At 37.8% G+C, this 72,089-nt stretch overlaps 4 protein-coding genes across 6 annotated transcripts; all 4 read left to right on the top strand.

Moving 5' to 3' along the window:
• Positions 1-500: 500 nt before the first annotated feature.
• On the top strand, positions 501-6,784 carry LOC121395663 (venom peptide SjAPI-2-like). The gene is made up of 4 exons (XM_041569759.1): positions 501-539; positions 2,645-2,705; positions 3,426-3,461; positions 6,425-6,784. Exons 2-4 carry the CDS (start codon positions 2,666-2,668, stop codon positions 6,622-6,624), a joined length of 276 nt encoding a protein of 91 aa, XP_041425693.1. The 5' UTR covers positions 501-539; positions 2,645-2,665; the 3' UTR covers positions 6,625-6,784.
• Positions 6,785-17,162: 10,378 nt separating this feature from the next.
• On the top strand, positions 17,163-24,224 carry LOC121395662 (venom peptide SjAPI-2-like). 2 transcript variants are annotated; one of them, XM_041569757.1, is made up of 5 exons: positions 17,166-17,212; positions 19,874-19,935; positions 20,652-20,687; positions 22,298-22,492; positions 23,865-24,224. In XM_041569757.1, the coding sequence occupies exons 2-5, from the start codon at positions 19,896-19,898 to the stop codon at positions 24,062-24,064; spliced, it is 471 nt and encodes a 156-aa protein (XP_041425691.1). In that variant the 5' UTR covers positions 17,166-17,212; positions 19,874-19,895; the 3' UTR covers positions 24,065-24,224. The 2 variants fall into 2 exon arrangements, with proteins under 2 accessions (XP_041425692.1, XP_041425691.1); XM_041569758.1 differs by lacking the exon at positions 22,298-22,492 and having other exon boundaries at positions 17,163-17,212.
• A 23,699-nt stretch (positions 24,225-47,923) lies between these two features.
• On the top strand, positions 47,924-53,006 carry LOC121395665 (venom peptide SjAPI-2-like). The gene is made up of 4 exons (XM_041569762.1): positions 47,924-47,970; positions 49,653-49,714; positions 50,337-50,372; positions 52,646-53,006. The coding sequence occupies exons 2-4, from the start codon at positions 49,675-49,677 to the stop codon at positions 52,837-52,839; spliced, it is 270 nt and encodes an 89-aa protein (XP_041425696.1). The 5' UTR covers positions 47,924-47,970; positions 49,653-49,674; the 3' UTR covers positions 52,840-53,006.
• Positions 48,495-67,326, top strand: LOC121395664 (venom peptide SjAPI-2-like). 2 transcript variants are annotated; one of them, XM_041569761.1, is made up of 4 exons: positions 48,495-48,611; positions 63,528-63,590; positions 64,476-64,511; positions 66,967-67,326. In XM_041569761.1, exons 2-4 carry the CDS (start codon positions 63,551-63,553, stop codon positions 67,164-67,166), a joined length of 276 nt encoding a protein of 91 aa, XP_041425695.1. In that variant the 5' UTR covers positions 48,495-48,611; positions 63,528-63,550; the 3' UTR covers positions 67,167-67,326. The 2 variants fall into 2 exon arrangements, with proteins under 2 accessions (XP_041425695.1, XP_041425694.1); XM_041569760.1 differs by lacking the exon at positions 48,495-48,611 and adding an exon at positions 61,285-61,329.
• The last annotated feature ends 4,763 nt before the right edge of the window (positions 67,327-72,089 follow it).

The following is a 72,089-nucleotide window of genomic DNA, read 5'->3' as shown; positions in this document are numbered from 1 at the left end:
CTAGGAAGCCGGCAGTGAGGGAGCAGGATGGCGGGCGCACCACCACTAGACCACCAGGGTAAGGATTCCTTACACCGTTTTACCAATATATATTGAAATGGCACATTAATTAGGGCCTTGTGGGGCCCCCTATACCTCCTGGGCCCTCCTGCAGTTCTCTCTCTGTATTACACCTCTGTAGAGGCGCAGTAGGAAGTTAAAACACCCAAAAGACTAAAAATGAAAAACAACTGAAAGATTACAAATAGCTCTTGCACCAAACCTCCCGGAGAACATCTTGTTAAATTTCATTGTATGCAACACAAAAGTACTTTATTAAGCAAGAATATCGGGAAGAGACTTTAACCATCATCACTTTATTGTTTTCTACCCTTTAATTGCTTCACATGTTCCACTTGTGCAATGCAACCAAACCTTAAGGTGTTGGTTCGTTTTGGACTTAATTAAAGTAAAAGTCAGCGGTGTAGCGCATATAAATACTCCTGGCATGGGTTGGTATCATTTAACAAGGCACTTGCAAGCTAACGAGTTCTTCTAATGTAAGTACAATGTAAACCTGATTCTAATACTGTTTATTAAGATCTTTTGTATGGATGAGCATTAACCATGAAAAGAGGAGCGTGGTTAGTAGGAAAGAGAACTGGAGAGAGTTGTAATGTAAATTTAGCATTTTTACATTTTAATATAACTTAAACAATGTCATTTAAGTAAAATTGGAATTTTAAAGCGGTGGTTCACCTTTAAGTTAACTTTTAATATGTTATAGAATAGCCAATTCTAAGCAAGTTTTTATTTCTCTGTTTTGTAGTGTTTCAATTATCTGCCTTCTTCTTCTTCTGACTCTTTACAGCTTTCATATGTGGGTCACTGACCCCCATCTGAAAACAAATGCTCTGTAAGGCTACAAATGTATTGTTATTGCTACATTTTATTACTCATCTTTCTATTCAGGCCTCTCCTATTCATATTCCAGTCTTTTATTCAAATCAATGCATGGTTGCTAGGGGAATTTGGACTGAAATTGCAAACTGGAGAGGTGCTGAATAAAAAACTCGAAGGTGAACAACCCCTTTAAAAAGGGTATTTTGTAATTATAGATTGACCAAGATTCTAATAGGGTAAGCCTAAAGGACTAAATGTTGCCATGGTAAGTTTCGCAGCAAATCTTCGCATTTCTCCACAGGAGAAAAGTTTTGCGGAACTGTGGCAAAAAGTTTCTATCCGTTTAGTTTTGCGAGTCCAAAAAATCATGTAAAAAAAAGATATGCATCAAAAAAAATTGATTGCGTGAATAAGAAAAATAATGTTTGTTTTGTAAACTCTACGAATTGTTTTTGCGGTTTCACAGATGTTTTTCTCATCACTACTCCCTAAACTGAACTGATTTGATCAATGAAAACTAGTGATGGGCAAATAAATTCGGACACCCATTGACTTTAATGCATTTGGACCAAATAGGAGCGTATATAAAAATTGTCGCGGGAGTTGAAATTGATGTCCGTCAAAATAATATTGACACCCATTGACTTCAATGCGTTTCACAAATTTTTTGCTGTTTCACACATTTCGGGGGAAATTCACAATTTTTTTGGCGAAACGGGACAAATTTGCCCATTACTAATGAAAACAAATGAATGTATTAGTTCCTCAGCATGGGAAAACTTTTCTCTTTACCTACTCTTTACCTTCAAGGTTCACCTCAAGTGATGAGTGTAATTTTTCGCCAAGCTTCACTGCGAAAAAGAATTATTAAAAATTATGTTAAAAAATTATGTTAAAGTGGTTGTTCACCTTTGATATAACTTTTAGTATGATGTAAAGAGTGATATTCTGAGACAATTTCCATTTGGTTTTCATTTTTTATTATTTAAGGTTTTTCAGTAATTTAGCTTTTTATTCAACAGCTTTTCAATTTGCATTTTAAGCAATCTGATATCTTGGGTCCAAATTCCCCTAGCAACCATGCATTGATTTGAATAAGAGACTGGACTATGAATAGGAGAGGTTAGATTAGAAAGATGAGCAATAAAAAACTAACAATAACAATACATTTGTAGCCTTACAGAGCATTTGCTTTTTAGAAGGGGTCAGTGATGCCCATTTGAAAGCTGCAAAGAGTCAGAAGAAAAAGACAAATAACTATAAAAATATAAAAAGGAAATTATGAAAACCATTGAAAAATTGATTAGAATTGGCCATTATATAACATTCTAAAAGTTACTTTAAAGATGAACCACCTCTTTAACATAGAGGCTCTTTAGATTGGCAGTTGACTATCCTGATCTTGACAATTTGCTGCATTGTCCTTTTTATAAAAAGCCAATGTTGTGGCAAAATTTTTTGGTGGAAATACTATGAATTTCTTACACCCTTTAATAAATATGCTTGAGTTTGTTGGACTTCTTTGAGCAGCTGAACATCATTAGGATCAACGGTGCTTGATTAATTGCCCCATTATCTCTTTGGTGCAACATACTCAAGCTTGTTTTTGGGTTCTAAATACCTTCCATGCCAGGGGCCTAAATTTGTATGCAATCTCCGATTTTAGTGGGTTTTATACTTCCCAACTTCCATCTTTTACTCATTCACTTGTAAATAAACACTTTATTGTGAATTAAATCATTTCCAAATATCTTTTTCTTAGATAACCACAAAAAAAAGAAAAATGCTGAGATTGAGCACCATCTTTCTCGTCTGTGCTCTAGGTAAGTGTGAACTCAAATCCTTGCATATTTTTATTATTTTATTTATTAATACAGAAAAAACTTTAAAACAAATAATAGCAACATGTTTTCCAGCCCATACCTAAGTTACTCTTCCCTGTATCCTTCTCGGCAACCTGTCTCTCTTATTGCAGGAGTTGGAGTCAGATTTTAATGAACAGTTATATCAGATACATTGATAAGTGCCCCCTTTGCCTAACAACGCATTAGGGCAGGAGCACACAAAGCTACAGGGGGAGATTAGTTGCCATGTGACAACTCTACAGGCCACCAAAACTGCCTCCCCGCCGGCTACAGTGCAAATCGCCAGCACTTGGAACGATTCAGTTTCCGAAGTCGCCCGAAGTTTCATTGTGAGGACTTCGGAAAACAAAGCGTTCCAAGGGCCATTTGGGAGATTAGATTTTGAAGAAGAGGCGATTTGTCACTGGGCGACTAATCTCCCCCTGTAGCTTCGTGTGCCCCTGCTCTTAGATCTAACTGTTTTTCAAAATAACCGACACCAACACAATGCTGCATGTAGAGAGACGGATTGTTGAGAAAGGGAAAGAGAAGAGTAATTGAATTTATAATTGACTGTCTTTGGAATGTTCCTTTTTTCCTGAGATTTAGCTTTTATTACATTTTTATTTTTTCAGTAGTCCCCCTTTAACAATAGATTGTGTATAATTAACATAACTTTGTACATTGTTTCTTTTTTAGCATTATATCCACTTTATGTCTATGGAGATGACGAAAGTAAGTAAAATACCAATTAGGAAATATATCAAATTACTATTATATATCATCTAAATGTATAAACATTCTTATTATTCTTTCTTTCATTCATATAAATTAGCTCTAAGTTGGAATGCAGTATTTTGTATTCTAATGGCTGTTTCTAATCTTTTGCATCTTTATTTCTTTGTGGGGGGCTGGTATGTAAAATGGCTAATATACTGAATCCCAATGGGGAGCCAACATAAATAAATAAAAGCCCAAATACACATTTGTTTTGCTGTTTTGCTCCTTATGCCCATCCCAAACGTGGTACAGAGCTGTGTATAATCAGAGCCCTTTACTTTTGCTAATCGTTCTCTGTGTTTCAGGTTTACAGATAAGGACTTTATTATACAGGGAATATACATAGAAATACATTAGACTGATTTAATAACTCCCCCCACAACCCACAATTGCTGTGAAATGAAAAATGGGTGAATTAAGTTTAAACTTAAAGGTGTCTTCTGCTCTGTGTGATCCAACAAAAACTTTAGTTTTGTCCCTTTAAGACATTAGTATCAAAGAGAGATTGGAGACAAGAGTGTAAGCAGCCTGTGTCTGTATTGATTCAAATCACAATACATTATTCTCTAACAGAAAATCCACGGCGATGCAATAAAAAATAATGGGGATCATTTATCAACACTGGGCAAATTTGCCCATGGGCAGTAATCCATGGCAACCAATCAGATTGCTGAATTCATTGTCCTACTTGCAGCTGGCTTCAAAAAGCTAATCACTGATTGGTTGCTATATGTAACTGCCCATTGGCAAATTTGCCCAGTGTTGATAAATGAGCCCCAATGTCTTAGGGGGTCTATTTATTAACATTCAGATTTCTTTTTTTTCACAAATGATATTTTTTCCTCAACAAAATGCATGGTTTTTTATTTCTCTAAAACTCGAAACATTAGAGATTTATTAAGGGACAGGTTTATAAAATGGTAGAATTTAAAAAAAATGTTTGAGTCAAAACACAGAAATTCGAATTTAAAAGCACTAATTCAAATATAAATTGGAATGTGAGATTTATCACACCTCGACCATGGAAACCGTTCTAATTTGAATATTTGTCACCTTAAACCTGCAGAGTTCATTTACAAGTCAATGTTAGAGGTCCATTTAACCATTTCAATATGTTCATTGCCTTCCTGACATTCAAGGTTTTTTTTGGAGGAAAATTCGTTTTGAGTTTCATTTCTACTTGATTCGTTTACGAATCGAGTTTTTGGGTTGTTCCCATTCAATCGTATTTTAGACCTTCTAATTTTTTCATAAATAACTTCCCATTTAATTTGAAAACTTGACCTTTGATAAATAAACCCCCAAGTGTAAAAAACACAAAAAACCTGAATACAAAACTTCATCAATAGTGATGGGCGAATTTATTCGCCGGCTAAAAAATTTGCGAAATGCCCGCAAAAATTCGCTGACGAAAATTCGCTGGCGTAAAAAAAAAAATTCGGAAAAAAATGGACGCCGGCGCTGAAAACAGACGCCGGCGTCAAAAAAATTATTCGCCGTTTCACAAATGTTTTGCCCATCACTATTCACCAAGTAAAACTAGTCGAGGTCCTATAGAAGTACATTTTTTATCCTTTCAGACTTTTAGAGGTGTTTGTAACTAAGTATAAAAAACATATATTATTAATTCATTTAACACAAGGAAATTGGAGAGACTTCAAATGGGTTTTTTTGCCTTCCTCTGGATCAACTAGCAGTGAGGCAGGTAAAAAAGAGTTAAAAAGTTGAACTTGATGGACAGAAGGAATCACTTTCTCCCACATACTTCTTAACATAAAAACATCACATCATAGATAAGTAACATAAGTTCCTCTGGCAGGGAATACAGGAACCAGGCAAGAACTAGGAACCTCCACAGCCAAAAATTTCTCAAGAGGCTGCATGAAGTGTAAAGACAATGGTCCTCCAAGGCTATATTTTGCTCTGTGTGATCCAGCAAATATCAAAAACTTAGTTTAGTCCCTTTAATACAGTGATCCCCAACCAGTAGCATGTGAGCACCATGTTACTCAGCAACCCCTTGGATGTTGCTCCCAGTGGCCTCAAAGCAGGTGCTTATTTTTGAATCCCTGACTTGAAGGCTATTTTTGGTTACATAAAAGCCATGTTCTGCCAAACAGAACCTCCTGTAGGCTGCCAGTCCACATCGGGGCTACCGAATAGCCAATCACAGTCCTTATTTGTCACCCCAGGGACTTTTCCATGCTTGTGTTGCTCCCCAACTCTTTTTTACATTTGTATGTGGCTCACGGTTAAAAAAGGTTGGGGGCTGCTGATGTCATTGGAGAGAGGTTGGAGAAAGGATTGTAAGCAGTCTCTATCTTTATTGATTTTAATAGAATTGAGGCACTTCATCCCATTCCAAAAATCAAAGCTGATGTAATTTTCAAAAAAAATATATAAATTCGAAATTCGACTTGGGGAAATGTATTATTAAAATCGAATTCTTTAATAAACTTGAACACATTTAAACGACTTGAAAACTCGAAGTCGTCGACTTGAAAAACTTGAATGTCAGGAAGGCTGCAAACATCTCCAAATTGATCCCTGGACCTCTCCCATTGACTTAAACAGTAATTTGGCAGGTTTAAGGTGGCGGATAGTCGAATTTGAATTCTTAAAGTGCCAGAGTATGATAAATCTTGAAAATCGAATTCGGATTTTTTTTAAAAACTCAAATGGAGTTCGGATAATCCCCTAGTTGAATTTGAGAGTTTTGACCATAAAAAAAATTAGAAAATTTGAATTTTCAATTCGAACCTTAATAAATCTGCCCCTTAATGTCTAAAAACATTCTTTGTAGATCTTAGGCATGGTGCTTGAAATTATAGAGAATATATACACACTGAAATGTTCACCTTTAATGTTATAGAACGTTTATCACACTTATACATATGATTGTATTTTTTTTCTGACAGAGCAAAGCTGCCCACCTAATCAATTATGGGACGGATGTGGAACTGCCTGTCCCTTGAATTGTCAGAACTTTAGAAACCCACCCAAGGCCTGCACTAAAGACTGCGTGTCTGGGTGTTTCTGCAAGGAACCTTATGTCTTTCTAAGTGGCAAATCTGGTCGCTGTATTCTGCCCAGGCAATGCATTCTTTCTAATGAATAAGGGAAACTCCAGAAGTGCATATGTGGCTCTTTATCATTAAAATCTGTTGGTTTATTATCTTCACTGTGCTGTACAACTCTTACCAAATGTAAAATGTATAAAGTTTAATATGAAACATTAATCTTTCCCAGTGAATGAGTAAATTTAACACAAAAAACTATTTACTGCTTTTGCTTATTTATTCCTTCTTTTTTGTGAATCAACATCACTGATCTTTAGAGTCAAATGAATCATCTCGTTCAGGGCTGTCCAACTGGCGGCCCGCGGGCCTTTATGTGGCCCTCCACATCAAAGTCTTCCTGCTGTGTCTGTTTACCATTTGTAAGATTTAAAAGGTATCACTTCAGAGATTAAATGTCCCCTGCATAGTTTAAACATCAAATTCAGACTAATCCTCTGTATTGTTCATATCTGTGATCCCCCTGCATTGTTCACAACTTTTTTCACATATGAGTGACATCCCTGCCAGTGCTGGGCCAAGGTAGTTCGGCTCCCTAGGCAAGAGCTTTACTCAGTGCCCCCCTGTCCTGTATTACCATTTCCCTCCTTACCATGATGGTTTTTAAATAAAGAAAGCAAGAAAATGTACAACACTTTGCTATTTATATTACTGCCCCCTATACCTGTACCAGCAAGCTCAGCAGCCATCCAGCAGCAGCCAAATCAGGGGCGTAACTATAGAGGAAGCAGACCCTGCGACTGCAGGGGGGCCCAGGAGGTATAGGGGCCCCATGAGGTCCTAATTCATATACAATTTCAATAAATATTGGTAAAACTGGTCAACCTGGGGGCCTGAAAAATAATCTGCTATGGGGCCCAGTAATATCTAGTTAAGCCACTGAGCCAAATATAAATCTGATCACATGATATTGCCCCCAAGTATTTATGTACCTGTGCCAGCGCCCAGCAGCAACAGCAAATATATGGGCCCCAAATCTGTACGTGGCTGTGCCAGCAGGAAGCTTCACACTTTACAGTAATAGAAAGAAAGTCTTCAGTTCAGTGTAACTGTGCCAGGCTGAGAGCAGCGAGAGTCACACCCAGCAGCCCCCCAGCTCTCTGCCTCTCTCTGTCACCCATTATTACTATTACTTGCTGCAAGAGGGACAAGGTGAAAAAGGCTTGAAAAAAAAAAAAAAAACATTAAAAGTGCGCTCCTCAACAATGGTGCCCTAGACAGCCACCTACTCTGCCTAACCCTAGTTCCAGCCCTGATTCCTGCAGTGAGCACCAACCATCTGGTTTTTTGGTGGGCTATTAATGTGGACATTGTCTTATGGTAACATGGATGCACAGCCGGGCCAACTCGGCCAATCGCACTAGGCAACCTGACCGGGTACGGCGCCGGCTGAGTGCGCATGCTCGAAACTGCAATCCGGTGCGCATGCGAAAAAGTGCGAATGCGCAAAACTTTGTGCACACATGCGCAGAAGCACAATTCCAAAAATATATGCGTGCCAGTCGGGGAGAGACGGGACCGTACAATGGGGTAGGCGTCAGAGCAGGTACGTGCCTGGCGCCCCCCAGCTTTGCGCCCTAGGCACGTGCCTACTCTGCCTAACCCTAGTTCCGGCCCTGCATGGGTGTGGTTTAAAGTGGGTGTGGTCTAAAAACAGGGAGTGGCTAACACTGACTTCCATTATCGGCCCTCCACCATGCAAATTAGAAAAATTCCGTCCCTCTTTACGATCTAAATTGGACAGCACCGAAGTTCAAAAGTTACAGCCTCACATCTTGGAAATGGGGTGGGATGGGGACATGACTGGAATGGGCAGTGCACCATATTCCATTATCTATATAGACTTTCCATGTTCAGGAATATATGACCCCAATGAGATGAAGCAAAATATTCTCCAATGTGCATAACATTTATACAAAATATGTTAATGGATTCAATGATTGATTTAGGCATTTACAAAAATACCTGACTCTAATCTGCTCAATATGTGGAACAAATATTGGGGAAACAAACATAGACAGTCCCCTCCTTTGGACTCTCCATTTCCCATTACTGCTATTTTGCTTCTCCACATAAAGTTACATTATGCTTCATAAACTCTGTAATATCAACAAACTAACCATTAGGTATATACATTTTGGGAGTGTTAGCAATTTGGAGAACTGCTTTTCATTTTCCCGAGGGTCAGCTCATAATCCAGCCACGGAAATTACCCTTCAGTCCACCCTTGTGAGCTGAAGTTTTTAAATGTCCTCCAAGTATCCTAAAAAGCTGTTCAGCAAAAAAGACTTTTGGGATGCAATGTTTCAGTCATTTTACATCAGTCCCCTACCCAGGACCTTAGCTCTATTGTTCCTTCCCTATCCTGGAATTTCCCACTTACAATTTTTTTGCTATCTCAATTGTTAGCTGCCACCTGGTGGGTGATTTCCTTGAACAGGCTAGACCCTTTAGTAATCTCTAAACTACTTGAGTTTGTAACCGACTAATGCTATTCCTCTCCAACAATAACCTGCTGGACCCCCTACAATCTGGTTTTAGGAAACAACACAGAAACTTCCAAAAGGATAGGGACCTCTCTTTAAATTCAACCTTGGCAGGTCAGAGATGCCGGATTTTCAGATTCTGACTTTTTTGCAGCTTTGGGGAAAAATTCGAAAAAGTTTTTTTTTTCCACTTAAAATTCAGATTTTATAGTAAAAAAAAAACTAATTTTTCGAGTTTTTACCATTAGGAGTTTAATAAATAACCCCTATAATATAAGAGAGAGTGGGCCCTGTGGCTCCTAGGGTGGCCCAGAATCACAAGAATCCCAGCGTGGCTCATGACTTATGTGTAGTGATGGGCGAATAAATTTGCCGGGCGCAAATTTGCAATGAATCTCTGCCTTTCGCTGCTGGTGAATAAATTTGCAAAACTGTCGCGAAAATTCTCTGGCGTCCAAAAATTTGGGAGGAGAGTCAGAAAAGTAGATTGCATCAAAACTGCTGTGCGTCAACATTATTCGGACTCGCATTGACTTTTCACCATTTCACAAATTCTGCTAGAAATTCACAAAATGGGAAAAATTCGCCCATCACTACTGATGTGTAAATTCCATTAGCACCAAACAGTCTCTTTCCCACGGGACCCTTACAAGATGTTGCTGTGGAGCCCGGTCATTTCTAGTTGCACCCATGGCTACAGGCACAGGGCACTAAATCTGGCAGTTAGTTCACTGCCTATAAAACTGATTCACTTGTCTTTAGCTCTCCAGGTGGTACTCATGGGATTTCTCTTTATTTGTTTTGTATATTCATTCCCCTGCACTAAACTCAGCAGGAACAGCCCCCTATGGGGCAAATTCACTAACCTCCGAAAATTCGCCAGTGATGGCTTCGATCACTTCGCCAGGCGTAGATTTGCCAGGACAACGCTTATTCACTAAAATCCGAAGTTGTGTCCAGGGCGCCAAAAGCTGGTGAAGTTGCGTTGCCAATCGAAGTTGCGCTAGCGTTGGCAAATTTGCATATGGCGTGAAGTTAAATGGACGTATATGTTGCAGCAAATACATTACATTATAGAAGCCCGGAAAACCGTAATAAAATAAAATAAAGTTGTTATATTGCCCTACACATGAGCCCAGTGTATAGTTTATGTTATCGGTTACCCCCCAAAAAAATACGCTCTTTTTCAGCCTATCACCCTGAAAAAAAGAAAAAACGCTAGCGCTTTTTGGGACTTAAAAATTTTCAACTATTTTTTTAGGAAGTCCTATCTACTCTATTGTACTTCACCAGGTCTGAGATGGCGAAGGCAAGTCTGGCGCAAGAGATAACGTTCAGTAAAATCCGCATCTTAGTGAATTTGCGTTGCTTCGTCCATTCGCCAGAGGGCAAATTCACCTGGCGTTAGGGAACAAAGTAACGCTAGAGTCTATCTCCTTCGATAGCGAAGTTACGGCAGCGAGCATTAGTAAAGTAGCGGAGTTTGAAATGACGTAATTTTCCCCCGTGTTAGTCACTTAGCCCTTTAGTGAATTTGCCCCTGTGTTTGTTCATAGCCCAACAGAGAGATCCCATAAAACTATGCTGCACTGCAATGCTGGAGGTGCAGAGAGGAACACTGTCCCTGAGACAAGCAGGAATAAGCCCTGAGGCACATGCATTATCCCCCTTACTTGTTTCCGAGAATATTATCCACTATTTCATGCTAAAGTTCCAGTCTAATTTCCCCTTTAAATACATTTTAAAGGAAATTAATCTCTTACCAGAAACGATATCATTCTGTGATATCACCAGTGTCGCCGTGAGCACTGTACAAAAGGGAATAAGAAAGAAAAAATTCCATCATTTTTGCAGAGTGTGATAATGCACATATGTTGCTGCAAAACTTATGTCTAAACTGTATTCTTCTTGTCACTGATGCAGCACCCCACTGACCCCCAAAACCTCACGAGTTTAAGGGGCAAATTAATCAAAGGTCAAGGTGAAATTTCAAATGAAAAAAATTCAGATTTCAAGCTATTTTTTATGTACTTCAACTAGGGAATGGTCCAAGTTCGATTTGAATTTGAAAAATATTAAAAAATTCGAAAATCGAAATTTATCATGTACTGTCTCTTTAAAAAATGTAATTCGACCATTTTCCATCTAAAACCTGCTGAATGTGCTATTCCTTGATTTTGTACGATTCGAATTCGGTCGAATACAGACCTATTCGACCAAGCCAAACGACTTAATTTTCGGTTTGTCTTTTTGAATTCGAATTTTGACGTTTTTTCAATTCGAAATTCGACCCTTGATAAATGTGCTTCTAATTTTTATTCTTCAAGGCTCTTGCTACCAGCAGTGGCTTTGTGTTGTTAAACAGGCAAATTTAGCAGCCTAGCAACATCAGTATCAAGGAACCATCTATTTTGTTTATTAATATGGCTAACTGCTCCGGCTCATTAAAAGCAATGGTTCGGTTTCCGTGGGTTACCCTACAGAATTAGTGACCCCCCTCCATTTGAAAACTGGAAAGGGTGAGAAAAAGAAGACAAATACTATCCAAAAAAATAAAATGAAGGACATTTGAGAAGCTGATTAGAATTGACCAGTCTATAACTGAAACTTAACTTGAAGGTGAACCACCCCTGTAAAGATTTTTTGAAATGATCAAGTTCATCTTTACTAATCCCATCTCAGAATCTGTCTCTTCATAGAGCTTTGTGAATATACTCGAATTTCGATTGGGAGGGTATTTAAGAAAAAAATTGAATATCTAAAACTCATACTAATATTACCGATCCAAAAACTCGAATCGAATTAGACTGAACTCGCTTTGAGACAAATTTAGCTCTTAAATTCTGGTGTGAGTTCCCTTTATCTAGATATAAGAATGGGACAAACTGCCTTTGAAAATAACAGTCTCTGACTCAAAGTTGCATGCGGACAGATATTACGTAGAGGGGAAAATGAAGAGAAAAGATGGACATAGACGTGCAGATATATTGTTATGTTCCTTCGTTGCAATCCCCTGACCTACCACTAACTATTCAGATTGATTAAAGTACAGGTAGGGGACCTGTTATCCAGAATGCTTGGGACCTAGGGTTTTCCAGATCATGAATCTATCCCTAATTTGGATCTTCATACCTTAAGGGGGTAGATTTATTAAGGGTCGAATTGGAAATTCAAATTCGAGTTTTCGAAAAAAAAAATTTTTGGTCAAAACTCCCAAATTCGAATTGTGAATTATCCAAACGCAATTTGAATTTGAATTTCAATATTTATCAAACCTATACCCTGGGAATCGACTTTTCCTGTTTTTGGTCAAAACTCCCAAATTCGAATTGTGAATTATCCAAACTCAATTTGAATTTGAATTTCAATATTTATCAAACCTATACCCTGGGAATTTCAGGTATAAGTCAATGGGAAACATCTAGTAATTAGAAGATGGTATTAGCCTTCCGGACATTCCAGTTTTTTTCGGAAGAAAAATTTAATTTTTGTTTTCAGGTCGTAATATTCGTTTGAGTTTAAGCTCTCAATTTTTTCTTAAATACCCTCCCAATTGAATTTAGAGTGCATTAAAATTTATTAGAGTAAAAAACATTTACATGAATTCGAAATTCGACCTTTGATAAATGGGCCTCTAAGTCTACTAGAAAATCATGTAAGCATTAAATAAACCCAATAGGCTGGTTTTGCCTCCAATAAGGATTAATTATATCTTAGTTGGGATCAAGTACAAGCTACTGTTTTATTATTAAGGAAATTACTTTTACAAATTTGGATTATTTGGATAAAATGAAGTCTATGGGGGGCGGCTAGTGATGGGCGAATTTGAGGTGAAATTCGCGAAACAGCGAAAAATTCATGAAATGACGCCGGCGTCTTGTTTTTGACACAGCCACAAATTTGTGGCGGAGAATCGCGGGAATTCGCCGCGAATTCGTGCATGGTGAATAAATTCACCCATCACTAGAGGCGGCCTTTCCATAATTTGGAGCTTTCTAGATAACCAGAAATTTACAAATCTTAGTTGGGATCAAGTACAAGCTCCTGTTTTATTATCGTACAGAAAAATGAAATTATCTTTAAAAATTTGAATTATATATATCTTGAAAATCTTGAAACATTCAAGTTTTTTTTCACTAAAATTTAGATTTTATAGAAAAAAGCTATTTTTTCAACTTTTTGGCATTCTGTCTTTCGTAATCAACTCTCTTAATACAGTAAATCTCAAACTTTTAAGAAATATAGGAAAACCACAAATTTTATGAAATTCATGGTGAAAAAAAATCACAATCCAATTGTTAGTAAATGGCCCCAAAATGTTGCTTCTTGTTATAATACAAAAACCACAATAAAATATAAATAAGAAAGTTCTTTGCCTTCCCAAACCTTGGTTTTATGTGCGCAGGAAATAGAACATTAACAACTTAATCAACTTAACAACTATATAGCAAGTGACTATAAAGAAATTTTATTACAATAACAGGAGGATACATGTTCTATTGCAGCTGCTGTAATTACAGGTGAAATATTATCTTGCCCAATGTCAGAACATTGGAGTAAGGAAACATCCCTCACGCAATATAAAGGGAGTGATTTGTTCATGTCTTGTCCTGTAAAACCAGTCAATATGTCACATCAATCACCAGCCTCTTATTCCATTCAGACAGGATAGAAATTATATTGGCTCAGACCAAAGGGAGTAAAACTGAACCTGCTGCAAGTGTTGTATATGTATAAATCTCAAGCAACCACACTAAAGGGGATATAAAGCCTACAAGCAACCGTATTGTCTATGTAGATGTGTAGGCATGCCAATAAAGGCTCAAAAATAATAGTGGCCACTAAGCTTGTCCATTTTTGCATTAGGCCGATGTGGAGCAAATTAACCAAGTTGTCAAATGAAACAGTCATTTTTTGTTCTTTGTATTAAAGTCAACATTCTGTACTTTAGGGCCATGCAACAATATGACACCAAGGTCATATCTAGGGCTCCCTGACTTGAAACATCACTACTGTGTAAGGCTATAGTAAATGGAGCAGCACCTTTATCTCAAACTATCAGCTTTACCAATATGTTTGCTCCAGGTGAGACCTTTTATTCTCAGGTGTGGGCCCTCACAACGATGTGGAGGCAGGGGAAGTAATGTAACTGTTAATATGTGATATATCCAAAGAATGGACACCAGAAATGATTTATTGATAATAATCCACAAAGGATATATAAGAAACAATACAGGACATGTACTTTGAATAGACAATACATATCCACAAGCAACACTATAAGCAGAGCATTCTCTTCAATACAGCACATACGAGTAATATAATCCAGTCCACCCAGAGGTTCTCTATTTCCTTGGGGGACTCCTTTCTAAGTGGAACCCAGGTAGGAAACTATCTAATCTGTAAAACCTGTAGGCTGGTTCCCTTTCTAGGCAACAATGTAAATGGGGATCTAACCCCTTCTAACACTCCTTGGTGGAGCCATAAACTGCTAATATTAGTAGCCCTGAACCTGACTATCTCTCCTAGTGAGATCTATGACAGGAGATAGTTGCTCATTACTAAATCCTGCACTAATAATGGACTCAAACTTCCTTTTTATGTTAAAGCACTCTGCCACATAGTGGTCAATCTAGGAAAAGCTAGGGGACATGCTTTGACCCAGGAAGAGGAATCTACTCCCTCCATAAACTAAGGAGTCCTTCTGTGACCAAACTTTAGGGAAATGCACAATAAATGAGGACACTATTTGCCTACAACTGAAATTATATGTTTCTGCCAATATTTAATCAAATACATTTTTACGTTGCTCCCATAAATCCAGAACTACAATACAGGTACATTGATTTACAGTATCTTGGTAGGGTTTGCCACCTCTCCAGTTCTGACCGGCCAGCCCAGTTCTCGGGTCAAAGATACATGCCCGGTTTTCAGGTAATCCAGGCAAGATTACCTGAGATTGTAGCAGCGATTCATACCAGACTTTCTACACTGGCACTTAGCCTGGACCATGATATACAGTGTATATATATATATATATATATATATATATATATATATATATATATATATTGTCTGCTGTTCAACTGTTTAACTTGTGTGCTGTCCCAAGGGCTTAGATCCCCGTAGCTACCACTGCAAACAGAACAGGCCCTCCAAAAGATCTCAAGTAATCACCTACAGGGCTCTCTATTGTTACTGCACAAGCCAGTCTGACACTTGGGGTGGATGTGGCCCCATTGAAGTCATGTACTACCTTTAGCCTGCATATGGACTTCACAGACACATTGGGGTTTTGGGGCAGAGAGATACAGGAGCATCTGGGGCAGTGAGCAGCTGATACTGGAGGGACATGAGGGACTGGATAAGGGGTACGCAGGCTAGAGGTATGTGCCCAGCACCCCACTAGTGTTGTGTCCTAGACACCAGAGGTGTAACTACAGAGGAAGCAGACCCTATGGTTGCAGGAGGGCCTAGGAGTGTGGGGGCCCCTTGGAAGGCTAGGTCAACTTATCAATATTTTGGGGCCCTAAATTGAATTTGTTGTGGAGCCCCATAGCACTTAGTTATGCCACTGCTAGACAAATGCCTCTTTTGCCTTCCCCTAGTACCGGCCCTGGACACAATGCATCCTATTATGTTACATTCATGTTGTAGTCATACATTTATGTTGCAAACATGCAAATCTTGGATTTGATTAGATTTTGTTTAGATTATTATTATACAATTATTAGACTTTAGATTTTGTTTAGACTATTATTATACAATTATTACACTTTGTTCTGAGAATTCCATTCAGATCATTGTCAGCAAATACCCCCTGTTGAGCATTTGGGTAGTTTTAAAAATAGACAGAACTTAGTCAGGGACAATAATTCTCTGCAACAAATGTACAAAAGTTGGGGCTGTCTCTGGAAATAAGAAATGTAAATGAGATCCTGACATGGGTGTTATTTCCAGTCTGATCCCTAATTGCCTTCTTAATTGTAAGCCAATAATTATTACCCAAGGTGGCATTACATCAACAAATCAGATGGACAAGAAAGGAATGCTCTGGGCTCACAACAAACTCAATCAGTCATGGGGGCACATTTACTAAAGTGTAAAATTCCTCCTCGTCTAATTTCATCAAAGTTCACCTTAAATCGCCAGGTGTATTTTCAGCAAATCTGTCCTGGCTTAAAAATTCAACTGTCAAAAAATTGCAAAATAAAAATGCATGGGTGTTTTTCAGTTTTTTTTTTTCAAGCACTGTGGAAAAACAATCATTATGTTGGGTGTTTTTCAAAGTTCTTGAAAAAGTTGATGGACGTTTTTTTCTTAAACAAGCATTAGTACATGCAGCTTTTCAGTTATGGATCACAATGACGTGTGGCAATTCTTCTACCTGTGCATTGTGCAAAAACACGTGGGATTGGGCCCAATTTAGCACGTTGCACTCTGGCCCCTCTTTATCTTCTTGCTGGTCTATCTGTCCATACGATTCAGCCATTTGCTTCAATGTCATAAAGACAGATGAACAAGAAAGGGTCGGAACAGAAAGGTAAGTAATGGGATAAATATAAATGATACAAGTTATAAATACAAATTTGGGCACTGTGGGCCAGTGGCGTAACTAGATGTTATTGGACCCCACAGCAAATTCATTTTACACCAACCTAAATATCCAGAGGTATTCCGTTTTACCAATATATATTGAAATGGCACATTAATTAGGGCCTTGTGGGGCCCCCTATACCTCCTGGGCCCTCCTGCAGTTCTCTCTCTGTATTACACCTCTGTAGAGGCACAGTAGGAAGTTAAAACACCCAAAAGACTAAAAATGAAAAACAACTGACAGATTGCAAATAGCTCTTGCACCAAACCTTTCAAGAGAACATCTTGTTATATTTCATTGTATGAAACACAAAAGTACTTTATTAAGCAAGAATATCGGGAAGAGACTTTAACCATCATCACTTTATTGTTTTCTACCCTTTAATTGCTTCACATGTTCCACTTGTGCAATGCAACCAAACCTTAAGGTGTCAGTTCGTTTTGGACTTAATTAAAGTAAAAGTCAGCGGTGTAGCGCATATAAATACTCCTGGCATGGGTTGGTATCATGTAACAAGGCACTTGCAAGCTAACGAGTTCTTCTAATGTAAGTACAATGCAAACCTGAATCTAATACTGTTTATTAAGATCTTTTGTATGGATGAGCATTAACCATGAAAAGAGGAGCGTGGTTAGTAAGAAAGAGAACTGGAGAGAGTTGTAATGTAAATTTAGCATTTTTACATTTTAATTTAACTTAAACAATGTCATTTAAGTAAAATTGGAATTTTAAAGCGGTGGTTCACCTTTAAGTTAACTTTTAATATGTTATAGAATAGCCAATTCTAAGCAAGTTTTTAAATGGCCTTCATTTCTCTGTTTTGTAGTGTTTCAATTATCTGCCTTCTTCTTCTTCTGACTCTTTACAGTTTTCATATGTGGGTCACTGACCCCATCTTAAAACAAATGCTCTGTAAGGCTACAAATGTATTATTATTGCTTCATTTTATTACTCATCTTTCTACTCAGGCCTCTCCTATTCATATTCCAGTCTCTTATTCACATCAATGCATGGTTGCTAGGGGAATTTGGACTGAAATTGCAAACTGGAGAGGTGCTGAATAAAAAACTCGAAGGTGAAAAACCCATTTAAAAAGGGTATTTTGTAATTATAGATTGACCAAGATTCTAATAGGGTAATCCTAATGGACTCCATAGTAGGGATGGGCGAAAAATGTTGCCACGGTAAGTTTCGCAGCAAATCTTTGCATTTCGCCGCAGGAGAAAAGTTTTGCGGAACTGTGGCAAAAAGTTGCTATTCGTTTAGTTTTGCGAGTCCAAAAAATCATGTAAAAAAATTATGCATCAAAAAAAAATTGATTGTGTGAATAAGAAAAATAACGTTTGTTTTGTAAACTCTCCGAATTGTTTTTGCGGTTTCACAGATTTTTTGCTCATCACTACTCCCTAAACTGAACTGATTTGATCAATGAAAACTAGTGATGGGCAAATAAATTCGGACGCCCATTGACTTTAATGCATTTGGACCAAATAGGAGCGTATATAAAAATTGTCGCGTGCGTTGAAATTGATGTCCGTCAAAATAATTTCGAAACCCATTGACTTCAATGCGTTTCACAAATTTTTCGCTGTTTCACAAATTTCGGGGGAAATTCGCAAATTTTTGGGCGAAACGGGACAAATTTGCCCATCACTAATGAAAACAAATGAATGTATTAGTTCCTCAGCATGGGAAAACTTTTCTCTTTACCTACTCTTTACCTTCAAGGTTCACCTTAAGTGATGAGTGTAATTTTTCGCCAAGCTTCACTGCGAAAATGACGTCCATAGGCTCCAATGGGAGAAAAAATTATATTAAAGTGGTTGTTCACCTTTGATATAACTTTTAGGGGCAGATTTACATACATTAATTAACCCTCGATATTCAACTGCCGAATTGAAATCCTTCGACTTTGAATATCGAAGTCGAAGGATTTACTGCAAATAGTTCGATGGAACGAAAAATTGTTACATCGAACGATTAAATCCTTCGAATCGTTAGATTCTAAGGATTTTAATCCATCAATCTAACGATTTTTCTTTGTTCAAAAAATTGCCAGGAAGCCTATGAGGACCTTCCCCATAGGCTAACATTGCACCTCGGTAGCTTTTAGGTGGCGAAGTAGGGGGTCGAATTATTTTTTAAGAGACAGTACTTCGATTATCGAATGGTCGAATATTCAAATGATTTTTAGTTCAAAACGTTCGATTCGAAGTCGAAGTCATAGTCGAAGGTCGAAGTAGTCAATTTGATGGTCGAAGTAGCCAAAAAAAACATTCAAAATTCGAAGTTTTTTTTATTCTATTCCTTCACTCGAACTAAGTAAATTGGCCCCTTAGTATGATCTAAAGAGTGAAACAATTTCCAATTGGTTTTCATTTTTTATTATTTAAAGTTTTTCAGTAATTTAGCTTTTTATTCAGCAGCTTTTCAATTTGCATTTTAATCTTGGGTCCAAATTCCCCTAACAACCATGCATTGATTTGAATAAGAGACTGGAATATGAAAAGGGGAGAGGCCTGAATAGAAAGATGAGTAATAATAAGTAGCAATAACAATACATTTGTAGCGTTACAGAGCATTTGCTTTTTAGAAGGGGTCAGCGATGCCCATTTGAAAGCTGCAAAGAGTCAGAAGAAAAAGGCAAATAACTATAAAACTATAAAAAAGAAATAATGAAAACCAATTGAAAAGTTGCTTAGAATTAGCCATTATATAACATACTAAAAGTTACTTTAAAGGTGAACCACCCCTTTAACATAGAGGCTCTTTAGATTGGCAGTTGACTATCCTGAACCTGGCAAAAAATGTTATGGTGAAAATTCATTCTTGTACTGTTGATAAAATTGACAATTTGCTGCATTGTCCTTTTTATAAAAAGCCAATGTTGTGGCAAAATTTTTTGGTGGAAATACTATGAATTTCTTACACCCTTTAATAAATATGCTTGCGTTTGTTGGACTTCTTTGAGCAGCTGAACATCATTAGTATCAACGGTGCTTGATTAATTGCCCCATTATCACTTTGGTGCAACATACTCAAGCTTGTTTTTGGGTTCGAAATACCTTCCATGCCAGGGACCTAAATTTGTATGCAATCTCCGATTTCAGTGGGTTTTATACTTCCCCACTTCACCCCTTTTACTCACTCACTTGTAAATAAACACTTTATTGTGAATTAAATCATCTCCAAATATCTTTTTCTTAGATAACCACAAAAAAAAAGAAAAATGCTGAGAGTGAGCACCATCTTTCTCGTCTGTGCTCTAGGTAAGTGTGAACTCAAATCCTTGCATATTTTTATTATTTTATTTATTAATACAGAAAAAACAAATAATAACAACATGTTTTCCAGACCATACCTAAGTTACGCTTCCCTATATCCTTCTCGGCAATCTGTCTCTCCTCTTGCAGGAGTTGGAGTCAGATTATAATGAACAGTTATATCAGATACATTGGTAAGTGCTCCCTTTGCCTAACAACGCATTAGGGCAGGGGCACACAAAGCTACAGGGGGAGATTATTTTCCCTGTGACAACTCTTCGGACAACTAATCTCCCCAAACTGCCTCCCCGCCGGCTAGAGTGTAAATCGCCAGCACTTGGAACGTTTCAGTTTCCAAAGTCGCTCGAAGTTTCATTGTGAGGACTTCAGAAAACAAAGCGTCCCAAGGGCCATTTAGGGAGATTAGTTGTTTGAAGAAGAGGTGATTTGTCACTGGGCAACTAATCTCCCCACCGTAGCTTTGTGTGCCCCCCTGTTATTTTTTCAAAATAACCAACTCCGACACAATGCTGCATGTAGAGAGACGGATTGTTGAGAAAGGGATAGAGAAGAGGGATTGAATTTATAATTTACTTTTATTGGAATGTTCCTTTTTTCCTGAGATTAATCTTTCATTAAATTTATATTGTTTCAGTAGTCCCCCTTTAACAATAGATTGTGTATTATTAACATAACTTTGTTATTTTTTTTTTATTTTTTAGCATTACATCCACTTTATGTCTATGGAGATGATGAAAGTAAGTAAAATACCAATTAGGAAATATATCAAATTACTATTATATATCATCTAAATGTATAAACATTCTTATTATTCTTTCTATCATTCATATAAATGAGCTCTAAGTTGGAATGCAGTATTTTGTATTCTAATGGATGTTTCCAATCTTTTCTATTTTTATTTCTTTGTGGGGGGCTGGTATGTAAAATGGCCAATATACTGAATCCCAATGGGGAGCCAACATAAATAAATAAAAGCCCAAATACACATTTTCTTTTGCTGTTTTGCTCTTTATGCCCATCCCAAACGTGGTCCAGACCTGTGTATAATCAGAGCCCTTTGCTTTTGCTAATTGTTCTCTGTGTTTCAGGTTTACAGATAAGGACTTTATTATACAGGGAATATACATAGAAATACATTAGCCTGATTTAATAACTCCCCCCAACCACCCACAATTGCTGTGAAATTAACAATGGCTTAATTAAGTTCAAACTTAAAGGTGTCTTCTGCTCTGTGTGATCCAACAAAAACTTTAGTTTTGTCCCTTTAAGACATTAGTATCAAAGAGAGATTGGAGACAAGAGTGTAAGCAGCCTGTGTCTGTATTGATTCAAATCACAATACATTATTCTCTAACAGAAAATCCATGCCGATGCAATAAAAATAGGGGGTCTTTCTTTTTTTTTCACAAATCACATTTTTTCTCAAAAAAATTCATGTTTTTTATTTCTCTAAAACTTGAAACATTTGAGATTTATTAAGGGACAGATTTATAAAATGGTAGATTTGAATTTTAAAAAAAATGTTTGAATCAAAACACACAAAGTCGAATTTAAAAGCACCAATTCAAATATAAATTTGAATGTGAGATTTATCACACCTCGACAATGGAAACAGTTCTAATTCGAATATTTACCACCTAAAACCTGCAGAGTTCATTTACAAGTCAATGCTAGAGGTCCATTTAACCATTTCAATATGTTCATTGCCTTCCTGACATTCAAGAAGGAAATTCGTTTTGAGTTTCATTTGTATTTGATTTGAATATGAATCGAGTTTTTGGGTTGTTCCCATTCAATCGTATTTTAGACCTTCTATTTTTTTCATAAATAACATCCCATTTAATTTGAAAACTTGACTTTTGATAACCGTAGTGTAAAAACCACAAAAAACTTGAATACAAAACTTCACCAAGTAAAACTAGTCGAGGTCCTATAGAAGTACATTTTTTAGCCTTTCAGACTTTTAGAGGTGTTTGGATATTTTTCTTTGCTTGTAAAAGTTTTAGAGGTTTTTGTATATTTCAGCACATCAATCAGCACTTTTTTCATTCATACTTTTGATATTTGGATCATTTAATAATGTGGTTTTAGAGAAAATGAGTTTAATCAGTTTCAAATCGCTCTAATACCACTAAAATTTGACCTTAAATAAATGGGCCTCCCAATATGTTGTTTGTAGATTTTTCGTTTGGTATTTCAATTTATAGAATAAATAAATAAATATATATATATATATATATATATATATATATATATATATATATATATACACTGTTTATCTTTTAAATAATCAGACTTATAAACATATAAAACATTTCCATACTTAAATTTGTTTCTTTTCTGACAGCGTGGGGCTGTTTGCCTAATCAAGTCTGGAATTCGTGTGGAACTGCCTGTCCCTTGAATTGTCAGAACTTCAGAAACCCACCAGATGTGTGCATATTGTCCTGCCAGAGAGGGTGCTTCTGCAAGGAACCCTATATCTTTCAAAATGGCGACTCGGGCCCCTGTGTTCTGCCCAGTCAATGCCCTCCTTCTCAAGGTAAAGGAAAACTCTTAACTTTGTATATTTGGCTCTTTATCTTGAAAATGTCTTCGCCCGTTCTTGCCCTTGTGGAAAACTGTAACTAAGTATAAAAATCATATATTATTAATAATTTAACACAAGGAAATTGGAGAGACTTTAAATGTTTTGGTTTTTTTTTTTGCCTTCCTCTGGATCAACTAGCAGTTAGTCAGGTTAAAAAAAAAGTTGATGGACGGAAGGAATCCCTTTCTCCCACATACTTCTTAACATAAAAACATCACATCATAGATAAATAACATAAGTTCCTCTGGCAGGGAATACAGGAACCAGGCAAGAACTAGGAACCTCCACAGCCCAAAATTTCTCTGACATTCCCAAGTGGCTGCATGACGTGTAAAGACAATGGTCCTCCAAGGCTATATTTTGCTCTGTGTGATCCAGCAAATATCAAAAACTTAGTTTAGTCCCTTTAATACAGTGATCCCCAACCAGTGGCATGTGAGCACCGTGTTACTCAGCAACCCCTTGGATGTTGCTCCCAGTGGCCTCAAAGCAGGTGCTTATTTTTGAATTCCTGGCTTGGAGGCTATTTTTGGTTACATAAAAGCTATGTTCTGCCAAACAGAACCTCCTGTAGGCTGCCAGCTAACGAATAGCCAATCACAGTCCTTATTTGTCACCCCAGGGACTTTTTCACGCTTGTGTTGCTCCCCAACTCTTTTTTACATTTAAATGTGGCTCACGGGTAAAAATGGTTAGGGACTGCTGATGACATTGGAGTGAGGTTGGAGAAAGGATTGTAAGCAGTCTGTATCTTTATTGATTTTAATAGAATTAAGGCACTTCATCCATACCAAAAATCCATGCTGATGTAATTTTTTAAAAAAATATATAATTTCGAAATTCAACTTGGGGAAATGTATTTTTAAAATTGAATTCTTTAAACTCGGACAAATTTAAACGACTTGAAGTCAATTCGAGAAAAAAAAACTTGAATGTCAGGAAGGCTGCAAACATCTCCAAATTGATCACTGGACCCTTCCCATTGATTTAAACAGTAATTCGGCAGGTTTAAGGTGGCAAATAGTCGAATTTGAATTCTTAAAGTGACAGAGTATGATAAATTAGATTTTTTTTTAAAAACTCAAATCGAGTTAGGATAATTCCCTAGTTGAATTTGAGAGTTTTGACCATAAAAAAATTAGAAAATTTGAATTTTCAATTTGACTATTAATAAATCTGCCCCTTAATGTCTAAAAACATTCTTTGTAGATCTTAGGCATGGTGCTTGAAATTATAGAGAATATATACACACTGATATGTTGACCTTTAATATTATAGAACGTATATCACACTTATACATATGATTGTATTTTTTTTCTGACAGACCAAAGCTGCCCACCTAATCAATTATGGGACGAATGTGGAACTGCCTGTCCCTTGAATTGTCAGAACTTTAGAAACCCACCCGAGGACTGCACTAAAGACTGCGTGTCTGGGTGTTTCTGCGAGGAACCTTATGTCTTTCTAAGTGGCAAATCTGGTCTCTGTGTTCCGCCCTGGCAATGCTATCGATCTAAAAAATAAGGAAAACTCCAGAAGTGCATATGTGGCTCTTTATCATTAAAATCTGTTGGTTTATCATCTTCACCTTGCTGGACAACTTTTACCAAACGTAAAATGTACAAAGTTTAATATGAAGCATTCATCTTTCCCAGTGAATGAGTAAATTCAACACAAAAAATAATTTACTGCTTGTGCTTATTTATTTCTTTTTTGTGAATCAAGATCACTGATCTTTAGAGTCAAATGAATCTTCTAGTTCAAAAGTTACAGCCTCACATCTTGGGAATGGGGTGGGATGGGGGACATGACTGGAATGGGCAGTGCACCATATTCCATTATCTATATAGACTTTCCATGTTCAGGAATATATGACCCCAATGAGATAAAGCAAAATATTCTCCAATGTGCATAACATTTTTACAAAATATGTTAATGGATTCAATGATTGATTTAGGAATTTACAAAAATACCTGACTCTAATCTGCTCAATGTGGGGAACAAATGTTGGGGAAACAAACTTAGACAGACCCCTCCTTTGGACTCTCCATTTCCCATTACTGCTATTTTGCTTCTCCACATAAAGTTACATTATGCTTCATAAACTCTGTAATATCTTTGTACATAATTAACAAAAACAAACTAACCATTAGGTATATACATTTTGGGAGTGTTAGCAATTTAAAGAACTGCTTTTCATTTTTCTGAGGGTCAGCGCATAATCCAAATACCGAAATTACCCTTCAGTCCACCCTTGTGAGCTGTAGTCTTTAAATGTCCTCCAAGAATCCTAAAAACCTGTTCAGCCAATGGGTTGCAATGTTTCCGTCATTTTACATCAGTCCCCTACCCAGGACCTCTATTGTTCCTTCCCTATCCTGGAATTCCTATCCTGGAATTTCCCACTTACAATTTTTTTTTTGCTATCTCAAATGTTAGCTGCTACCTGGTGGGTGATTTACTTGAACAGGCTAGACCCTTTAGTAATCTCTAAACTACTTGAGTTTGTAACTGACTAATGCTATTCCTCTCGGACAATAACCTTCTGGACCACCTACAATCTGGTTTTATGAAACAACACTCCATTGAGACTGCTCTAGCTTGACTAACTAATGACTTTTAACAGCTAAAGCCAACAACCATTCCTCACTACTAATAGTGCTTGATCTCTCTGCTACATTTGACACTGTGGGTCATCCTCTCCTCCTCCATTCCCTCAATTCACTTGTCCTTCATGACATGGCCCTGTCCTGGTTCTTCTCTTACCTCTCTAATCATTTCTTCAGTCTCTTCTACAATGGAGTAACATATTCTCCCCTACCTCATTATGCTGGGGTTCCTCACAGCTCTGTCCTGGGACCCTGATTATTTTTCTCTATACTTCCTCCCTCAGCAAACTCATATGGTTTCCACTACCACCTCTATGCCGATGACACTAGATCTATCTCTCCTCTACTGATCTCAACCCAGAGTTCTTAACTCAGGTCTCCCCCTGCCTGTCCACTATCTCTACTTGGATGTCACAAAACTACCTTAAATTAAACCCCTAGAATGGAAATGGTTCTCCTTCCCCCAAATAACACCTGTAACATCCCAGAACTATCTATTGTATTTAACAGTTCCACTATCACCCTGTCTCCCTAGGCCTGGTGCATTGGGGTTATCCTAGATTCTGCTCTGTCCTTCACTCCTCATATCCAGTCACTTATTAAATCATATCACTTATAAACATAACCAAAATACCCTCATTTATCACCCAAGATGCCGCTGAAATTCTTAATCAGTCTCTCATCATATCACGATTAGACTGTAAATTTCTATTAACTGGCCCATCTCCAGTCCATAATGAACATTGCCACCAGGCTTATACACCTCAGCAACCGCTCCTCCTCTTCCACGCCATTCTGCCAATCCCTGCTCTGGCTTCTGCTTGGGTTAGAACCCATACCCGACCCATACCCGCATCCTGCAATCCACAACCAAGACCCGCAAACCGCATTCTTACCCGCTTGGACCCGATACCTGACCCACAGATACCTTATCCGCAACCCGGACCTGTGGCCCGCTGACCATCAAGAATCAGGAAGTGCTGTCATTGTAAACAGGACGTGACATCATCGGAAGTAAGAGTGATCATAAAAAAAGGATTAAAACATACTTTCTGCACTGGCACTTGGCCTGGACCCTGATATATATATTTATATATATATATATATATATATATATATATATATATATATATATATACTGAACTAAACAAATTAACCCAGCACTATCATTATACAACTTTAAGGAACAATTGGATTAAAGAGAACTTATCTGAATTTGGCAAAAAGAGACACTTTTGGTTACATGGTTTGTACAAAGTATGCATAAGCTGATGTGCCCCGCCAAGTCAGTGTCCATGCATCAGTCCTACCTAAGTGAAAAAGGGTATTTTTTTTGGGAGGAGAAAGACCATACCTGCTTCTCTCTTTATTTGGCATGACCTCTTCCAAAGAAACATTCAGCATTATGGGCTTTTAAGTAATCTGTAGGACTGTGTTTAGACTGTGTTTAGATTTAGATATGTGTTTAGATATATATATAATACACAAAAGCCATGAATATCCTTTATTATAAACGGTGAGTTCTGATGTCATCAGTTATAAACTGTGAGTTCTGATGTCATTTCTATCACATGACTCACTGAAACTTGTGTATTATAATAAATAAAGTACCCCAGTTACAAAATATGAGGATATTAGACGTTACCTTCGGCCTCGTGTTTTTATTTGGTCATGAAATGCCTCGGTAACTTATAACATCCTTATAATTTACAACAGGGGGTACTTTATTCACTATATATATTTGTCTGCTGTTCAACTGTTATTTCTGCTATCCCACTGGGTTGGATCCTTGTAGTTACCACTGCAAACAGAACAGGTCCTCCAAAAGGGCTCAAATGAACACTTACAGGGCTCTCTATTGTTGCTGCACAAGCCAGTCTGACACTTGTGGCCCCATTAAAGTCATGTACTACCTTTTGCAGAGATATGCGGGAGCAGGAGCATTGGTACAGTGAGCAGCTGATACTGGAGGGACATGAGGGCCTGGATTAGGGGTACGCAGGCTAGAGGTACGTGCCCAGCACCCCACTAGTGTTGTGTTCTAAACACCACAGGTTTAACTACAGAGGAACAGACTCTGCCATTGCAGGAGGTCCTAGGAGTGTAGGGCCCTGGTGAGGCCTTAATTAATGAGAATTTAAATTTTTCTTGGTAGGCTAGGCCAACTTATCAATGTTTTGGGGCCCTAAATTGAATTTGTTGTGGAGCTCCATAGCACTTAGTCATGCCACTGCTAGACAAGTGCCTCTTTTGCCTTCCCCCTAGTTCTGCCCCTGGACCCAATGCATCCTATTATGTTACATTCAAAGCAAACATACAGATCATGGTTTAGATACAATTATTACACTTTCTTCCATTCAGATCATTGTCAACAAATACCCCCTGTTAAGCATTTGGCTGTTTTTTAAAACAGACAAAAACATAGTCAGGGACAATAATTCTTTGGGACAAATGTTACAAAAGTTGGGGCTGTCCCTGGAAATAAGAAATGTAAATGAGATCCTGAGACATACATAGTAACATAGTAAGTAAGGTTGAATAAAGACACATGTCCATCGAGTACAAACTTTTTTTTTTTTTTATTAACTACCTATCTGCCAGTTGATCCAGAGGAAGGCAAAAAAAACCCATCTGAAGCCTCTCCAATTTGCCTCAGAGGGGGAAAAATTCCTTCCTGACTCCAAAATGGCAATGGGACCAGTCCCTGGATCAACTTGTACTATGAGCTATTTCCCATAACCCTGTATTCCCTCACTTGCTAAAAAGCTATCCAACCCCTTCCTAAAGCTATCTAATGTATCAGCCTGTACAACTGATTCAGGGAGAGAATTACACATCTTCACAGCTCTCACTGTAAAAAACCCTTTCCGAATATTCAGGCGGAACCTCTTTTCTTCGGAATGGGTGACCTCGTGTCAGCTGGAAAATAAATAATTAGAGAGATTATTATATGATCCCCTTATATATTTATACATAGTTATCATATCACCCCTTAAGCGCCTCTTCTCCAGAGTGAACATCCCCAGTTTGGCCAGTCTTTCCTCATAGCTAAGATTTTCCCTTTACCAGCTTAGTTGCCCTTCTCTGTACCCTCTCTAATACAATAATGTCCTGTTTGAGTGATGGAGACCAAAACTGTACGGCATATTCTAGATGGGGCCTTACAAGTGCTCTATACAGTGGAAGAATGACCCCCTCCTCCCTTGACTCTATGCCCCTTTTAATACAGCTCAAGACATTATTTGCCCTTGATGCTGCTGACTGGCATTGCTTGCTACAGCCAAGTTTATCATCTACAAGGGCTCCAATGTCCTTTTCCATAATGGATTTGCCTAGTGCAGTCCCATTAAGGGTATAAGTGGCTTTTATATTTTTACATCCCAGGTGCATGACTTTACATTTATCAACATTGAATCTCATTTGCCACTTAGCTGCCCAGATTGCCAGTTTGTCAAGATCCTGTTGCAAGTGCCACATCCTGGATGGAATTAATTGGGCTGGATAATTTTGTGTCATCTGCAAACACTGATACATTACTTACAACACCCTCCCCTAAGTCATTAATGAACAAGTTAAATAAAAGTGGACCCAATACTGAGCCCTGAGGGACCCCACTAAGAACCTTACTCCAAGTAGAGAATGTCTTATTAACAACCACCCTCTGTACCTGATCCTGTAGTCACTTTCCTATCCACGTGCAAACGACTTCATTAAGCCCAAGAGACCTTAGTTTAGAAAGCAGTCGTTTGTGGGGCACAGTATCAAACGCTTTGGCAAAATCCAAATAGATCACATCTACTGCCCCCCCCCCACTGTCCAGAATCTTACTTACCACATCATAAAATGCAATCAAATTCTGACATGACCTATCCTTCATAAAGCCATGCTGATTGTTGCTCATAATGCCATTCATTAGGACAACATTTTAAATGTGATCCCTCAACAAGCCTTCAAATAATTTGCCCACCACAGATGTCAAGCTTACTGGACTATAATTGCCAGGCTGAGATCGTAATCCCTTTTTAAATATTGAAATAACATCAGCTTTTCTCCAATCCATAGGCACCATACCAGATGACAGTGAATCTGAGAAAATCAGAAATAAGGACTGGTCTAAAACTGAACTAAGCTCTCTTAGAACCCGGGGGTGTATGCCATCAGGCCCTGGAGCCTTGTTTACATTAATTTGTATTAAAGCTTTTTGAATCATATCCTGAGTCAGCCACTGACTAGATTGAGCTGAGCCATTCGTGCAGTTATAAAGTGAGCCTGGGAACCCAGACTCCTCTATTGTATACACTGAAGAAAAGAACTGATTTAACACATTTGCCTTTTCTGTATCTGTTACAACCATACTGGTACCATTATTTAATGGAGCAACACTCTCAACCTGCATCTTTTTACTATTAATATATTTAAAAAACTTTTTAGGGTTAGTTTTCACCTCCACCGCAATTAACTCTTCATTTCTTTTCTTAGCCTTCCAGATTGCCGATTTACAACATTTATTACAGTGTTTATATTCATTAAATGCAGCTTCTGTCCCTACAGATTTGTAGTTTTTAAATGCCTTTCTCTTCTTTCCCATTAACTTCTTTACTTCTGTATTAAGCCACACAGGATGATTCTTAGAGCTCCTACGTTTAGTCCTTAAGGGAATAAATTGAGAACAGTAATGATTTAATATCATTTTAAAGGACAACCATTTCTGTTCTGTGTTTTTAGCTGAAAACCTAATGCCCCAATCAATGCTCTGTAGGGCAGCCCTCAAGGCATTAAAATTAGCTTTTCCAAAATTCATGGTTTTTGTTGCCCCAGTATATATTTGTTTTTTGCACCAGACATTAAAAGATATAACATTATGGTCACTATTACCCAGGGGTTCAATGACTTGCACATTTGCTATAAGTTCTGGGTCATTGGAGATCACTAAATCAAGAATAGCATTTTTTCTGGTAGGCTCCTCAACAACCTGTGCTAAAAAATTGTCTTGCAATAAGTTTATAAACTTGTTCCCATTAACTGATCTAGCAGTACTGTTGCTCCAGTCAATATCTGGGTAATTAAAATCCCCCATTATCATTACTTTACCTAAACTAGCAGCCTTTTCTATTTGCATTAGGAGCTTTGTCTCTTCCTCCTCACTTACATTAGGGGGTCTATAGCATACGCCTACAATTCATTTGCTGGATTCTTTACAATTGGTGAAGAACTCCACCCATACGACTTCTGCCCCCTCATTTTCTAACATAACCTCCTCCTTTATATGAGCTTTTAAATCCTGCCTAACATACAGACATACCCCTCCTCCTTTTCTATTGCCTCTGTCCCTCCAAAACAAAGTATAGCCACTGATATTTACTGCCCAGTCATGCGACTCATTCAGCAATGTTTTGGCCACACCAATCACATCATATTTTCCTTCCAACACCAGCAGCTCCAGCTCTCCCATTTTACCAGTCAGACTTCTTGCATTTGTAAACATTCATTTAATACTGGCACCATATTGAACATATGCCATGTGGTCCTCCCTATCCTTAACAGTACCCCCAGCCAAATCTCCTCCCCCATTTTGCCTTTCTTTGCCAACTATCTCATCTAACCTGTCTTCCACTGAATCTTTTACTGAACCCTCCCCCCCCACACCTATTTTAAAATCTCCTCCAACCCTCTAGCCATCTTCTCTCCCAAAACAGCTGCCCCATCATCATTGAGATGCAGCCCATCCCTAGCAAAGAGCCTGTAGCCGACTGAGAAATCAGAACAGTTCTCCAAAAATCCAAAACCCTCCTCCCTACACCAATCTTTCAGCCACGCATTAATCTCCCTACGCTCCCGCTGTCTCCTTAGTGTTGCTCGTGGCTCAGGTGATATCTCTGAGAAAATTACCTTGGAAGTCCTCGCCCTCAGCTTTACACCTAGTTTTTTAAAATCATTTTTGAGGACTTCACCAACTTCACCAACCTGGAAAAGTCGCTGAAGACCAGTGTCGGACTGGCCCGGCGGGACACCGGGAAAATACCCGGTGGGCCCCAACCCAGACCCCCTCTCCCAAACAGTTTTTCGGAAAAAACTATTTTGGCGCATCGCAGCGCCATTTGCGCACCCGCGCCTAGCCCCATTTGCGCATGCGCGATGCGCCGCCTGACGGAGTATGCTGATCGGCGCTTCGGCTCAAAGTAGATAGCGGGGCCCAGAGGGGGGCCCTGGACAGCGGTCCCGGTGGGCCCCGGGCCCCCCAGTCCGACCCTGCTGAAGACTGTTGCACCCGATGTGGAGGGGTCCCAGGAAGAGCTCTGTGACGATCTACCTGTTCCTGTGCTGTGGGGCTGGAGATGGGCAGCGCAGTCCAGGCTGCAACAGTAGGACACCTACTGCTTTGGGGCCCCATGACGATCGCGCTCCAGGGGCCACTCAATCCCCTGCTCTGCTCGTTGCCTAGGGGCAGGGGATCGTGTAGGAACAGAGTGAGCGGATCTAACAGCCGCTCTTCCGCTCGCAAACCTGGAAGTGCTGCAGAACGTAGAATTTATGATCTGTGGCACTTTGGTCCTTTGATCCACAGACCGTAGATTCTATGATCTGTGGCACTTAAAGGGTTAAAATGGCAGTTATTCTATTCATGATTGCCCAATGGCACATACTACTAAAAAAGTATATTATTATGAAAACAGTTTATTTACATGAAGCAGGGTTTTACATATGAGCTGTTTTATGTGATATATTTTATAGAGACCTACATTGTATAAAGAGGTGTAGTTTTCCTTTAAGAGGCAGATTTATCAAGAGTCATTGAAAAGTCCAAATTGAAATTTGAATTGTTTAATGGACAAAAATGTCAAATTCGACTAGGGAGTCATTCAAATTCGATTCAAGTCTTTTAAAAAACTTAAAATGTGATTTTCAAGATTTATCATACTCTGGACCTTTAAGAACTTAAATACGACGATTCACCACCTACAACCTGCCAAATTGCTATTTAAGTGAATGGGAGATTTCCAGGGATGAATTTGGAGTTGTTTGCAGCCTTCTGACATTCAAGTTTTTTTTTTAAATTCGAATCGAGCTCAATTCGAGTTTTCGGGTCGATTCCATTCATCCGAGTTTAAAAAACATTGATTTATTAATAAATTTTGATTGGTCGAATTTCAAAGTTATAGGAGTTTTTAAAAACTCACATGAATTCGAAATTCGACCTTTTGAAAGATGTACCTCTAAATAAACCCGAAAGGCTGGTTTTGCTTCCAATAAGTATTAATTATATCTTAGTTAGGATCAAGTACAAGCTACTGTTTTATTATTACAGAGAATATATATCAGAGATATATATATTACAGAGATATAATCTTTCATGGCGGAGGTTTCTGCTGGGAACAGGGGATAAGTGCGTTCTCTAAGGGGCATGGTTCCAGGAAGAAGATCGACAGGGCAATCATAGTGCCTATGAGTAGGGATGTAGCGAACCGCCGAGTATGTGTTCGCGAACGCCGTTCGCGAACACCGGCAAAAAATGCGAACAGTTCGCGAACTGTTCGCGAACTTCGAACATCCGAAAATCGTTCGATTAGAACGATCGAAGGATTTTAATCGTTCGATCGAACGATTTTCGAAAATCGTTCGATTTTAGCGATCGAATGGTCAAACGATTTTGACGCGAACGTCGCGCGACGTTCGCGAACTTGCGGCGGACGCGAACAGTCGAAGTTCGCGCGAACTAGTTCGCCGGCGAACAGTTCGCTACATCCCTACCTATGAGGAGGGAAGAATTCCGCAGACACACAAGCACCTGATGAAGGATTTGTTTTATCCGAAACATGTTGTGTGAAATAAAGACACATTGAATTGCTGTGGGACTCCAGAGTTTATTTGAATTGAATTGCGCAGACTTTTTACAAAAGACATCAGTGAATTCTCTGTAAACAGTTGGCAGGGACTGAAGACCAGTGGAGGAGATGGTTACACGGTGGAGAGGAGTAGTAGGTAAACAATGTTCTTGACAATAAGGACTCCAATGAGAAATTTGACCACAGGAGCAATCAATGGAGGGATTGTGTAGGCAAAACCAGGGTAATCCTAAAACAACAGGAACGGAGGAGAAGGAAATAACGAGGAACGATAATTTATCTTTATGTAAAGTCCCAACCTGCACAGGCAATTCCCCTGTTGTCAAGGAGATTATCTCAGACGTTAGCGGCCTGTCGTCAATAGCTGTAACCGGTAGGGGGTAGGCAATGGATAAGGGGGACATCCATATACTTGGCAAAAAGAGAGTCCATGAAGCCCCGGAATCTAGGAAGGCAGAGCCGACGATCGTCTTAGTGTCCAAACAAATCTGTAACGGCAGAAGAAACCTGTCAGAGTTCTCTTGGGGTTTAGGAGTAATGCCACCCACATGTGTCATCCCAGGTTTACCTTGAAGAAGAGAACCCTTTGGCTTCACAGGGCAGGAATTGGCAAAATGAGTTTGGCCGCCACAATTCAGACATAGTCCTGCCAAACAACTCGGGACCTTCTCCTGCTGTGAGAGACGTGCCCTTTCCGACTTGCATGGGTTCCTCCGGTGGAATAACAGAAGGCTGCTGGGGTGATGGAGGCAACAGGGGTCTTTGGAAGCGTGGCCCAAAGTTAGCTGAAGTCTCTTGCCATGCTCCCTGTCAGATTAATGTTCCCTGAGCCGAGTATCCACCTTGATGGAGAGGGCAATTAAGTCTTCCAGTATTTCAGGCCGATCCCTGGAGACTAAGTCATCTTTGAGTCTAGAAGACAAGCCTTGATAGAATACAGCTACATACGCCTCATTGTTCCAGGCAGTTTCAGCCATCAAGGTTCTGAAGTCAATGGCGTACTCACTGATGCTGCAGTTACCTTGCTGAAGCTGTAGAAGCCAAGAAGAGGTGTTGGCGACCCGACCAGTATGGAAGGCATGAAGGAAGGCCTTGGCATCGAAGGTCAGCAGAGAATTCTTCTCCCAAAGTGGTGTGGCCCATTCAAGCGGTTTCCCCTCTAAACAAGACATCACATACCCCACCTTGGCTCGTTTGCTGGTGTACTGAGAGAGCTGGAACTCAAACTGAATCAGACACTGAGTAGCAAAACCTCTGCAGGCTTGCAGATGCCCATTATAGCGAGGGGTTGGAAAAATGCAGGGTTCACCAGCTGATAAAGCCACAGAAGGAGGAATAACGGCCGCAAGAGGATAACTGACGATCGGAGACACAGAAGGCATATGGATCTGCTGAGCTTCATACTCTTCCATATGGAACGCCGGACTTCGGAGAGATCGTCCGACATCAGGTGCAGCTTCCTCAGTGGGGTCCATGGCCCGTATGGGCCTACCGGCTCCCAGTGGGAGTAGTCGGGACCAAGAAGGAAGCTCAGAGGTCAAAGTCCAAGTTTCGTGGTACAAATGGGGGTCAAGCAGAATCGTAATCCAAATCCAGGCAAAAAGTCCAAAGTCAGGCAGAACTGAAGCGTAGTCAAGGATCAAGCAGTGTCAAAAATCCAATAAGCAATGTAACAAGAAATAACAAGAACTCAGGAACTCACAAAATAATTCCTACGATCGGGCATTGAACTGGCATCCTGAACGTCCCTTTATTTTGAATTTGGCGCTGGTTCCCGTAACGTCATCGCGCCGGCGTCGCAGTGCCACCGCTACCCACATGGTAACTATGGGCGCCACCATTTTGATTTCATCGCAGAGGAGGAAGGACACGCCGCCGGATGCCCATGACAGGGGCTGAATGATTATATACACCATCTCATTATATCTGCCCTCCTTTAGCAGAAGCTCTCAGTTATATAAAGCCAACATGTGTGACCAAAACCTGTGGCATTGAAGACCCATCAAGCTTCATTCATCTTGACCAAACTGTTTAATCGAGACAAACCCAAAGAAGAGCCGCCGTTGGAGGAAGATACTGGAGTCATTCAGAAGAAATGGTGGCAGGAGTTGATAGTATTTCTGGGCAATCTACAGAGAAACAAGAAGAGTTCTGGTCCATGAGATGCAGGGGCCATAGGGCTTGGGCAATATACTGCAAGGTGCATAATGGGGAATGTGGACTGTAGGGTGACTGTGCAATATTCCCAAGAGCACCCTCTTTATTTGCTTTTGAATAGATGGCCAGTGAATACCATCATCTATAGGTGATAAAACCTCTAACAAGCTTTGCACCTATTATTACATAACACCCAAGTTGTATTTTCTTGACTGGTCTAAAGCATTCAATATAAACATTTTTTATTTTATAATTGAGTCTGAAATAAATGGCTATGGTTCCCATGGTCCTGTCATCAAAATATTTGATTCTTTTCACTTAAAAACAATGTTCAGGTTTTTGTGGGTGAAATATTTTCAACTTTAATCCTGGGAAAAAGTTATAAACACTTTTCTGGGCAAGAGGCACCACCAGCAATGCTGAAATTTTTTGTTATAACGCACAAACCATGAGAAATCTATAGAAATTGGAATATATTGTGCTGTGCCAAACCTTGATTTGTTTTGTGCACAGGGAATAGAACATTTCAACACAGGTATGGGACCTGTTCTCCAGAATGTTTGGGACCTAGGTTTTCCGGATAAAGTATCTCTTAGTATCTAGTATACCTTAAGTCTACTAGAAAATCATCTAAATATTAACTAAACCCAATAAGCTGATTTTACAGTAATCCAACATAACCAATCAGATGTTTGCTTTTGTCGTTCTGCCTGCAGCTGGCTGATAAATGCTACTCGCTGATTGGTTGCCATTAATTACTGCCTGGGTGCAAATGTGCCCACTGTTTATTAATGAGGCCCATTAGTTGTTACTATGATGTCAAAATTATTGGCTTATAGAAGGGAATTAGGGATCAGTCTGGAAATAATGCCTGTGCCAGATTTCATTTCCATTTCTAAAATTCAGGGACAGCCCCAATTTTCATAACATTTGTCCCAGAGACTTATTGTCCTTGAATAAGTTCCGTCTATTTCTAAACTCCTAGTTCCTCGTCATTCTTTAGAAAAGTCTCTCCAGCACCAGTCACACAACAAGGAAGGAATGTTCTGGGCTCAACAACAAGCTCAGTCATAGTTTTCTGACCATCCTGGAACACAATTCTCTCAAATCAAAGCTACAATAAAGTCCAAAAATGTTATTAAAGGAAAACTATACCCACCAAACAATGTAGGTCTCTATAAAAATATATTGCATAAAACAGCTCATATGTAAAATCTGTTGCTCAAGTATTCATTTCGGGGGTAAAGTTTTCCTTTAAAGGAGAATTCAACCTTTTAGCATAAAAAACCCTACCCCCCACCCACGTAGACCCCCCTCCCTCCTCGACCTAGCTTAACTGCCCCCCCCCCCGAGGAAATGTCCCTAACTTTTTTTCTTCCCCTCGTGCAGATTCACGGATTGCAGTTCACGGCAGCCGTCTTCCGGGTCTTCGTGTCTTCTTCTGGTGCTTCGTCAATTACAGTCCATTTTTGGCTCATGTGCAATTGTAGCAAAATGGTAAATTGCTCCAACTGCGCATGCGCCGCTTCATCGGTCTCAGTCTCAGCTTACTGAAGACCTGAAAGATGGCTGCATTGAACTCCGATGCTTGAATTTGCGCCGAGGGGTAAGTAAAAAGTGAGAGGCATTTCCCCCGGGGGGCAGTTAGGTTGGGGGTTTACGTTGGGTGGGGGGGGTAAGGTTTTTATTTTGCTAAAGGGTTGAATTCTCCTTTATGTAAATTTGACCCGAAAACCTCCCTTTAGATCCACTTGTGGAAGAACAATTGCAATTTCACTCAATTTTGAAATAAATTTCTTTTATTGTAACATGTCAACCCACCAGGCCATAGCATACATTCGGCAGGGTCCCACCCAAGTACAGATTATTGGGGTAATATTTATTGTTTTAAGGTTATGCTGGTAATGTTTTGGGGCACATTGAGCCAGGGATGCACCTTTCATTGTGCCACACAAATCCTTCTTTGCAGATGCACCCCGGAATGCACTGAGCTGTGCATATCTTTGGCTCACAGGTAGGTGGGCAGTGACCAAAGCAGGAAGTATTGACCTGCAGCCCTTTGCAGATGATACATTTATCTTCTGGGATACATTGAGAGTCGAGAGTCTGCTTTGCATATCCAGGTTTGCAGGCACAGCCGGGAACACACTTGTCCGAGCAAAAGGCTTTGACCCCACAAAGTGTCAGACAAGGCTTGCATCTGTACCACCGCTGGTTAACTGGGCACAGCCGTTCTGTACAATGAGAGAAGAGAGATGTTTTCGGTACCAGGACAAACAGAAATATTCCGCTGCTTTTATTCAGAACTTTATTACTGTATATACTACACATAATAGTTCTACTTTAATATTTATTTACACTACAGAATATTCATGCCAAACACATAGGGCTATTTATCAAAATCCAAATTTTTCCGATTATTTCATTTAAAAAAGTCAGGGTCTTATTTATAAAAGCCCGAATTTATCGGAATGTTTTAATAAATCCTTTGGAAAAAAATCGAAAAAGTTTTTTTTTCCACTAAAAATTCAGATTTTATAGAAAAAAAACAAATTGTTTGAGTTTTTACCATTAGAAGTTTAATAAATAACCCCTATAATATAAGAGAGAGTGGGCCCTGTGGCTCCTAGGGTGGCCCAGAATTACAAGAATCCCAGTGTGGCTCATGAATGATGTGTAGTGATGGGCGAATAAATTCGCCGGGCTCAAATTTGCAGTGAATTTCCTCGTTTCGCTGCTGGTGAATAAATTTGCGAAACCGCCACAAAAATTATCTGGCATCCAAAAGTTTTGGAAAAGGTGATTGCGTCAAAACTGTTGTGCGTCAACATTATTCGGACGCCCATTGACTTTAACACCGGCGTCAAAATTCACAAATTTTTTACCGTTTCACAAATTCCGCTAGAAATTCATGAAATGGGACAAATTCGCCCATCACTACTGATGTGTATATTCCATAAACACCAAACAGTCTATTTCCCACGGGACCCTTACAAGATGTTGCTGTGGAGCCCGGTTATTTCTAGTTGCACCCATGGCTACAGGCACAGGGCACTAAATCTGGCAGTTAGTTCACTGCCTATAAAACTGATTCACTTGTCTTTAGCTCTCCAGGTGGTATTCATGGGATTTCTTTTATTTGTTTTGTATATTCATTCCCCAGCACTAAATTCAGCAGGAACAGCCCCCCAATGGGGCCAATTCACTAACCTCCGAAAATTCGCCAGTGATGGCATCGATCACTGCGCAACACTTCACCAGGCGTAGATTCGCCAGGACAACGCTAATTCAATAAAATCCGAAGTTGTGTCCAGGGTGCCAAAAGCTGGTGAATGCGTTAGCATTACTGCGCCAATCGAAGTTGCGCAAGCGTTGGCTAATTTGCATATGGCGGGAAGTTAAATGGACGTAATGTTGCAGCAAATACATTACATTATAGAAGCTCGGGAAACCGTAATAAAATAAAATAGAGTTGTTATATTGCCCTACACACGTGCCCTGTGTATAGTTTATATGCCATAAGTTAGGAAATGTAAGGGGGAAGCCGGTTACCCACAAAAAAATTACCGTATATACTCGAGTATAAGCCGAGTTTTTCAGCATCCAAAATGTGCTGAAAAAGTCTACCTCAACTTATACTCGAGTCAGTGGGCAGTAGCTGAGATTGCAGTCACTTTTAATCATTCCTATACCAACAGTTCCTCTGTTGGTTATATGAAGGATTAACAGTGATGGCAATATCACACAGCACCCTCTGCACATGGTAGTGGGACAGTGGGACAATGCACACAGTAATCCATTTGGCAATTCTCTGTCACCATCAACTTTGCAAAGAAGTCCAGTTGATCGCTGTGGGGGTCACTTTAGCGGAATGTGCGCTGCTGGGAGACAGGGCTGTAGTTGTGTCTAGGCTTATACTAGAGTCAATAAGTTTTCCCAGTTTTCGTAGGTAAAATTAGGTACCTCGGCTTATACTCAGGTCGGCTTATACTCGAGTATATATGGTACTCTCTTTTTCAGCCTATCACCCTGAAAAAAAGAAAAAACTCTAGCGCTTTTTGGGACTTAAAATTTTTCAACTATTTTTTTAGGAAGTCCTATCTACTCTATTGCACTTCACCTGGTCTGAGGTGGTGAAGGCAAGTCTGGCGCAAGAGGTAACGTTCAGTAAAATCTGCATCTTAGTAAATTTTTGTAGTTATGTCCATTCACCAGAGGGCAAATTCGCCTGGCTTTAGGGAGCGAAGTAACGCTAGAGTCTATCTCCTTCACTAGCGAAATTACACCAGCAGGAAAAAGCCCTGAGGCACATGCATTATCCCACTTACTTGTGCCCGAGAATATTATCCGCTACTTCATGCTAAAGTTCCAGTCTAATTTCCCCTTTAAATACATTTTTAAGGAAATTAATCTCTTACCAGGAACTATATAATTCTGTGATATCACCAGTGTCGCTGTGAGCACTGTACAAAAGGGAATAAGAAAGAAAAAATTCCATCATTTTTGCAGAGTGTGATAATGCACATATGTTGCTGCAAACTTATGTCTAAACTGTATTCTTCTTGTCACTGATGCAGCACCCCCACTGACCCCTAAAATCTCACACGAGTTTAAGGGGCAGATTTATCAAAGGTCAAGGTGAATTTTCAAATGAAAAAAATTCAAATATCAAGCTATTTATTGTGTACTTTGACTAGGGAATGGTCCAAGTTCGATTCGAATTTGAAAAGTATTCAAAAATTTGAATATTGAAATGTATCATGTACTGTCTCTTTAAAAATTTGAATGCGACCATTTGCCATCTAAAACCTGCTGAATTGATGTTTTAGCCTATAGGGGACCTCCTAGAACCTATTTGAAGTGAATTGTTTTTTTTTTTGGGGGAAAAACTTTGAATCGAATTCAATCGAATGCGCTATTCCTTCAATTTGTACGATTTGCATTCAGCCGAATACGGACCTATTCGATCGAAAACTGACCTAATCAACCAAAAAAAAAACTTTAACTTAATTTTGGTTGGTCTTTTTGAATTTGAATTTTGACGTTTTTTCAATTCGAAATTCGACCCTTGATAAATATGCTTCTAATTTTAATTCTTCAAGGCTCTTGCTACCAGCAGTAGCTTTGTGTTGTTAAACAGGCAAACTTAGCAGCCTAGCAACATGAGTATCAAGGAACCATCTATTTTATTTATTAATATGGCTAACTGCTCCGGCTCATCAAAAGCAATGGTTCGGTTTCCATGGGTTACCCTACAGAATTAGCCTCATTTTGTAACATCAGCAGGTTTGCCTTATTCTGTTATACTGTAGCACCGATGAAAGATAAAGTGCAACTGTCATTGAAATTAAACTTGTATATATATGCTTTGTCTCATGTATTTAAAGGAGCTGTTCACTTTCACCTTAACTTTAAGTATGATACAAAGAGTGATATTCTGAGACAATTTGCAATTGGTTTTCATTTTTTTTATTATTATTTGTGGTATTTGAGTTATTAAGCTTTTTATTCAGCAGCTCTCCAGTTGGAGAGTTCTGATTGCTAGGCTCCAAATTACCCTAGCAACTATGCACTGCTTCGGATAAGAGACAGGGATATAAATAGGAGAGGTCTGAATAGAAACACGAGCAATAAAAACGAATCAATAACTATATGTTTGCTGCATTTGTTTTTTTAGATGGGTCAGTGCCCCCCCCCGCTCCATTTGAAAACTGGAAAGAGTCAGAAGAAGAAGACAAATACTATCCAAAAATAAAACGAAGGACATTTGAAAAGCTGACTAGAATTGACCAGTCTATAACTGAAAGATAACTTGAAGGTGAACCACCCCTGTAAAGATTTTTTGAAATGATCAAGTTCATCTTTACTAATCCCATCTCAGCATCTGTCTCTTCATAGAGCTTTGTGAATATACTCGAAATTAGATTGGGAGGGTATTTAAGAAAAAAATCGAATATCTAAAACTCATACTTATATTACCGATCCAAAAACTCGAATCGAATTAGACTGAACTCGCTTTGAGACAAATTTAGCTCTTAAACTCTGGTGTGAGTTCCCTTTATCTAGATATAAGAATGGGACAAACTGCCTTTGAAAATAACAGTCTCTGACTCAAAGTTGCATGCGGACAGACATTACGTAGAGGGGAAAATGAAGAGAAAAGATGGACATAGACGTGCAGATATATTGTTATGTTCCTTCGTTGCAATCCCTTGACCTACCACTAACTATTCAGATTGATTAAAGTACAGGTAGGGAACCTGTTATCCAGAATGCTTGGGACCTAGGGTTTTCCAGATCATGAATCTATCCCTAATTTGGATCTTCATACCTTAAGGGGGTAGATTTATTAAGGGTCGAATTGGAAATTCAAATTCGAGTTTTCAAAAAAAAAAATTTTTGGTCAAAACTCCCAAATTCGAATTGTGAATTATCCAAACGCAATTTGAATTTTAATTTCAATATTTATCAAACCTATACCCTGGGAATCGACTTTTCCTGTTTTTGGTCAAAACTCCCAAATTCGAATTGTGAATTATCCAAACTCAATTTGAATTTTATTTTCAGTATTTATCAAACCTATACCCTGGGAATAATTTAAATTCGACTAACCTGCTGATTTCAGGTATAAGTCAATGGGAAACATCTAGTAATTAGAAGATGGTATTAGCCTTCCTGACATTCCAGTTTTTTTCGGAAGAAAAATTAAATTTTTGTTTTCGGGTTGTAATATTCGTTTGAGTTTTAGCTATTCAATTTTTTCTTAAATACCCTCCCAATTGAATTTAGAGTGCATTAAAATTTATTAGAGTAAAAAACATTTACATGAATTCGAAATTCGACCTTTGATAAATGGGCCTCTAAGTCTACTAGAAAATCATATAAACATGAAATAAACCCAATAGGCTGGTTTTGCCTCCAATAAGGATTAATTATATCTTAGTTGGGATCAAGTACAAGCTACTGTTTTATTATTAAGGAAATTACTTTTACAAATTTGGATTATTTGGATAAAATGAAGTCTATGGGGGCGGCTAGTGATGGGCGAATTTGGGGCGAAATTCGCGAAACGGCGAAAAATTCGCGAAATGGCGCCGGGGTCTTGTTTTTGACACAGCCACAAATTTATGGCGGAGAATCGCGGGAATTCGCCGCAAATTCGTGCATGGTGAATAAATTCACCCATCACTAGAGGCGGCCTTTCCATAATTTGGAGCTTTCTAGATAACCAGAAATTTACAAATCTTAGTTGGGATCAGGTACAAGCTCCTGTTTTATTATCACACAGAAAAATGAAATTATCTTTAAAAATTTTAATTATATATATATATATATTGAAACATCTTGAAAATCTTGAAACATTCAAGTTTTTTTTTCACTAAAATTTAGATTTTATAGAAAAAAGCTATTTTTTCAACTTTTTGGCATTCTGTCTTTCGTAATCAACTCTCTTAATACAGTAAATCTCAAACTTTTAAGAAATATAGGAAAACCACAAATTTTATGAAATTCATGGTGAAAAAAAATCACAATCCAATTGTTAGTAAATGGCCCCAAAATGTTGCTTCTTGTTATAATACACAAACCACAATAACAAAAAAATAAGAAAGTTCTTTGCCTTTCCAAACCTTGGTTTTATGTGCGCAGGAAATGGAACATTAACAACTTAATCAACATAACAACTATATAGCAAGTGACTATAAAGAAATTTTATTACAATAACAGGAGGATACATGTTCTATTGCAGCTGCTGTAATTACAGGTGAAATATTATCTTGCCCAACGTCAGAACATTGGAGTAAGGAAACATCCCTCACACAATACAAAAGGGAGTGATTTGTTCATGTCTTGTCCTGTAAAACCAGTCAATATGTCACATCAATCACCAGCCTCTTATTCCATTCAGACAGGATAGAAATGATATTGGCTCAGACCAAAGGGAGTAAAACTGAACCTGCTGCAAGTGTTGTATATGTATAAATCTCAAGCAACCACACTAAAGGGGATCTAAAGCCTACAAGCACCAGTATTGTCTATGTAGATGTGTAGGCATGCCAATAAAGGCTCAAAAATAATAGTGGCCACTAAGCTTGTCCATTTTTGCATTAGGCTGATGTGGAGTAAATTAACCAAATTGTCAAATGAAACAGTCATTTTTTGTTCTTTGTATTAAAGTCAACATTCTGTACTTTAGGGCCATGCAACAATATGACACCAAGGTCATATCTAGGGCTCCCTGAATTGAAACATCACTACTGTGTAAGGCTATAGTAAATGGAGCAGCACCTTTATCTCAAACTATCAGCTTTACCAATATGTTTGCTCCAGGTGAGACCTATTATTCTCAGGTGTGGGCCCTCACAACGATGTGGAGGCAGGGGAAGTAATGTAACTGTAATATGTAATATATCCAAAGAATGGACACCAGAAATGATTTATTGATAATAATCCACAAAGGATATATAAGAAACAATACAGGACATTTACTTTGAATAGACAATACATATCCACAAGCAACACTATAAGCAGAGCATTCTCTTCAATACAGCACATACGAGTAATATAATCCAGTCCACCCAGAGGTTCTCTATTTCCTTGGGGGACTCCTTTCTAAGTAGAACCCAGGTAGGAAACTATCTAGTCTGTAAAACCTGTAGGCTGGTTCTCTTTCTAGGCAACAATGTCAATGGGGATCTAACCCCTTCTAACACTCCTTGGTGGAGCCATAAACTGCTAATATTAGTAGCCCTGAACCTGACTATCTTTCCTAGTGAGATCTATGACAGGAGATAGTTGCTCATTACTAAATCCTGCACTAATAATGGACTCAAACTTCCTTTTTATGTTAAAGCACTCTGCCACATAGTGGCCAATCTAGGAAAAGCTAGGGGACATGCTTTGACCCAGGAAGAGGAATCTACTCCCTCCATAAACTAAGGAGTCCTTCTGTGGCCAAACTTTATGGGAATGCACAATAAATGAGGACACTATTTGCCTACAACTGAAATTATATGTTTCTGCCAATATTTCATCAAATACATTTTTACGTTGCTCCCATAAATCCAGAACTACAATACAGGTACATTGATTTACAGTATCTTGGTAGGGTTTTCCACCTGTCTAGTTCTGACTGGCCAGCCCAGTTCTCAGGTCAAAGCTACCTGCCCGGTTTTCAGATAATCCAGGCAAAATTACCTGAGATTGTAGCAGCGATTCATACCCGACTTTCTACACTGGCACTTAGCCTGGACCATGATATACAGTATATATATATATATTGTCTGCTGTTCAACTGTTGAATTGTCTGCTGTCCCAAGGGGTTAGATCCCTGTAGCTACCACTGCAAACAGATGGGCCCTCCAAAAGATCTCAAGTAATCACCTACAGGGCTCTCTATTGTTACTGCACAAGCCAGTCTGACACTTGGGGTGGATGTGGCCTCATTGAAGTCATGTACTACCTTTAGCCTGCATATGGACTTCACAGACACATTAGGGTTTTGGGGCAGAGAGATACAGGAGCATCTGGGGCAGTGAGCAGCTGATACTGGAGGGACATGAGGGCCTGGATAAGGGGTATGTAGGCTAGAGATATGTGCCCAGCACCCCACTAGTGTTGTGTCCTAGACACCAGAGGTGTAACTACAGAGGAAGCAGACCCTGTGGTTGCAGGAGGGCATAGGAGTATAGGGGCCCCAGTGAGGCCCTAATTAATGAGCAATTTTAATTTTTCTTGGTAGGCTAGGCCAACTTATCAATATTTTTGGGTCCTAAATTGAATTTGTTGTGGAGCCCCATAGCACTTAGTTATGCCACTGCTAGACAAGTGCCTCTTTTGCCTTCCCCTAGTTCCGGCCCTGAACCCAATGCATTCTATTATGTTACATTCATGTTGTAGTCATACATTTATGTTGCAAACATGCAAATCTAGATTTTTTTTTAGATTATTATTATAAACTTTCTTCTGAGAATTCCATTCAGATCATTGTCAGCAAATACCCCCTGTTGAGCATTTGGGCGGTTTTAAAAATAGACGGAACATAGTCAGGGACAATAATTCTCTGCAACAAATGTTACGAAAGTTGGGGCTGTCCCTGGAAATAAGAAATGTAAATGAGATCCTGACATGGGTGTTATTTCCAGTCTGATCCCTAATTGCCTTCTTAATTGTAAGTTAATAATTATTACCCAAGGTGAAATTACATCAACAAATCACATGGACAAGAAAGGAATGCTCTGGGCTCACAACAAACTCAATCACTCATAGGGGCACATTTACTAAAGTGTGAATTTCCTCCTTGTCTCATTTCATCAAAGTTCACCTTAAATCGCCAGGTGTATTTTCACAACACATCTCATATATACTAAAAATGGTAAGCACACGTTTTCAATAGAAATTTGGTGAGAAATGTTTCTAGAGATTTTCGCCATCAAAAAATGAATTATTGAGAATTAGCTTGGAGGGGGTGATATAGCTAAAGAGATTCAAAAGTGGTTGTTATTTCTTTAAAAGAGTGGTTCAACTTTAATTTAACTTTTTTTTAAAAAAAAATTCTATTTTACCATTTTTTAATTATTTGCCTTCTTCTTCTGACTCTTTCCTTGTGACTGGCAACCAGATGGCTGAAATTACCAACTGGAGAGCTGCTGAATAAAATGCTAAATAACTAAAAAGCCACAAATAATAAAAAATGAAAACCACTTGCAAAATGTCTCTGCATATCACTCTCTACATCATACTAAAATTTAACTCAAAGGTGAACAACCCCTTTAAAATGGTAACTCGCCAGCCTGAACTAGAAGAAATTTCTCTTGCCATAAATTTGTTCTTGTGCTCTTAGTACATTGGACATAACTCCAATGCAAAGAGAATTTTCATTACTGCAAAGTTAATTCTCCAAACCTTGTTGTATTCTACAGACTGGGGCAGATTTACTAAGGTTCGAATGGTAGATTTGATTGTGAAGTTTCAAAAAAACTCACAAATTCGAAATTAAAACCACCAACTCGAATTTAAATTTGAATATGAGCTTAATCACCACTTGATCCTGGAAACAGTTCTAATTCGACTATTATCTACCTAAAACCTTCTGAGTTCATGTACAAGTCAATAGCAGAGGTCCCTTGAACTGTTTGAAGATGTTAATAGTAGTGATGAGCCAAATTATTGCTAAGTTTCACTTTGGAAATGACGACCTCTAGGCGCCAATGGGAGGAAAAAATAAATGTTGTGTGTCAAAACAATTTTTATGTGCAAAATTTTAGATTTTTTGGGGGGAATACTTGATTCCAATTCAATTTGAGTTTTCAGGTAGGGACTATTCAATCGAACTTTACACATTCATTTTTTCATAAATATCATACCAATTGAAATTGTGAATAAAATTGAATTTATTAGAATTTAAAAAAAATCACATTACTCTAAAATTCCACCTTTGACAAATTACCCCCACAGTAAATTGGCGATATTGAGTGGAATCTTCAGTTTTGGTGAAATTATTGCAAATTTTTAGTTTCACCCTTTACTAAGTATGACCCATAGCTTTCAGAATATCCTGGCACCAATGATTGGTGCACCTCTGGGTCCGGTAGTGGGTGTCCTATTTATTCATTTATTCATGTATAAAATGATCTTGTGAATTTTTTAATTGACCTTTAGTGATGAGCGAATCTGCCCTGGCTGAAAAATTCAACTGTCGAAAATTTGCATAAAAAAATGCATGGGTGTTTTTCAGTTTTTTTTGTGAAAATCAATCATTATGTTGGGTGTTTTTCAAAGTGCTTCAAAAAAAAGTTGATGGATGTTTTTTTCTTAAACATAGCATTAGTACATGCCGCTTTTCAGTTATGGATCACAATGACCTGTTGCAATTCTTCTACCTGTGCATTGTGCAAAAACACGTGGGATTGGGCCCAATTTAGCACTTTGCACTGTGGCCCCTTTTTATCTTCTTGCTGGTCTATCTGTCCATACGATTCAGCCATTTGCTTCAATTTCATAAAGACAGATGAACAAGAAAGGGTCGGAAACAGAAAGGTAAGTAATGAGATAAATATAAATGATACAAGTTATCAGGGGCGATCCTGGCCCCTCCGCCGCCTGAGGCAGCAGCAGTTGCTGCTGCCCTCCCTCCCCCAGAAATTCGCTTTTAAAGTACCAGGTGCAGCATTTTTGCTGCCCCTGTTACCTAGTGGGGCGCTGCCGCCTGAGGCGACAGCCTCAACTCGCCTCATTGGCAAAGCACCCCTGCAAGTTATAAATACAAATTTGGGCACTGTGGGCCAGTGGCGTAACTAGATGTTATTGGACCCCACAGCAAATTAATTTTACGCCACCCTAAATATCCAGAGGTATTCCGTTTTACCAACATATATTGAAATGGCGCATTAATTAGGGCCTTGTGGGGCCCCCTATACCTCCTGGGCCCTCCTGCAGTTCTCTCTCTGTATTACACCCCTGTAGAGGCACAGTAGGAAGTTAAAACACCCAAAAGACTAAAAATGAAAAACAACTGAAAGATTACAAATAGCTCTTGCACCAAACCTCCCGGAGAACATCTTGTTATATTTCATTGTATGAAACACAAAAGTACTTTATTAAGCAAGAATATCGGGAAGAGACTTTAACCATCATCACTTTATTGTTTTCTACCCTTTAATTGCTTCACATGTTCCACTTGTGCAATGCAACCAAACCTTAAGGTGTTGGTTCGTTTTGGACTTAATTAAAGTAAAAGTCAGCAGTGTAGCGCATATAAATACTCCTGGCATGGGTTGGTATCATGTAACAAGGCACTTACAAGCTAACGAGTTCTTCTAATGTAAGTACAGTGCAAGCCTGATTCTAATACTGTTTATTAAGATCTTTTGTATGGATGAGCATTAACCATGAAAAGAGGAGTGTGGTTAGTAGGAAAGAGAACTGGAGAGAGTTGTAATGTAAATTTAGCATTTTTACATTTTAATTTAGCTTAAACAATGTGATTTAAGTAAAATTTGAATTTTAAAGCGGTGGTTCACCTTTAAGTTAACTTTTGATATGTTATAGAATAGCCAATTCTAAGCAAGCTTTCAAATGGCCTTCATTTCTCTGTTTTGTAGTGTTTTAATTATCTGCATCTTCTTCTTCTTCAGACTCTTTACAGTTTTCATATGTGGGTCACTGACCCCCATCTTAAAATAAATGCTCTGTAAGGCTACAAATGTATTATTATTGCTACTTTTATTACTTACATCTTTCTACTCAGGCCTCTCCTATTCATATTCCAGTCTTTTATTCAAATCAATGCATGGTTGCTAGGGGAATTTGGAGTGAAATTGCAAACTGGAGAGGTGCTGAATAAAAAACTCGAAGTTGAACAACCCATTTAAAAAGGGTATTTTGTAATTATAGATTGACCAAGATTCTAATAGGATAATCCTAAAGGACTCCCTAGTAGGGATGGGCCAAAATTTTGCCATGGTAAGTTTCGCAGCAAATCTTCGCATTTCGCCGCAGGAGAAACATTTTGCGGAACTGTGGCAAAAAGTTGCTATTCGTTTAGTTTTGCAAGTCCAAAAAATCATGTAAAAAAAAGATATGCATCAAAAAAAATTGATTGTGTGAATAAGAAAAATAGCATTCTATGAATTGTTTTTGCGGTTTCACAGATTTTTTGCTCATCACTACTCCCTAAACTGAACTGATTTGATCAATGAAAACTAGTGATGGCCAAATAAATTCGGACGCCCATTGACCTTAATGCATTTGGACAAAATAGGCGCGTACATAAAAATTGTTGAAACTGGACTATGAATAGGAGAGGTTAGATTAGAAAGATGAGCAATAAAAAACTAACAATAACAATACATTTGTAGCCTTACAGGGCATTTGCTTTTTAGAAGGGGTCAGTGATGCCCATTTGAAAGCTGCAAAGAGTCAGAAGTAAAAGGCAAATAACTATAAAACTATAAAAAAGAAATAATGAAAACAAATTGAAAGTTGCTTAGAATTAGCCATTATATAACATACTAAAATTTACTTTAAAGGTGAACCACCCCTTTAACATAGAGGCTCTTTAGATTGGCAGTTGACTATCCTGAACCTGGCACAAATATTATGGTGAAAATTCATTATTGTACTGTTGATAAAAATGCCAATTTGCTGCATTGTCCTTTTTATAAAAAGCCAATGTTGTCGCAAATTTTATTGTTGGAAATACTATGAATTATACATTTCATCTTACACCCTTTAATAAATATGCTTGAGTTTGTTGGACTTCTTTGAGCAGCTGAACATCATTAGGATCAACGGTGCTTGATTAATTGCCCCATTATCACTTTGGTGCAACATACTCAAGCTTGTTTTTGTGTTCAAAATACCTTCCATGCCAGGGACCTAAATTTGTATGCAATCTCCGATTTCAGTGGGTTTTATACTTTCCAACTTCACCCCTTTTACTCACTCACTTGTAAATAAACACTTTATTGTGAATTAAATCATTTCCAAATATCTTTTTCTTAGATAACCACAAAAAAAAAGAAAAATGCTGAGAGTGAGCACCATCTTTCTCATCTGTGCTCTAGGTAAGTGTGAACTCAAATTCTTGCATATTTTTCTCGGCAATCTGTCTCTCTTCTTCTAGGAGTCAGATTTTAATGAACAGTTATATCAGATACATTGGTAAGTGCTCCCTTTGCCTAACAATGCATTAGGGCAGGGGCACACAAAGCTACAGGGGGAGATTAGTTGCCCTGTGACAACTCTTTGGGCAATCAAACTGCCTCCCCGCCGGCTAGAGTGTAAATCGCCAACACTTGGAACGTTTCAGTTTCCGAAGTCGCCCGAAGTTTCATTGTGAGGACTTAGGAAAACAAAGTGTTCCAAGGGCCATTTAGGGAGATTAGTTGTTTGAAGAAGAGGCGATTTGTCAGTGGGCGACTAATCTCACCCTGTAGCTTCGTGTGCCCCTGCTCTTAGATCTAACTGTTTTTCAAAATAACCGACTCCGACACAATGCTGCATGTAGAGAGACGGATTGTTGAGAAAGGGAAAGAGAAGAGTAAATGAATTTATAATTGACTGTCTTTGGAATGTTCCTTTTTTCCTGAGATTAAGCTTTTATTACATTTTTAATTTTTCAGTAGTCCCCCTTTAACAATAGATTGTGTATTATTAACATAACTTTGTACATTGTTTCTTTTTTAGCATTACATCCACTTTATGTCTATGGAGATGACGAAAGTAAGTAAAATACCATTTAGGAAATATATCAAATTACTATTATATATCATCTAAATGTATAAACATTCTTATTATTCTTTCTTTCATTCATATAAATTAGCTCTAAGTTGGAATGCAGTATTTTGTTTCCAATCTTTTGTATCTTTATTTCTTTGTGGGGGGCTGGTATGTACAATGGCCAATATACTGAATCCCAATGGGGAGCCAACATAAATAAATAAAAGCCCAAATACACATTTGTTTTGCTGTTTTGCTCCTTATGCTTATCCCAAATGTGGTACAGAGCTGTGTATAATCAGAGCACTTTACTTTTGCTAATTGTTCTCTGTGTTTCAGGTTTACAGATAAGGACTTTATTATACAGGGAATATACATAGAAATACATTAGACTGATTTAATAACTCCCCCCACCACCCACAATTGCTGTGAAATGAACAATGGCTGAATTAAGTTTAAACTTAAAGGTGTCCTGCTCTGTGTGATCCAACAAAAACTTTAGTTTTGTCCCTTTAAGACATTAGTATCAAAGAGAGATTGGAGACAAGAGTGTAAGCAGCCTGTGCCTGTATTGATTCAAATCACAATACATTATTCTCTAACAGAAAATCCATGGCGATGCAATAAAAAATAATGTCTTAGGGGGTCTATTTACTAACATTCAGATTTCTTTTTTTTCACAAATCATATTTTTTTTTTCAACAAAATGCATGTTTTTTATTTCTCTAAAACTCGAAACATTTGAGATTTATTAAGGGACAGATATATACAGTAAAATGGTAGATTTGAATTTTTAAAAAAATATTTGAGTCAAAACACACAAATTCGAATTTAAAAGCACCAATTCGTATATAAATTTGAATGTGAGATTTATCACAACTCGACCATGGAAACAGTTCTAATTCGAATATTTGCCACCTAAAACCTGCAGAGTTAATTTACAAGTCAATGCTGGAGGTCCATTTAACCATTTCAATATGTTCATTGCCTTCCTGACATTCAAGTTTTTTTTGGAGGAAAATTCGTTTTGTGTTTCATTTGTATTTGATTCAAATACCAATCAAGTTTTTGGGTTGTTCCCATTCAATCGTATTTTAGAACTTCTAATTTTTTCATAAATAACTTCCCATTTAATTTGAAAACTTGACGTTTGATAAATAACCCCCCAACTGTAAAAACCACAAAAAACTTGAATACAAAACTTCACCAAGTAAAACTAGTCAAGGTCCTATAGAAGTACATTTTTTAGCATTTCAGACTTTTAGAGGTGTTTGTAACTAAGTATAAAAAACATATATTATTAATTAATTTAACACAAGGAAATTGGAGAGACTTCAAATGGTTTTTTTTTGCCTTCCTGGATCAACTAGCAGTTAGGCAGGTTAAAAAAGAGTTAAAAAGTTGAACTTGATGGACGGAAGGAATCCCTTTCTCCCACATACTTCTTAACATAAAAACATCACATCATAGATAAGTATCATAAATTCCTGTGGCAGGGAATACAAGAACCAAGCAAGAACTAGGAACCTCCACAGCCAAAAATTTCTCAAGAGGCTGCATGAAGTGTAAAGACAATGGTCCTCCAAGGCTATATTTTGCTCTGTGTGATCCACCAAATATCAAAAACTTAGTTTAGTCCCTTTATTGGAGAAAGGTTGGAGAAAGGATTGTAAGCAGTCTGTATCTTTATTGATTTTAATAGAATTAAGGCACTTCATCCCATACCAATAATCCAAGCAGATTTAATTTTTTTTAAAAAAATATATAAATTTCGAAATTCGACTTGGGGAAATGTAGTATTAAAATTGAATTCTTTAAACTTGGATGGATTTATACGACTTGAAAACTCGAAGTCAATAAGAGAAAAAAAAAAAACTTGAATGTCAGGAAGGCTGCAAACATCTCCAAATTGATCCCTGGACCTCTCCCATTGACTTAAACATTAATTCGGCAGGTTTAAGGTGGCGAATAGTCGGATTATTAAAATGCCAGAGTATGATAAATCTCGAAAATCGAATTTGGATTTTTTTTAAAAACTCAAATCGAGTTAGGATAATTCCCTAGTTGAATTTGAGAGTTTTTGACCATAAAAAAAATTGAAAATTTGAATTTTCAATTCGACCCTTAATAAATCTGCCCCTTAATGTCTAAAAACATTCTTTGTAGATCTTAGGCATGGTGCTTGAAATTATAGAGAATATATACACACTGAAATGTTCACCTTTAATATTATAGAACGTATATCACACTTATACATACGTATTTTTTTCTGACAGGCCAAAGCTGCCCACCTAATCAATTATGGGATGGATGTGGAACTGCCTGTCCCTTGAATTGTCAGAACTTTAGAAACCCACCCCTGGGCTGCATTGAAATCTGCGTGCCTGGGTGTTTCTGCAAGAAACCTTATGTCTTTCTAAGTGGCAAATCTGGTCTCTGTGTTCTGCCCAGGCATTGCTATCGGATATAAAAAATAAGGAAAACTCCAGAAGTGCATATGTGGCTCTTTATCATTAAAATCTGTTGGCTTATCATCTTCAACATGCTGGACAACTCTTACCAAATGTAATATGTACAAAGTTTAATATGAAACATTAATCTTTTCCAGTGAATGAGTAAATTTAACACAAAAAATAATTTACTGCTTTTGCGTATTTATTAATTATTTTTTGTGAATCAAGATCACTGATCTTTAGAGTCAAATGAATCATCTTGTTCAAAAGTTACAGCCTCACATCTTGGAAATGGGGTGGGATGGGGACATGACTGGAATGGGCAGTGCACCATATTCCATTATCTATATAGACTTTCCATGTTCAGGAATATATGACCCCAATGAGATAAAGCAAAATATTCTCCAATGTGCATAACATTTATACAAAATATGGTAATGGATTCAATGATTGATTTAGGAATTTACAAAAATACCTGACTCTAATCTGCTCATTGTGGGGAACAAATGTTGGGGAAACAAACATAGACAGTCCCCTCCTTTGGACTCTCCATTTCCCATTACTGCTATTTTGCTTCTCCACATAAAGTTACATTATGCTTCATAAACTTTGTAATATCTTTGTACATAATTGACAAAAACAAACTAACCATTAGGTATATACATTTTGGGAGTGTTAGCAACTTGAAGAACTGCTTTTCATTTTTCTGAGGGTCAGCTCATAATCCAGCCACCGAAATTACTCAAAAAAGACTTTTGGGTTGCAATGTTTCAGTCATTTTACATCAGTCCCCTACCCAGGACCTTAGCTCTATTGTTCCTTCCCTATCCTGGAATTTCCCACTTACAATTTTTTTGCTATCTCAAATGTTAGCTGCCATCTGGTGGGTGATTTCCTTGAACAGGCTAGACCCTTTAGTAATCTCTAAACTACTTGAGTTTGTAATTGACTAATGCTATTCCTCTCCGACAATAACCTGCTGGACCCCCTACAATCTGGTTTTAGGAAACAACACTCCATTGAGACTGCTCTAACTTCACTAACTAATGACTTTTAACAGCTAAAGCCAACAACCATTCCTCACTACTAATAGTGCTCGATCTCTCTGCTGCATTTGACACTGTGGCTCTTCCTCTCCAACTCCATTCCCTCAATTCACTTGGCCTTCATGATATGGCCCTGTCCTAATTCTTCTCTTACCTCACTAATCATTCCTTCAGTCTCTACTACAATGGAATATCATATTCTCCCCTACCTCATTCTGTTGGGGTTCCTCAAGGCTCTGTCCTGGGACTCATATGGTTTCCACTACCACCTCTATGCCGATGATACTAGATCTATCTCTCCTCTACTGATCTCAACCCAGAGTTCTTAACTCAGGTCTCCCCCTGCCTGTCTACTATCTCTACTTGGATGTCACAAAGCTACCTTAAATTAAACCCCTAGAATGAAAATGGTTCTCCTTCCCCCAAATAACACCTGTAACATCCCAGAACTATCTATTGTAGTTAACAGTTCCACTATCACCCTGTCTCCCTAGGCCTGGTGCATTGGGGTTATCCTAGATTCTGCTCTGTCCTTCACTCCTCATATCCAGTCACTTATTAAATTGTGCCACTTATTAAAACATATCCAAAATACCCTCATTCTTAATCAGTCTCTCATCATATCACGACTAGACTAGTGTAAATTTCTATTAACTGGCCCATCTCCAGTCCATAATGAACATTGCCACCAGGCTTATACACCTCAGCAACCGCTCCTCCTCTGTCACTCCATTCTGCCAATCCCTGCTCTGGTTTCCGCTACTTTTCACAATAAAATTCAAACTAATGACCCTGACATTTAAAGCACTTCATAACTCTGCCGACCCTACATCTCTAAACTCATCTCAAGAAACTCACCCAATGCTTACTATGGTTACTGTTACTGACTTCTGAATTCAGATTTTGATAAATAAGCCCCCAGCATCTGATATTTTTTCTATATGTCGTGTCTCATCAGCATCCTGGGAGATATGTACCTTCCCTTTTTTAGTTAGTTTTTCTTCTTAAGAAATATACAGTACATCTTAAAATAGTGATATCAACCAAATAGTAATGTGTCAATATGTTGTTGTACCAAACAAACTAGGGAGCATCACATGAATAAATACTGCTGGCGTGCGTCATTAGCATTTAGCAAGGCACTTCCAAATTAAACAGCCATTCTAATGTAAGTATGGAGCTAAGTATGATTCATAAAGATTTCAGGCATTGAGAAGTACCAAGGAGACAGAATCTTGGTTAATAGGAAAGGGGAATATAATTTAATTTTAGCAGACATTTTGCTCCTTTGTGACTACAAATTGTGTTAAATTGGTGAATTCTGAAAGAATCCGAGCAGTTCAAATTTATTAAACCAGATGAATATGACAATTTCACAGAACTGACTTTTTTGAGTAGAAGACATGAGTCTGTTCTTAGAGCTCAGAGACGAGTTGTCAATCTCTGATGCATATTGCAGACCAGTAAGCATTGTTATTACTGGCAAAAAAGATATTGGGGTGTGATGAATAAACCCATATCTTATAAGAGGCTATTTTTCAAAGTCAGAATTTATCTCAATATTTTCTGCTACAAACTCTGATCGAATTCGGCTCGGGTTTTTAACGCTTATTTATCATTACATTTTCCCAAAAATTTGCTTTGCGGGAAAAAAAAATCAGATTTTCACTAATTTTTCTGATCTTTTCCTCAGATTATCGCGATTTTTCATTGAAAACTTCGGGTATTGCCTGAAACCCAATGCACATCAAAAAATCATTGGAACTTCTCCCATTGACTTATATGCAAGCTCAACAGGTCTGAGATGCCGGATTTTCAGATTCTGACTTTTCCATCCTCTGGGTTTAATAAATTCCGAAAAATTCATGATTTTTTAAAAGTCTGATTTTATTGTGCTTAGAATAAAGAGATAGGAACATTAGTACCTATAGTGGACTTACAGTATGTAGCAGAGTAAGGAGCTTTCCCAATTATTTGACACACTTCAATGACAAATGGGGAAGTAGAATTAAAAACTTATACAGGTATGGGACCTGTTAACCAGAAGGCTCGAGACCTGTATAATGGATAATTCTGTAATTTGGATCTTCATACCTTAAGTCTACTAGAAAATCATGTAAAATTTAAATAAACCCATTAGGCTGGTTTTGCTTCCAATAAGGATTAATTATATCTTAGTTGGGGTCAAGTACAAGCTACTGTTTTATTATTACAGAGAAAAAATAAATTAAAATAAAAAAATAAAAATGTGGATTATTTGGATAAAATGGAGTCTATGGGAGCTTTCTGGATAACCGGTTGACGGATAATGAATCCTATAACTGTGGCTGAAAAGAAAGTTTGGTAAAAAGCAAAAAAGTCTTTAGTAACAGTTGTTTCTAGGAGGTTCAGCCGCTTTGCAGAGACCTATTGTCATCACAACTCCCTCAGAGCCGTGGATCGAATTTGTATGTTGTCATTAGTCATTTATAAATATTGATAAGCTGTATTGGAAATGAGTTACAGTATATACTCGAGTATAAGCCGAGTTTTTCAGCATCCAAAATGTGCTGAAAAAGTCTACCTCGGCTTATAGTCGGGTTAGCGGGCAGTAGCTGAGATTGCAGTCACTTTTAATCATTCCTATACCAATAGTTCACTTGGGGAGAGACTGCAATATCACACAGCGCCCTCTGTTGGTTATATGAAAGAATAACAGTGACTGCAATATCACACAGCACCCTCTGTTGGTTATATGAAAGAATAACAGTGCGCCCTCTGTTGGTTATATGAAAGAATAACAGTGCGCCCTCTGTTGGTTATATGAAAGAATAACAGTGACTGCAATATCACACAGCACCCTCTGTTGGTTATATGAAAGAATAACAGTGCACCCTCTGTTGGTTATATGAAAGAATAACAGTGACTGCAATATCACACAGCACCCTCTGTTGGTTATATGGAAGAATAACAGTGCGCCCTCTGTTGGTTATGTAAAAGAATAACAGTGACTGCAATATCACACAGCTCCATCTGTTGGTTATATGAAAGAATAACAGTGTGCCCTCTGTTGGTTATATGAAAGAATAACAGTGACTGCAATATCACACAGCGCCCTCTGTTGGTTATATGAAAGAATAAAAGTGACTGCAATATCACACAGCGCCCTCTGTTGGTTATATGAAAGAATAACAGCGACTGCAATATCACACAGCGCCCTCTGTTGGTTATATGAAAGAATAACAGTGACTGCAATATCACACAGCACCCTCTGTTGGTTATATGAAAGAATAACAGTGACTGCAATATCACACAGCGCCCTCTGTTGGTTATATGAAAGAATAACAGTGACTGCAATATCACACAGCGCCCTCTGTTGGTTATATGAAAGAATAAAAGTGACTGCAATATCACACAGTGCCCTCTGTTGGTTATATGAAAGAATAACAGTGACTGCAATGCCACACAGCGCCCTCTGTTGGTTATATGAAGGATTAACAGTGACTGCAATATCACACAGCGCCCTCTGTTGGTTATATGAAGGATTAACAGTGATGGCAATATCACACAGCACCCTCTGTTGGTTATATGAAAGATTAACAGTGATGGCAATATCACACGGCACCCTCTGCACATGGTAGTGGGACAGTGGGACAATGCACACAGTAATCCATTTGGCAATTCTCTGTCACCATCAACTTTGCAAAGAAGTCTGGTTGATCGCTGGGGGGGTCTCTTTGGTGGAATGTGCGCTGCTGGGAGACAGGGCTGTAGTTGTGTCTAGGCTTATACTCGAGTCAATACGTTTTCCCAGGTTTCGTAGGTAAAATTAGGTACCTCGGCTTATACTCAGATCGGCTTGTACTCAAGTATATACGGCAATTGTAATATGCCTTCAGTTTAGACAACTACAATAGAACAATATGAACATGCGGAGTATCATCTGTGCTGTAGGTAAGTGTGCACTCAACTTTCTGTAGTTTCTTAGCATATAGGAAAATATCAACTGTAATAAAGAGAATACAGTCATTTAGAGATTTTGAAGTTATTTATCAAAATAACTTTATTTTCTGACATATACTGAGACCAAATCCACACAAGTTATTTCCCTTTTTATTTATCGATACCTTTTCCCGAAAAATTCCAGTGTGGAAAGAATCATTCGATTTTCTCGGATTTTCCACCCAAAAATTTTTGCCCAAAAACCACAAAATCTTCAGATTTTTGCACGAAACCCAGCGCAGATCAGGATATATTTGGGACCTCTCCCATTGACTTATATACAACCTCGTCTGGTCTGAGATTCCGGATTTTCTGATTCAGACTTTTTCCATCCTCAGGGTATAAAAAAAACTCAAACATTTTTAGTTCTTTTTATCCAAAAAATTCAGATTTAATAGTAAAAAAAACTTGAATTTTTAGATTTTTTGCCATTTGGACTTTAATAAATAACCCCTTAGAGAGAGCCTATCTGATCTTACAGATTTTGCTGTCATTGTAAACAGGAACGTGACATCCTCGGAAGTAAGAGTGATCATAAAAAAAGGAGTAAAACAGGAAGTGCTCATACATTCTGCACTGGCACTTGGCCTGGACCCTGATAAATATATATATATATATATATATATATATATATATATATATATATATATATATATATATATATATATATATATATATATATATATAATACACAAAAGCCATGAATATCCTGTATTATAAACGGTGAGTTTTGATGTCATTTCTGTCACATGACTCACTGAAACTTGTGTATTATAATAAAGTACCCCAGTTAAAAAATATGAGAATATTAGAAGTTACCTTTGGTCTCATGGTTTTTATTTGGTCATGAAATGATAATATCCTTATAATTTACAACAGGGGGTATTTTATTCACTATATATATATATATATATATATATATATATATATATATATATATATATATATATATATATATATATATATATATATGTATATATATATATTTGTCTGCTGTTCAACTGTTATTTCTGCTATCCCTCTGGGTTGGATCCCTGTAGCAAGTTGGGGCTGTCCCTGGAAATAAGAAATGTAAATGAGATCCTGACATGGGTGTTATTTCCAGTCTGATCCCTAATTGCCTTCTTAATTGTAAGTTAATAATTATTACCCAAGGTGACATTACATCAACAAATCACATGGACAAGAAAGGAATGCTCTGGGCTCACAACAAACTCAATCACTCATAGGGGCACATTTACTAAAGTGTGAATTTCCTCCTCGTCTCATTTCATCAAAGTTCACCTTAAATCACCAGGTGTATTTTCACAACACATCTCATATATACTAAAAATGGTAAGCACATGTTTTCAAGAGAAATGTGGTGAGAAATGTGTCTAGAGAATTTGCGCCATGAAAAAATGAATTATTGAGAATTAGCTTGGAGGGGGTGATATAGCTAAAGAGATTCAAAAGTGGTTGTTATATCTTTAAAGGGGTGCTTCAACTTTAATTTTACTTTAAGTTTGTAGAATGGACAATTCAAAGCAACTTTTCAATTGCCCGTTATTTTTTCTATTTTACCATTTTTTAATTATTTGCCTTCTTCTTCTGACTCTTTCCAGGTGACTGAAATTACAAACTGGAGAGCTGCTGAATAAAAAGCTAAATAAGTAAAAAGCCACAAATAATAAAAAATGAAAACCACTTGCAAAATATCTCTGCATATCACTCTCTACATCATACTAAAATTTAACTCAACTCATATAAACCCTTTAAAATGGTAACTCGTCAGCCTGAACCTGGAGACATTTCTCTTGCCATAAATTTGTTCTTGTGCTCTTAGTACATTGGACATTACTCCAATGCAAAGATAATTTTCATTACTGCAAAGTTAATTCTCCAATTCTAATTCTAGTATTCTCCATACTGAGGCAGATTTACTACTTTCAAAAAAACTCACAAATTCGAATTTAAAACCACCAACTCGAATTTAAATTTGAATGTGAGTTTAATCAACACTTGATCCTGAAAACAGTTCTAATTTGACTTTTCTCTACCTAAAACCTGCCGAGTTCATGTACAAGTCAATAGCAGAGGTCCCTTGAACTGTTTGATGATGTTAATAGTAGTGATGAGCCAAATTATTGCTAAGTTTCGCTTTGAAAACGATGACCTCTAGGCGCCAATGGGAGGAAAAAAAATGTTGCGTGTCAAAACTATTTTTATGTGCAAAAGTTGAGGTTTTTTTGGGGGAAACTTGATTCCAATTTGATTTGAGTTTTCAGGTAGGGACTATTCTATAGAATTTTACACATTCATTTTTTCATAAATATCATACCAATTGAAATTGTGAATGAAATCGAATTTATTAGAATTACTAAAAATTTATAAAAATTTACATTACTCTAAAATTCCACCTTTGACAAACAACCCCCACAGTAAATTGGTGATATTGAGTGGAGTCTTCAGTTTAGGTGAAATTATTGCAAATTTTTAGTTTCACCCTTAAATATGACTCATAGCTTTCAGATTGGTGCCCCTCTGGGTCAGGTAGTGGGTGTCCTATTTATTCATGTATACAATGATCTTGTGATTTTTTTAATTGACCTTTAGTGATGAGCGAATCTGTCCTGGCTGAAAAATTCAATTGTCAAAAATTTGCATGGGTTTGAATGTCTTTTTCTTAAACATTGCATTAGTACATGCCGCTTTTCAGTTATGGATCACAATGACCTGTTGCAATTCTTCTACCTGTGCATTGTGCAAAAACACGTGGGATTGGGCCCAATTTAGCACTTTGCACTCTGGCCCCTTTTTATCGTCTTGCTGGTCTATCTGTCCATACGATTCAGCCATTTGCTTCAATTTCATAAAGACAGATGAACAAGAAAGGGTCGGAACAGAAAGGTAAGTAATGAGATAAATATAAATGATACAAGTTATAAATACAAATTTGGGCACTGTGGGCCAGTGGCGTAACTAGATGTTATTGGACCCCACAGCAAATTCATTTTACGGTCACCCTAAATATCCAGAGGTATTCCGTTTTATCAATTTTTATTGAAATGGCACATTAATTAGGGCCTTGTGGGGCCCCCTATACCTCCTGGGCCCTCCTGCAGTGCTCTCTCTGTATTACACCTCTGTAGAGGCACAGTAGGAAGTTAAAAGACTAAAAATGAAAAATAACTGAAAGATTACAAATAGCTCTTGCACCAAACCTCCCGGAGAACATCTTGTTAAATTTCATTGTATGAAACACAAAAGTACTTTATTAAGCAAGAATATCGGGAAGAGACTTTAACCATCATCACTTTATTGTTTTCTACCCTTTAATTGCTTCACATGTTCCACTTGTGCAATGCAACCAAACCTTAAGGTGTCAGTTCGTTTTGGACTTAATTAAAGTAAAAGTCAGCAGTGTAGCGCATATAAATACTCCTGGCATGGGTTGGTATCATTTAACAAGGCACTTGCAAGCTAACGAGTTCTTCTAATGTAAGTACAGTGCAAACCTGATTCTAATACTGTTTATTAAGATCTTCTGTATGGATGAGCATTAACCATGAAAAGAGGAGTGTGGTTAGTAAGAAAGAGAACTGGAGAGAGTTGTAATGTAAATTTAGCATTTTTACATTTTAATTTAACTTAAACAATGTGATTTAAGTAAAATTTGAATTTTAAAGCGGTGGTTCACCTTTAAGTTAACTTTTAATATGTTATAGAATAGCCAATTCTAAGCAAGTTTTCATTTCTCTGTTTTGTAGTGTTTCAATTATCTGCCTTCTTCTTCTTTTGACTCTTTACAGTTTTCATATGTGGGTCACTGACCCCCATCTTAAAATAAATACTCTGTAAGGCTACACATATATTGTTGTTGCTTCATTTAATTACTCATCTTTCTATTCAGGCCTCTCCTATTCATATTCCAGTCTTTTGTTCAAATCAATGCATGGTTGCTAGGGGAATTTGGACTGAAATTGCAAACTGGAGAGGTGCTGAATAAAAAACTCGAAGTTGAACAACCCATTTAAAAAGGGTATTTTGTAATTATAGATTGACCAAGATTCTAATAGGGTAATCCTAAAGGACTCCCTAGTAGGGATGGGCGAAAAATTTTGCCATGGTAAGTTTCGCAGCAAATCTTGGCATTTCGCCGCACGAGAAATGTTTTGCGGAACTGTGGCAAAAAGTTGCTATCCGTTTTGTTTTGCAAGTCCAAAAACTCATGTAAAAAAAGATATGCCTAATAAAAAATTGATTGTGTGAATAAGAAAAATAACATTTGTTTTGTAAACTCTACGTATTGTTTTTGCGGTTTCACAGATTTTTTGCTCATCACTACTCCCTAAACTGAACTGATCTGATCAATGAAAACTAGTGATGGGCAAATAAATTCGGACGCCCATTGACTTTAATGCATTTGGACAAAATAGGCGCGTACATAAAAATTGTTGAAACTGGACTATGAATAGGAGAGGTTACATTAGAAAGATGAGCAATAAAAAACTAACAATACATTTGTAGCCTTACAGAGCATTTGCTTTTTAGAAGGGGTCAGTGATGCCCATTTGAAAGCTGCAAAGAGTCCGAAGTAAAAGGCAAATAACTATAAAACTATAAAAAGAAATAATGAAAACAAATTGAAAATTGCTTAGAATTAGCCATTATATAACATACTTAGGGGCCGATTCATCAAGGGTCGAATATCGAGGGTTAATTAACCCTCGATATTCGACTAGGAATTGAAATCCTTCGACTTCGAATATCGAAGTCGAAGGATTTAGCGCAGAAAATTCGATCGTACGATCGAAGGATTATTCCTTCGATCGAAGGATTATTCCTTCGATCGAACAATTAAATCCTTCGAATCGAACGATTCGAAGGATTTTAATCCAACGATCGAAGGAATATCCTTCGATCAAAAAAAGTTAGCCAAGCCTATGGGGACCTTCCCCATAGGCTAACATTGACTTCGGTAGCTTTTAGCTGCCGAACTAGGGGGTCGAAGTTTTTTTTAAAGAGACAGTACTTCGACTATCGAATGGTCGAATAGTCGAACGATTTTTACTTCGAATAGTGCGATTCGAAGTCGTAGTCGAAGGTCGAAGTAGCCCATTTGATGGTCGAAGTAGCCCAAAAAATACTTCGAAATTCGAAGTTTTTTTACTTCGAATCCTTCACTCGAGCTTGATGAATCGGCCCCTAAAAGTTACTTTAAAGATGAACCACCCCTTTAACATAGAGGCTCTTTAGATTGGCAGTTGACTATCCTGAACCTGGCAAAAATATGGTGAAAATTCATTATTGTACTGTTGATAAAAATGCCAATTTGCTGCATTGTCCTTTTTATAAAAAGCCAATGTTGTCGCAAATTTTATTGTTGGAAATACTATGAATTATAAATTTCATCTTACACCCTTTAATAAATATGCTTGAGTTTGTTGGACTTCTTTGAGCAGCTGAACATCATTAGGATCAACGGTGCTTGATTAATTGCCCCATTATCACTTTGGTGCAACATACTCAAGCTTGTTTTTGGGTTTCGAAATACCTTCCATGCCAGGGGCCTAAATTTGTATGCAATCTCCGATTTCATTGGGTTTTATACTTTCCAACTCCACCCCTTTTACTCACTCACTTGTAAATAAACACTTTATTGTGAATTAAATCATTTCCAAATATCTTTTTCTTAGATAACCACAAAAAAAAAAGAAAAATGCTGAGATTGAGCACCATCTTTCTCGTCTGTGCTCTAGGTACAGATGCAGCCACTTTGGTTTGTCTGTTTGACACAGAATAACTAAACACAGATATCCCATTTATCTCATTTAACACAGAAAACTGTGACACAACATCCCATCTAATTAAAGCATTCACCATTGTGAACAATGGTGCTTTGGTATGCTAATGAAAAGGTTAAATGCATTAAATGAGTTAAGATAACTTTAGATAACACAGTTTCTTCAATTAACTCTGAGTCATGACGCATTTAACTCACAAATCCAAGTGGCTTCATCTGTAAGTGTGAACTCAAATCCTTGCATAATTTTCTCGGCAATCTGTCTCTCTTCTTCTAGGAGTCAGATTTTAATGAACAATTATATCAGATACATTGGTAAGTGCTCCCTTTGCCTAACAACGCATTAGGGCAGGGGCACACGAAGCTACAGGGGGAGATTAGTTGCCCTGTGACAACTCTTTGGGCAATCAAACTGCCTCCCCGCCGGCTAGAGTGTAAATCGCCAACACTTGGAACGTTTCAGTTTCTGAAGTCGCCCGAAGTTTCATTGTGAGGACTTCGGAAAACAAAGTGTTCCAAGGGCCATTTAGGGAGATTAGTTGTTTGAAGAAGAGGTGATTTGTCACTGGGCAACTAATCTCCCCCTGTAGCTTCGTGTGCCCCTGCTCTTAGAGCTAACTGTTTATCAAAATAACCGACTCCGACACAATGCTGCATGTAGAGAGACGGATTGTTGAGAAATGGAAAGAGAAGAGTAATTGAATTTATAATTAACTGTCTTTGGAATGTTCCTTTTTTCCTGAGATTAAGCTTTTATTACATTTTTATTTTTTTCAGTAGTCCCCCTTTAACAATAGATTGTGTATTATTAACATAACTTTGTACATTGTTTCTTTTTTAGCATTACATCCACTTTATGTCTATGGAGATGACGAAAGTAAGTAAAATACCAATTAGGAAATATATCAAATTACTATTATATACAGTATCATCTAAATGTATAAACATTCTTATTATTCTTTCTATCATTCATATAAATTAGCTCTAAATTGGAATGCAGTATTTTGTATTCTAATGGCTGCTTCCAATCTTTTGTATCTTTATTTCTTTGTGGGGGGATGGTATGTAAAATGGCCAATATACTGAATCCCAATGGGGAGCCAACATCAATAAATAAAAGCCCAAATACTCATTTGTATTGTTGTTTTTCTCCTTATGCCTATCCCAAACGTGGTACAGAGCTGTGTATAATCAGAGCCCTTTACTTTTGCTAATTGTTCTCTGTGTTTCAGATTTACAGATAATGACTTTATTATACAGGGAATATACATAGAAATACATTAGACTAATTCAATAACTCCCCCCAACACCCACAATTGCTGTGAAATGAACAATGGTTGAATTAAGTTCAAACTTAAAGGTGTCTTCTGCTCTGTGTGATCCAAGAAAAACTTTAGTTTTGTCCCTTTAAGACATAAGTATCAAAGAGAGATTGGAGACAAGAGTGTAAGCAGCCTGTGTTTGTATTGATTCAAATCACAATACATTATTCTCTAACAGAAAATCCATGCCGATGCAATAAAACATAATGTCTTAGGGGGTCTATTTACTAACATTCAGATTTCTTTTTTTTCACAAATCATATTTTTTCTCAAAAAAATTCTTTTTTTTTTTTAAAGGACAGATTTATAAAATGGTAGATTTGAATTTAAAAAAAAAAATATTTGAGTCATAACACACAAATTCGAATTTAAAAGCACCAATTCGTAAATAAATTTGAATGTGAGATTTATCACAACTCGACCATGGAAACAGTTCTAATTCGAATATATTTGCCACATACAAACTGCAGAGTTCATTTACAAGTCAATGCTGGAGGTCCATTTAGCCATTTTGATGTGTTCATTGCCTTCCTGACATTCAATTTTTTTTCTCTGGAAAATTCGTTTTGAGTTTCATTTGTATTTGATTCGAATACGAATCAAGTTTTTGGGTTGTTCCCATTCAATCGTATTTTAGACCTTCTAATTTTTTCATAAATAACTTCCCATTTAATTTGAAAACTTGACGTTTGATAAATAACCAACTGTAAAAACCACAAAAAACTTGAACACAAAACGTCACCAAGTAAAACTAGTCAAGGTCCTATAGAAGTACATTTTTTAGACTTTTAGAGGTGTTTGTAACTAAGTATAAAAAACATATATTATTTATTAATTTAACACAAGGAAATTGGAGAGACTTCAAATGTTTTTTTTTTTGCCTTCCTCTGGATCAACTAGCAGTGAGGCAGGTTAAAAAAGAGTTAACAGGTTGAACTTGATGGACAGAAGGAATCCCTTTCTCCCACATACTTGTTAACATAAAAACATCACATCATAGATAAGTAACATAAGTTCCTCTGGCAGGGAATACAGGAACCAGGCAAGAACTAGAGGCTCAAGAGGCTGCATGAAGTATAAAGACAATGGTCCTTCAAGGCTATATTTTGCTCTGTCTGATCCAGCAAATATCAAAAACTTAGTTTAGTCCCTTTATACAGTGATCCTCAACCAGTGTCATGTGAGCACCGTGTTACTCAGCAACCCCTTGGATGTTGCTCCCAGTGGCCTAAAAGCAGGTGCTTATTTTTGAATTCCTGGGTTGAAGGCTATTTTTGGTTACATAAAAGCTATGTTCTGCCAAACAGAACCTCCTGTAGGCTGCCAGCTACCGAATAGCCAATCATAGTCCTTATTTGTCACCCCAGGGCCTTTTTCACGCTTGTGTTGCTCCCCAACTCTTTTTTACATTTGAATGTGGCTCACGGGTAAAAAAGGTTAGGGACTGCTGATGATATTGGAGAGAGGTTGGAGAAAGGATTGTAAGCAGTCTGTATCTTTATTGATTCTAATAGAATTAAGGCACTTCATCCCATTCCAAAAATCCATGTTGATATAAATATAATTTTGAAATTTGACTTGGGGAAATGTATTATTAAAATCAAATCATTTTTTGAGTAAACGACTTGAAAACTCGAAGTTAATTAGAGAAAAAAAAACTTGAATGTCAGGAAGGCTGCAAACATCTCCAAAATAGTTGAATTTGAATTCTTAAAGTGCCAGAGTATGATAAATTTTGAAAATTGAATTTTGATTTGTTTTTAAAAACTCAAATCGAGTTCGGATAATCCCCTAGTTGAATTTGAGAGTTTTGACCATAAAAAAATGTGAAAATTAGAATTTTCAATTCGACCCTTAATAAATCTGCCCCTTAATGTCTAAAAACATTCTTTGTAGATCTTAGGCATGGTGCTTGAAATTATAGAGAATATATACACACTGAAATGTTCACCTTTAGTATTATAGAACGTATATCACACTTATAAATATGATTGTATTTTTTTCTGACAGAGCAAAGCTGCCGACCTCATCAATTATGGGACAGATGTGGAACTGCCTGTCCCTTGAATTGTCAGAACTTTAGAAATCCACCCGAGGTCTGCACGAAAAACTGCGTGTCTGGGTGTTTCTGCAAGGAACCTTATGTCTTTCTACGTGGCACATCTGGTCTCTGTATTCTGCCCAGGCAATGCCCTCCTTATAAAGAATAAGGAAAACTCCAGAAGTGCATATGTGGCTCTTTATCATTAAAATCTGTTGGTTTATCATCTTCACTGTGCTGGACAAATCTTACCAAATGTAAAATGTAAAACGTTTAATATGAAACATCCATCCTTCCCAGTGAATGAGTAAATTTAACACAAAAAATTATTTACTGCTTTTGCTTATTTATTCCTTCTTTTTTGTGAATCAAGATCACTGATCTTTAGAGTCAAATTAATCATCTAGTTCAAAAGTTACAGCCTCACATCTTGGAAATGGGGTGGGATGGGGACATGACTGGAATGGGCAGTGCACAATATTCCATTATCTATATAGACTTTCCATATTCAGGAATATATGACCCCAATGAGATGAAGCAAAATATTCTCCAATGTGCATAACATTTATACAAAATATGTTAATGGATTCAATGATTGATTTAGACATTTACAAAAATACCTGACTCTAATCTGCTCAATGTGGGGAACAAATGTTGGGGAAACAAACATAGGCAGTCCCCTCCTTTGGATGCTCCATTTCCCATTACTGCTATTTTGCTTCTCCACATAAAGTTACATTATGCTTCATAAACTCTGTAATATCTTTGTACATAATTAACAAAAATAAACTAACCATTAGGTATATATATTTTGGGAGTGTTAGCAATTTGAAGAACTGCTTTTCATTTTCCTGAGGGTCAGCTCATAATCCAGCCTCCGAAATCACCCTTCAGTCCACCCTTGTGAGCTAAAGTCTTTAAATGTCCTCCAAGAATCATAAAAAGCTGTTCAGCAAAAAAAGACTTTTGGGTTGCAATGTTTCAGTCATTTTACATGATTCCCTACCCAGGACCTTAGCTCTATTGTTCCTTCCCTATCCTGGAAATTTTTTGCTATCTCAAATGTTAGCTGCTACCTGGTGGGTGATTTCCTTGAACAGGCTAGACCCTTTAGTAATCTCTAAACTACTTGAGTTTGTAACTGACTAATGCTATTCCTCTCCGACAATAACCTGCTGGACCCCCTACAATCTGGTTTTAGGAAACAACACTCCATTGAGACTGCTCTAACTTGACTAACTAATGACTTTTAACAGCTAAAGCCACCAACCTTTCCTCACTACTAATAGTGCTTGATCTCTCTGCTGCATTTGACACTGTGGGTCATCCTCTCCTCCTCCATTCCCTCAATTCAATTAGCCTTCATGACATGGCCCTGTCCTGGTTCTTTTCTTACCTCACTAATCATTCCTTCAGTCTCTTATGGAGTATCATATTCTCCCCTACCTCATTCTGTTGGGGTTCCTCAAGGCTCTGTCCTGGGACCCTGATTATTTTTTCTCTATACTTCCTCCCTCAGCAAACTCATGTGGTTTCCACTACCACCTCTATGCCAATGATACTAGATCTATCTCTCCTCTACTTATCCCATCCCAGAATTCTTAACTCAGGTCTCCCCCTGCCTGTCCACTATCTCTACTTGGATGTCACAAAGCTACCTTAAATTAAACCCCTAGAATGGATATGGTTATCTTTCCCCAAAACAACACCTGTAACATCTCAGAACTATCCATTGTAGTTAACAGTTCCACTATCACCCTGGCTCCCTAGGCCTGGTGCATTGGGGTTATCCTAAATTCTGCTCTGTACTTCACTCCTCATATCCAGTCACTTATTAAATCATGCCGCTTATTAAAACATATCCAAAATACCCTCATTTATCACCCAAGATGCCACCGAAATTCTTAATCAGTCTCTCATCATATCACGACTAGACTACTGTAAATTTCTATTATTTGGCCCATCTCCAGTCCATAATGAACATTGCCACCAGGCTTATACACCTCAGCAACCGCTCCTCCTCTGCCACGGCATTCTGCCAATCCCTGCTCTGGCTTCCGCTACCTTTCACAGTAAAATTCTAATGACCTTGACATTAAAAGCACTTCATAACTCTGCCCGACCCTACAACTCTAAACTCATCTCAAGATACTCACCCAACCGCTTACTATGGATACTGTTACTGACTTCTGAATTCAGATTTTGATAAATAAGCCCCAAGCCTCTGATATTATGTCGTGTCTCATCAGAATCCTGGGAGATATGTACCTTCCCTTTTTAGTTAGTTGTTCTTCTTTAAGAAATATACATCTTAAAATAGTGATATCAGCCAAATTGTAATGTGTCAATATGTTGTTGTACCAAGCAAACTAGGGAGCATCACATGAATTAATACTGCTGGCGTGGGTCATTAGCATTTAGCAAGGCACTTCCAAATTAAACAGCCTTTCTAATATAAGTATGGAGCTAAGTCTGATTCATTAGTACATATTAAGGTTTTCTCATATAGATTTCAGGCATTGAGAAGTACTAAGGAGACAGAATCTTGGAAAATAGGAAAGGGCACTCAGGTTTTAATTTAATTTTAGCAGACATTTTGTTCCTTTGTGACTACAAATTGTGTTAAATTGGTGAATCCTGAAAGAATCCCAGCAGTTCAAATCTATTAAACCAGATGAATATGACAATTTCACAGAACTGACTTTTTTTGAGTAGAAGACATGAGTCTGTTCTTAGAGCTCAGAGACAAGTTGTCAATCTCTGATGCATATTGCAAACCAGTAAGCATTGTTATGGCTGGCAAAAAAATATTGGGGTGTGATGAATAAACCCATATATTATAGGGGGTTATTTATCAAAGTCCGAATTTATCTCAATATTTTTTGATACAAACTCTGATAAAATCCGCTCGGGTTTTTAACGCTTATTTATTATTGCATTTTCCCAAAAATTTGCTTTGCGGGAAAAAATCAGATTTTCACAAATTTTTCTAACTTTTTCATCAGATTTTCGAGATTTTCATGATTTTTTTTATGATTTTCACCTGAAAACTCTGAAAACTTCAGGTATTGCCTGAAACCCAACGCACGTCAAAAAATCATTGGGACTTCACCAATTGACTTATATGCTAGCTCGACCGGTCTGAGACTTTTCCATCCTCAGGGTTTAACCCTTTAAGTGCCAGCAGAATTTCACATTTTGGTTACGTGAAATGCCAGCCATTTTTTAAACATTTGTGCTCTCTCACTTTAGGGGCATTTTCTGAGGGGAAACCTATAGTTTACCTAGGAAAACTATACATTGTTTTTTTTTTTTGGGAGAAACCGAGCTTTCTAAATCTGCCTGAGTTTTCATGTATTTCCACCTCTGCAAAAAGATTTATAGTGCTAAATACAAAACAAATTTAAAATTTATATTTTTCACAATATATGAATTTATACTAGAAAAATATTTCATTTTACGCATGAAAATCCAACTGATTTGGAAAGCCTCATGTCTCTCGAACGTGCCAATACCAGATATGTATAGTTTTAGGCAGATTTAGGACTTCTGTACAGCAAAAACTCCTGGCAGTATATTACCGAATTTTGAAAGCAGAAGGCAGAAAATGGCATACTTTAGATTCCAAGTCCACAAAATCCTGAAACATTAGGTTTACCCCAGAAACCTATATATTTTTGAAAAGTATACATTCTGCTGATTCCAAAATGGGTAACTATGTCTCTCTACTAGTAAATACCAAACATCAAAGCTTGTCTCAACGTAGTGGTTTTTATAAAAATTTATCAAAATTCAGAAAAATCACTTCAAAGGTTTTATTTTGCTGCTCCGCATATCCCACACTGTAATAAGTACCAAGAAAAAGGACCCTGAATATGATTGTCAGGGGTCCACTGAATAGTTTAATGCACATTGTGCATAGGTTTACCAATTTATCTGGCATTTAGAGACCCCAAAATGAAGTTAGCGCATACAAATAACTTCAGCTACTGAAAAATCAACACGTTGACTGCATTTTTTCTGGGGTAAAAACACAGAAATATATGTTTACCCCCCCAAAACCATATATTTTTGGAAAGTACACATTCTACCGAATCTAAAATGGGTACCCATGCCTTTCTGCTCCAAACTACCAAGTCGCAAGGCTTTTCCAAAATTATAGGTTTTGGTGAAATATCTGAAAATTGCCTCACAGCATCAACTTTCCAGCACCATATTGCCCACTAATCATTACGTACCAAGAAAAAGCACCCTAATTATGATTGCCAGGGGTCCACTGAACAGTTTGGTGCCCAATGTGCATTGGATTAGCAAAGTATCTGGCATTTAGAGGCCCCAAAATGAAGTTAGCGCATACAAATAATCCTGTGGGTAACTTCAGCTAATGAAAAATCAACACATTGACTGCATTTTTTGTGGGGTAAAAACACAGAAATATATGATTACCCCCCAAAACCATGTCTTTTTGGAAAGCACACATTCTACTGAATCTAAAATGTGTACCCATGCCTTTCTGCTCCAAACTACCGAGTCTCAAGGCTTTCCCAAAATTGTCGGTTTTGGTGAAATATCTGACAATTGCCTCAAAGCTTCAACTTTCCAGCACAATATCACCCATGAATCATTACTTACCAAGAAAACGCACCCTAAATATTATTGCCAGGGGTCCACTGAACAGTTTGGTGCCCATGGTGCATAGGTTTACCAAAGTATCTGGCATTTAGAGGCCCCAAAATGAAGTTAGCGCATACAAATAGTCCTGTGGGTAACTTCAGCTAATAAAAAATCAACACATGGACTGCATTTTTTTGTGGGGTAAAAACACAGAAATATATGTTTATCCCCCAAAACCATATATTTTTGGAAAGTACACATTCTACCGAATCTAAAATGTGTACCCATGTCTTTCTGCTCCAAACAAGGCTTTCCCAAAATTGGTGGTTTTGGAGAAATACCTGAAAATTGCCTCAAAGCTTCAACTTTCCAGTATTGTACAATGCATGTATCATTACCAGCATAAAGCATCCTAAATATGAATGTGGGGGGTCTACTAAACAGTTTGATGTCCGATATGCATAGATTTATCAAACTA

The sequence above is a fragment of the Xenopus laevis genome, chromosome 7L (genome assembly GCF_017654675.1).
Source record: "Xenopus laevis strain J_2021 chromosome 7L, Xenopus_laevis_v10.1, whole genome shotgun sequence".
In the NCBI taxonomy this organism is placed as follows: domain Eukaryota; kingdom Metazoa; phylum Chordata; class Amphibia; order Anura; family Pipidae; genus Xenopus; species Xenopus laevis.
This window is presented reverse-complemented; position numbering and strand designations above follow the sequence as displayed.

Excerpts from the sequence above, each read along its gene's own strand:
- LOC121395664 (XM_041569761.1), top strand. The coding sequence starts at position 63,551 with ATGCTGAGATTGAGCACCATCTTTCTCGTCTGTGCTCTAG. Across the intron at positions 63,591-64,475 it reads CTTTCTCGTCTGTGCTCTAG|CATTACATCCACTTTATGTC; the intron begins GTACAGATGCAG and ends TTTCTTTTTTAG. Across the intron at positions 64,512-66,966 it reads TGTCTATGGAGATGACGAAA|AGCAAAGCTGCCGACCTCAT; the intron begins GTAAGTAAAATA and ends TTTTTCTGACAG.
- LOC121395665 (XM_041569762.1), top strand. The coding sequence starts at position 49,675 with ATGCTGAGAGTGAGCACCATCTTTCTCATCTGTGCTCTAG. Across the intron at positions 49,715-50,336 it reads CTTTCTCATCTGTGCTCTAG|CATTACATCCACTTTATGTC; the intron begins GTAAGTGTGAAC and ends TTTCTTTTTTAG. Across the intron at positions 50,373-52,645 it reads TGTCTATGGAGATGACGAAA|GCCAAAGCTGCCCACCTAAT; the intron begins GTAAGTAAAATA and ends TTTTTCTGACAG.
- LOC121395663 (XM_041569759.1), top strand. The coding sequence starts at position 2,666 with ATGCTGAGATTGAGCACCATCTTTCTCGTCTGTGCTCTAG. Across the intron at positions 2,706-3,425 it reads CTTTCTCGTCTGTGCTCTAG|CATTATATCCACTTTATGTC; the intron begins GTAAGTGTGAAC and ends TTTCTTTTTTAG. Across the intron at positions 3,462-6,424 it reads TGTCTATGGAGATGACGAAA|AGCAAAGCTGCCCACCTAAT; the intron begins GTAAGTAAAATA and ends TTTTTCTGACAG.
- LOC121395662 (XM_041569757.1), top strand. The coding sequence starts at position 19,896 with ATGCTGAGAGTGAGCACCATCTTTCTCGTCTGTGCTCTAG. Across the intron at positions 19,936-20,651 it reads CTTTCTCGTCTGTGCTCTAG|CATTACATCCACTTTATGTC; the intron begins GTAAGTGTGAAC and ends TTTATTTTTTAG. Across the intron at positions 20,688-22,297 it reads TGTCTATGGAGATGATGAAA|CGTGGGGCTGTTTGCCTAAT; the intron begins GTAAGTAAAATA and ends CTTTTCTGACAG.